This window comes from Castanea sativa, chromosome 2 (genome assembly GCF_040712315.1).
Source record: "Castanea sativa cultivar Marrone di Chiusa Pesio chromosome 2, ASM4071231v1".
NCBI lineage: Eukaryota > Viridiplantae > Streptophyta > Magnoliopsida > Fagales > Fagaceae > Castanea > Castanea sativa.
The window spans coordinates 33,940,216-34,012,304 of record NC_134014.1 but is presented as its reverse complement, the minus strand read 5'-3'; the positions used below and the strand labels follow the sequence as shown (position 1 = coordinate 34,012,304).

Sequence of the window (72,089 nt, the reverse complement as noted above, 5' to 3'; positions counted from 1 at the left end):
ATTCATGGAAATCCCAAGGGATAACTTGAAAATTATGCAAGTCCTTGAGTGGACAGATTCAAGGATATCCCAAGGGATAACTTGAAATTTGTGCAAGTCCTTGAGTGGACAGATTCAAGGAATTCCCAAGGGATAACTTAAGATTTATATGTCCTTACGTGGACGGATCCAAAAATCCCAAAGGATAACTTGAAATTCATGTAAGTCCTTAAGTGGAGGGATTCAAAGAAACCCCAAAGGGTGACCTAAGATTTATAAGTCCTTATTTAAACCCCAAAGGGTGAGCTTGAGAATCACATAATTCCTTAAGTGGACGGATTCAAGGAAACCTATGAGTACCTTGAGAAATCCGTTAAGTCCAACTTATGAAACAGATCATTGCAACAGTAGAAGGTTTATTAAAACCCATATAAAAGATAGACGGATGATAAGCCAAAGTTATTAAACTCCAAAGATGGACGGATGACATTAGAGACATAGATTGAAATAGCTACAAATTTGCAAGAGAAACGGAAACTCTAAAGATAAATAAACTTATAAAGTAAAAAGCCCAAAACCAGTGGGCAATGTTAAATTATTACATAAACATTATTTCAACAAAAGATTTCCTTATACAAAGATACAAAAATGAGGAGACTAGTTAGTGAGACTACTAAGGCTGGTCGACGGGGGGCTCTTCATTCACCACTTGTTCATGCCCGACTGGCTGACCCTCCTCTCCATTAGGACGGGTCTCATCCCCAACGGACTTGACCTATTCATTTTTAGGAGCCACCTCATCATTGCCCTGAACATTTGGCATGGTCTTGGCCTCGAAGATCTCATTAGTATCTTCATGGTCGACAGTTGGGGCCAAAGTCTTGGCCACATTGTTTAGTGACACTTGTGACACGTCCAAATCGGGGTGAAGACCTTTAACCTGACGGAGGCAATCCTGGAAGCCATCGTCATAGAAGTCGCTGAGCTCGGTGAGGAAGCCATCGGAGTTGTGAAACTCTGTCTGCCTGTCCTCCTTGGCCTGATGGACTTGCTCCCTTAACTTGGAAATTTCACCTTCCTTGTCTTGGAGCACTTTCCTCAGCACGTCAGTTTAAGTCTTCGACTCCCCAGGGCTTTCTTGGTCATAGCCAGCTTCCTCACTTGTATCTCTTTCCAAGCCCTAAGCTTATTCAGCATTGTCTCAGCAGTCTTAGCCTTCTCCTTCAACCGGTAGACCCATTACTCTTGGGCTAGACAACGGTCCATCAAACCTTTCATCATAAGCACTCCCTACAAGAGTTGAAAGAAGGTTAGAAAAATAATACTTGAAGAACAGAAGGGAAGGAGGATGGTTGCGCACCTGAGCCAAGCCAAAGAGACCTGGCTCCCCCATGGCCTCAGTGGCATGGTTGCCCAAGTCTTCATAGTCGTCAGTCTTGATGATGGATGACAAATGCCCCATAGCGTATCGTGAATCCTCGCGAAGAAGAGGGGAGGGCTACTTAAGGACGGTACCTTTGGCCATCATCAAACCATTGCCGGCGACATAACAGAGAGGAGGGGCACTTGGGTAGTTGCAGGCATCTCTGCGACAGTTGTCGTGGCTACTTCCTTTAGCTTCTTTGGTGGAAGGTCACCCTTATCCGTCAACTTCCACTTGATGAATGGCTTAGTTTGAGCCATATCTCCAGTAGGGGGCATGGCCCCTTCCTACCGTTTCTTTGCATGTTCAGCGACTTGTTTATGGATGAAGGCTCTCCTCTTACCGTCTTCCATTTCTGTGCCAAAGGGAATGGGAGGAAAGAGTTAGACAAGAATCTTTAAAAAAAAAAGAGAACAAAAAAGAGAGGGGAAAACGACAAACTCACATTTGCGGGCAATTTTGTCGTAGCGACGGGCTATGTCAGTAGGCTCGGGACCTTCACAATACCAGTGGATAGTATCTAAGGTAACGAGTTGTTTCCACATCCTCTCTTTCAGTGGAATACAAAAGATTTTCTCCAAAAAATTCCATTGCTCGAGAGTAACCTTTGGACGGTCTTGGGCTACAATCAATGAAAGTAATAAATTAGACAAAACAAAGTGTGTAAGTAATGGACAAAATAGGTAAACGGACACCTACCAGACGAAGGTAATATACCTTAGGTTCTATCAAGCATAGGCATGTCCTGCCGTTCATCAGGGTGGCACACCCAATTTTCTCCCTGGACGAAGAAATGCCGGTTCTTCCAATTTTGGTTTGAGTCAAGGGTCTCGTACACCAGCCTTAGTGATGGTTTCCTTGCCAGGAAACTATAGATACCCCGGGACTTAGTTATCTCAGACGGTCGATAACAGTGGAAGAACTCATCCCCGGTTAAGCGGCGGCTCCCTTTACTCAAGACCCTGTACAACACCTCAGCACCTAGAAAGATTCTCCAAGCATTTGGAGAAATCTGGGTGATGGCTAGACCTAAATATTGGGCCAGGCGACGGTGGAGTGCACTTAATGGCAGCCTAAACTGAGCCTTGAACATTTGCTCATATATCCCGACATCAAGAGCATCACAGTAGTAGCACTTTTCAAATTTGTGTGGTAGACGGATGGGGACATCAATGGGGATTTGATACCTATCTCGTAGGGTGTTGAAGTGTTTTCTTTGAATGGTTGAACTGAAATTGTTGACCGTCCATATTAAGGGGAGGACGAAGTTCCTAAGGCCGTCGGGGCCAACGACGATTTCAAGTGGAGACTCGTAGCTTTCCTTGTCACTTGAAACTTCACCCACGTCACTCTTTGACTCGTCTTTGTCTGAATCCTCATTTTCCTCCTTGTAAGGTGAGTTGGCAAATAGGACCCTTTCAAGGTACAAGACATCAAGGTCATCTTGACTTGACGGGTACACTTCATCGTAGCCCGCTCCTTTGTGGACACATGACTGTTTACTTAATGCTTCACTAGACATCTATTCCACCTATAAGGGACGGAGAAATTCCTAAGACTCTATAGGTCTTTGTACATGAAAGCCACATAAGACTTAAAGAAATAAAAAGAGAGGAAAAATAGTATATAGACGGAAGCACTTACAGGTGTACGGTGCGAATAAAAGGCTTGAATAATGTAGTGAATGGATACGCTGAGATGACGGATTGGCAAGTTCTTGTAGGCAATGGTAGAGCTTTGACTGGAGATTAGCAATAAAAGGTGGAAATGAAGGGGGAGGGAAATATATATATATATATATATATATATATATATATATATATATATATATATATATATGTATAGAAGAAATTGCGCACGAGACAAAGTGACGCTTCAATCCGAGTAACCGGCCACTGAGATTGTGCCACATGTCCCCTCAACATTTATGACTCTCAACTACCCTATCAATTAAAACACAACTCCCTAGGACTAGGTGAAGCCGTCACCCTATGTGTCCGTCTAGTATACCAGGTGATGGACCCGTGGAGTGAGGGGGTAGCTGATAGGGATAAATCCCAAAATAGATGGATCCAATAAACAGAGACGGTCATAAGTGACAAAGTTGCAAAAGAGACGACTTAGTCATTCCACCAACCATAGAGCTAGTAGACAGACTCATAACTTGGATGGAGAGGCAGGGCGATGGATGGACTTTTTAAAGTGGATGGATCCGAGGGAGACGGTTTGTTGCAGCCACGTAGCACCTACGTGGCTTGAGTGATCTCCAAGAATCCTAGTATGGAAATATCTTGCATCCTACACCCCGCCATAATCAAAGGAATCCCTACAAGGAAAGGATCCCATAAAATACAAGCATTAATGAGAATCTTCTTTACAAGGAAATACCTTCTCCACCAAGAAACAGAGGTCAGCTCTACACTATTATAAAAACCCCAAAGCCCTCATAAATCAAGGTACACATAATTCCCCTAGCTTTGGCACTCTAGAGTTGTAGAGATTCCCTTTCTAACTTAACATTCAGAGGGTCTTTGGTCGATACCACACCGGTACTCTCTATAAGGTCTTCTCTGTGTTTGTATTTTGGAAGTTTTTTTAAGAGCATGTGAGGATTGTTCGGCTCACGGACGATTTTTCGCATCATCAAACAATATGATCCTAAAAGATTTAAAAATCCAAACATACATGGCTTATATCAAATAAAGCTACTAAAAAGATTAGTGAAGATGAAACATGCAACACAAGTACCAACTCAATACATAGGGAAGAAGCATTGTTCAGCATTCAGCCTTTCAAAGTTTCATCAAAGCCACCCAAGATATTAGCATAGCATAGCATTTTATCATAGGTACACAAGAACATAGATTATGTCAATAAACCCCTCTGTGAAGATGAAATCCAATATAGGCAATATATAACAATATGATCCTAAAAATTTAAAAATCCAAACCCACATGACTCATATGGAATAAAGTTACTACGTAAAGATGAAATCCTCATAGTACAATGAGATTGTTGAATTATCCAACCCCAGTACCACCTAAAAAAAGAAAAAGAAAAAGCTAATACCATATTTTCCTTGAAAAAGAAAAGAAAAACTCATAAAGAAGAGTATTCCCCTCAGTCTGTGTACTTATAGCCTATGTTGCATAGACACCGACACGAGTACTGGTACGACATGGGTACGAATATGGGGATATAGCAATTTTTAAAAAATAAGGGTACAGTATGCTCGGAGTACAGCAATTAATTAATTAATTACTATTTATATTTATGTTAATTTTAGGTTTTAAATTAAATAAGAACAACAAAAAATTAAAACAATCCAATAATAATAATTATATAGAAAAATAAGATACACCTATAGTTAATGTTAGATGGAAAAAAAATAAAATAGAAAAAAATGAAAAGGTTAAGGCTATAGAAAAAAAGAAAGAAAAAAAGATTAAGGCTAAAGCCTACAATACGTGGCTTGTGTTGGAGGACAAAGTTTTGAAGAGTTCAAAACATTTGTTCAAAATTTTCAACACAACTTCACAGCATGGGGCGGACAAAACAATGTTTAAAAACTTCTTTATTTCACTTTACTCCGAGTCTCATATCTCTCTTTCTCAAAATCTCATTATTCTAATTTTTGTGTGGATCATAGAGTAATACTACGAAGATCACTGAGTAATACAAAGAAGAAGAAGTCTCTCATCTCTCTCTTTCTCAAACTCTTTTCATCCTGATTTTTGTGTGGGTCATAAAGTAATAGGAAGAAGAAGATGGTCACTGAGTAATAGGAAGAAGAAGAAGGTCACGAAGAAGACTCAAAATCCATATTTGTTTTAGCTATCTCGTGTCTAGGACATACCCAGCATGTCGCGACCGTGTCGTGTTCATGTCTAGGACGTACCCATAATAAATTTTTTTTTAAAATTTTCTAGTACATGATGGGTATGTTATTCTCGCATTATAGGATGGAGTTGCGTTATTTTTGTTTTTGAACGTTGCTCTGTTTTGTATTTAAAGATTGGTACTATTTTGAAATGTAGCAGCAGAAAATATTTTAAGCAGAGTAATTGATTGAGGTTAGGATTTCCTAAGTCAAATCCAAAGTTCTCTTTAATTTTCTTGTTTCCATCCAAATAATTTGATGATACACAAAAATTTGTAGGCTGAAATACTTCGGGCTTTGGTAATGGCTGTAAGTCCTGAAAAAAGAAAGAACTGTCAAATGTGACCAGTATGACCCAGCCAAGGACCCTCCGACAGTTAAGTCAGTCTCTCTCTAGAACACTGTTGATGCCCACTTTGGCAAAAAAGGCTCAATAACAAGAAGAAGCCTAACAATATGAAAAGGGTAAAGGAAGAAGAGCTAGCAAAGCAAAGAAAACCATTAAGCCCGAATGGCAGGAACAGTGGTCCACAAGCTTAGAAAGTAGTAAAAAAGGCTACAAAGAAAGCAAATGGGCCCAAGGGAGCCCAGAGAAGGAAAAAGTAAGCCCATGGGAATTACAAGGAATGGAAAGCAAGCAAAAATGGGCTGAAGGAGCCCAAAGAAAGGAATTAGTAAATGAGGTTAGTGCAAAGGCCAACAAGCCCCAGAACCAAAAGATATGGTAATTGGGTTGGGGAAGCCTGAAAGATTTAGTAAAAGCCCATGGTGTTGGGAAATTTAGACTCCAGTTAATAGAATTAACAAGTTTTAAACCCAAGTTGTTAATTAGATTTATTATGAATAAAACTTGTTAAAACAAACAATCATCAATATCATGTCAAATATAAGTGCAGCTGAAAAGTAAATAAGACAAGATATGATGATCTAGGAAAACCAATGAAACCAACCAGTTTCACAGTAAAAAACCTGGGGGGAAACCTTCCCGAAAAACAATTCACTATAGTAAGAGAAGTTTCAAATCTAGTACAAAACCTTTGTCCCTAGACTCTACAATCCCCGTAAATGAACTCATAGCAGAAACCTTCTACCGCTTCAGAACCTTTGAACTCTTCAATATATGAACGCCACCCTTTTGATGCATGAATCCTAGTACGTGACTAACTCCTTTGCACGAATCCCAGTATGTGACTCACTCACCAACTTAAGGAAGAAGAATGTTGGCTGCAAAGTTCTTCACTTCATCAACAATGAAGATCAAGAAGCACTTGGTTACAAAACCCTAAGGCGCAAAGACGTAGTAGCTTCTTTTTGGAGAGAATAAGGCTTTGGTCACCTTTTGCATATATTCTTCTTGTATTCTCTTATGTGACGGTCTCTAAAATAAGCCTTATATATGTCTAGGGTTGTGAGAAAAGAAACCCTACACAAATACATAAGCATGAGACGAAAATCAGATCTAAAAATTCTGATTTCTGTAACCTTAATAGATACCTCGATAGATAGTATTTGTCGAGCCTCATTAAACCACGATAGATAGCAATCTGTCGAGCAGGTGTCGAGCTATCTGTCTGCTTTAGTGAACACATTTTCTTCACTTGTTTCTTGGTCCAGTCTTCATGGATTTAATACTAGACTTGAACAACTTGTTTTTTGAAGTATTAAATACATCATAAATCTACCTAAATACAAGTAAAGTGCGTTTTGTCAAAGGATTAGCCAACTACATAAAATATGTCCTTAACACATGGGAATGTAGGAATGGAATGGGCAAAGGATGCCCAAAGGAATGAAACAAGCCGAGGACGCCTAAAGGGATAAAATGGGCCAAGGAAGCCCAAGATAGTGTGAGAATTAACTCGACAGAAATATTGGACAATGTGAATTGAGTAAATGAAAAGTATATGGCAAGCCTAAAGGAGGCCTAACAAGCATAAGTTGAGTGATAAAATGGCACAAGCAATGGAACGGCATGACAAAAGTGTTAGCCAACCCATAAACTAAAAGTAAGGGAAGGCAGGAGCTGGATTGAAGAAGGAAGGGCCCATGCCCAAACAAAACTCGGCCTAGGGAAGAAGCGAGATACAAAGAACGAAGACCCAGTAACTCATCCAAACCACAAAGGGTTAAAAATGAGCAGCAGGACTGCAGCAAAGATTGGAAAAACCCGCAGACAATGGCAATTGAGTGAATAGCAAACAAGCCATGGACTCATATGGGAGTGGAGCACGCACAAGGCTCAGGCACGACCCACTTGTACCTAGCCACTACAGGCACAGTGGGCCACGAGTCAGAGGTAAGAGAAGGTATGGTCTGGAGGTGGGGAGAAGGGGAAAGTCTATTTAGGATTCTTGCTCAAAGCTTTTTTAGGGGAAATGTCCTGTTGGGATGACATATTACCTAAAAGAGGGAAGGGTGAGCTGGAATCACTAGGTGCATGCCATAGGAGTTAGTAAAAGAGAATACCCAATTTTTATTTGGATGGGAACACCACAGAAAGCAAGAAAAAATAAAACAAAACTCTTTTGTCTAGAAATGGAGCGTGGTGCGGCCAACACAGGGTAGTGGTGCTAGTTGAGCAGCCAACAGACCAATAGATGGCCCGAGAAGGACACCCATACCAGGCCAAAGGTAGTTGAGGGGTAAAACTTGTCATGCCAGGTAGTATAAAAGGGCCTTAGTTGTGCAAAGTGTAAGGGAGGAAAAAAGGTAAGGAGTAGGAAGTGAGAAGGAACAAGTGAGAAAGAAAAATAACGAAAAAACAAAGAAGATAAAAAGAAAGCAAAAGTGTGACAAGGCATGCACCAATAGGCTATTCCGTTTTTTCCCTCTCAATAGCCTCTTATTTAGCAAGTTAAAGGATTTAGGATTGAGCCATTTAGGTCCATTCTTTTAAAGTAGGCAATTTCTATAGCAGGATCTCCCTGTGAGATTGCCCACATTGGAGTCTGGTTCCCTTCTTGGACTTAAATCTGCTAAGGAATCAAGCACATCAAACTAATCCCCTTCCCCCTCTTTTATTGTGATTGATTAAGCATTCTTTTATTTTTATCTGTTATTGCTAACTTGTTTCTGCTATGTTCATATAATTGTGTTTTTTTTATTGAGAAAGTGGTTTAAATATTATTCTTTGATCGTAGCAAGCATGTTTTGTCTTATCTAGTTATATTATGTGTCTTCTGCCATAACAATTTTGTGATAGCATCCTCTGCCATGGGCATGTGACTAAGATCTTAGCGTTAAGAGGTCCTAGCTTACGCACAAGCTAACTTGAGGTGAGTTTTGATTGAGCCAATCTCGACTCTCCTGCCGCAGAACTATTGGGCCACAGCATGGCAGGAAGAAGTCCAGCCCAGAAGTACAAAAAAGGCCCACCACATTTAAATTGGTGACTTCACTGGGGAGTTAGGAAAAAGATGGGGAAAGTAGATAAAAGCCCTTGCAAGTTATGCCTCTAAGTTCAAAGACGACATGGAACATGAGCACTGTGCCATTGCAGGCAGAGTCGAGACCAACAATGCCCCACCAGCACTAGCCCAACCAGGCAGAAGGTGCTAAGATGGAACAGGGGCTGGACCACAGCAGCAGCAGAAAGTTCTTGTTGATAATGTGAACTTTTTCATTGAGGCATTGCAATTTATGTAGCATTCCCAGTAGCAGGTGATGGAAGAAATCCGCCAAATGAAAGCAAACAAGACAAAAGAGAAAGGAAGTCAGGATGACCCAGAGCATGTGGCAGACAAAGAAGAAACCCCTATAGGGGGTTGTCCGCAGAATGAGAAGCAGCGTTTCATCACTATGGCTGAAGTTGCAGTGCTCCTAGAGTAAGAAAAGGCCAAAGTACCTAAGGAACGATTCTACGCATGAAGGCCTCCTTACCCCATGAGAATACTTAGCAAGCCATACCTTGAGAGGTATGAACCACAAATCTTTGCACAATACGATGGCAGAAAGGGAAGTGCTATCGAACATGTGAGCAAGTTTATTGACACTCTCGATCCCTACGCAGCAAATGAGGACTTGTGTTTTCTGGAATTTTCCAAATCCCTATGTGACTATGCATACACTTGGTACATTAGTTTGAAACCAGGTTCAATCCTAACATAGAATGACATGGTAGACGTGTTTTGCACTAAATACTTTCATAGAGAAGAGACGATAACACTCGTAACATTGCAAGCAACCAAGTAAAGAAGTGGCGAAGATCTAATGGAATACATCAAGTGGTTTAGAGACATAGCTCTTGACTGTTATGACTACTGTGAGAAAAAGACATTAGTAGAAATGTGTATGTGTAACATGATCATGAAATACAAAGCTATTTTGGAGAATCTAGAAATCTCCCAGTTCATATAGTTGTTGTAGAAAGCCAGAAAGACTGCTCAGTCAGTAAGGCCAAGCTCTGATAGGCCCAAAGAATGTAGGACCACTCCCAAGGAAGAGGAAGTCTGACGGGAGGGAGTATGAGACCCCTCCACCATTTCCATGCACGCCGAAGGAGCTAGATGTGCTCCTAGACAAATGGTTTGCAAATAGGGTCTTTAAGCCCAACCAAGTTTCTAGGGAGCCTATTTAAGAAGAGCGAAGAGACTTGCATTTCTGCCGTTTGCACAATTATGTGCAACAGCTTACTGCAAAATGTTGGGTGCTCTGCAGGCTATTACATCAAAGAAACAAAGAAGGAACCCTCGAGTTATTCTACCCGGAAGTTCAAAGAAACCTGTTCTCGAACCACAAGAGAAAAAAGAGTAGCAGCAGTTGTCACTTATGCAGATCCAGGGGAAGAAGAAGAGGAAAGGCCAGCCTTGCCTGCCACAACAATCACCACCTTGTAGAAAAGTTCTAGATTTAAGAACTTATTTGATTAGTTGGAGCTCACAGTAAATGAGCGAAGAATCACCATAGAGGCTTTAGTAAGCATTGCCTCGGGTACAGGAGTAGAATGCTTGACAGTGGAAGCTAGAGCTGACAAAGCTCTCTTGCAGGACACAAACAAGATCACTTTTAGTGATGAAGACATGGAAGTGGGGTATTCATATCATAGGAGGCCCCTCTACCTCGCGGCTTCCAAAAGCGAAATCCCCATAAAAAGGGCCTTGGTCGATATAGGTGCTTCCGTAAACCTCAGTCCGCTGGGCACATTGCAAGCTGCAGAAATTTTAGAAAGAAAAATATAGGGGTGCCCAATGGAGGTGACAAGATTTGGGGGAAGAGACGAATATACCGTAGGCCACATCCAGTTGTGGCTGACAGTGGGCCCAATAGTCTCTTTGACTCGCTTCCATGTAGTAAAATGGAAGTCTCATATTATTAGGAAGACCATGGTTGCATAAATACCGATTGGTCCCATCTACCTACCATCAATGTGTGAAGGGAAGGTTGAACGACAGATGATACGGATAGCAGCAAACCCGTCACCTTTCAAGCAAGCAGAAGCTCATCTAGTGGAAACCATGGTTTACGATGAGTGGGTACCGTCCGATGAGAGCTCAATGTCCAAACCATAAGGTACCTTTGTCCCTAGATGGGAGGAAATTCAAGATAACCCAGAGCCCGATTTGAGAGGGCTGCTAATGCAAAGAAAGAAGAGGAAAGAAGCACCTGCTTTGGAGGCAAGCGATGCACCATGATGCGTTAGAGTTTGGGCCCCTAATGGAAAAATAATGTACAAGTTATGAAGGTGCACGGGGTCCATTTGCAATACGCAAAGGGGTCACAGACAAGGGCCACAACATAAAAGTTTGGTGTACTGTGTAGCCCAGGAAAATTCAGAAGAAGGAGATAAGAAAAAAGATGAGGGAATTACAGCAAAAAAGGATACACAGGTAACAACAAAAGAGAAATTGGAAGAAGTCGAATTGGGCATCGACCCACAGAAACCAAGACCCATTTCGATCAGTTCAAAACTATTAGGAGAAGAAAAGTCAAAACTAATACTATTGTTGAAAGAATTCAGGGATGTCTTTGCATGGGACTACAATGAGATGCTTGGGCTAAACCTAGGATTGGTAGTACACACGCTCAACGTAGATCCTGAGGCTAAGCCAATGGCTCAGCCTGCCAGAGTATTTCACACTAAAATAGAAGAACAAATAATAAAGGAGGTGCAAAACCTATTGGTTGCCGGTTTCATTAAGCCCATGCAGCATCTGCAATGGTTGTCCAATATTGTGCCAGTGAAGAAGAAGAATGGATAGATAAGGTGCTGTGTAGACTTTAGAAATCTCAACAAAGTCTACCCGAAGGACGAATTCCCGCTGCCAAACATGGACCTCTTGATAGATTTTGTAGCAGGGAACGCCGTGTTCTCCTTCATGGATGAATTCAGTGGATATAACCAAATTTGAATGGCGCCACGAGACACGGAGAAAACGGATTTCAGAATGTTCATAGGAAATTTCTACTACACTGTGATGCCTTTCGGGTTGAAAAATGCAGGTGCAACTTACCAATGCACAATGACCGCCATATTCCATGACATGATGCATCGTGAGCTGGAAGACTATGTGGATGACATAGTTGTAAAGTCAAAGAGACAAGAAGACCATGTCAAAGTATTAAGAAAGGTGTTTGAAAGAAGTAGAGTTTTCGAGTTGAGAATGAATCGCCTCAAGTGTGCCTTTAGGGTGTCTTCTGGAAAGTTCCTAGGATTCTTGGTCCATAGCAGGGGAATAGATGTGAACCCAGCCAAAGCTACAACTATAGCAACTATGAAGCCGCCTGCCACAGTGAAGGAATTGAAGAGTTTTCTAGGCAAAGTCTCTTACATCCGAAGGTTCATCCTTGGCTTAGCATTGATCACTTCAACCTTCGCCAAAATACTCTAGAAGGGACAAACCTTCAAGTGGGGAAAAGTGCTGCAGACAGCCTTTCAAAGGCTGTAGTAGATTATGATGAACCTTCCTACGGTGCAAGCCCCGATCCGCAAGGGGCCATTGTTGCTCTACTTAGCCTCCAGCTCATTTGCCATAGGTGCGTTGATTGCTCAAGAAGAAAGAAGCAGTGTTGAGCAACCAATCTACTACGTAAGTCGCACTCTAAAGGATGTGGAAACCTGTTATCCCAGAGCAGAAAGAGCATGCCTGGCAATAGTATACGCGTCACAAAGGTTAGGCCATTACTTTCTAGCCTACAAGATATGGTTGATGACGAAGTCCCATTCAATCAAGGCTCTATTGTGACAACTAATTCTCTTTGGAAGGATATCCCAATGGTTGTTACAATTGTCGCAATATGACTTAAAGGTGGGAACACTTAAGGCAGTAAAGAGTCAGGCTATAGCAAATCTATTAGCACAATTCCCAGGGAAAGAGGAATTCCCACTAGATGACGAAGCAGAAATAATTGAAGAGCAGTGGGTGATGAACTTTGACAGTTCTTCCACAGCCTACTTAGGAGGCACGAGGATAGTCTTCTATCTTGAAGGAGAAGAAGCCGTGGCACTCTCATTCAAATTGGAGTTTCCTTGTTCAAATAATACTGCAGAATACGAGGCCTATCTCACTAGTTTGGCCACAACCCTCGAAATAGGGATCAAGCATTTGAAAGTGATAGGTGACTCCAATATGGTGCTCTGCCAAGCCAAAGGAAGTTTCTCTTTGAAGGAACTTAGTTTGGCCCCGTATAGGACGATGTCTCAAAAAATGGAGCAAAAATTTTCAACATTTGAGATAGAGCATGCTCAGAGGAAAGAGAATCGGTACCCGGATGCGTTGGTCGCGTTGGGATCATAGATAGCATTTGAAGGAAATAGCACCAGGGTTGAAGTCCTAAGTGAAGGAAATCTATTGTTGAATTGCAGGAAAGATTTAGAGAATAAAGGTGTGAGGAAGACTGGAGAATTCCCATAAAGGAATCCTTAATAAAAGAAGGAGATATGGCAGATTTGAAGATATTAAAGGATTATACCCTGGTGAAATAGGAATCATACCATAGGATTCTGGGAGGAATTTTTTCAAGATGTGTGGGGCAAGAGGAAGCCCAAAGAAAATTGAAGGAAGTGCATAGCAAAACCTGAGTGTTTTGCAGGGAGATCAGCCTTTACCTCAGACTCCAGAGAGCGGGTTTTTACTGGCCAAGCATTGGTAAGGATGCAGACCTAGTCCAAAACCAATGCGAGACCTACCGTTTTGTAGCGGATAGGGAGGAGAGTTAAGTTGTTTTCACCAGCGAAGAATGGAGAAGTTTGTTTGTACAATACTTGACAGAGGGTATCCCGCCATAGAAGCATAGTGAAAAATATAAACTTAAAAGGCTGGCAGTGCGCTACTTTTTACATAAGGGAACCCTTTTTAAGAAAGGGTATGATGGGGACCCATTACGATGTTTGGGCCCTGAAGAAGCAAGAAAGATGATAAAGGAGGTACATGCAGGGGAATGCGGGGAGCATTAAGGGAAGAAAAAGCTGTATAGGTGCCTGCTATAGATGGGCTATTATTGGCCCACGATGAAGAAAGACACAACAAAATTTATGAATAAGTGCCATAGTTGTCAAGTGTAGGCCAACCTGATTCACACCCACTCGCAGAGTTTGCATAGCATGGTCACCCCATGGCCTTTCCACACTGGGGGCTTGACTTAGTAGGATCGGTTAATCCACCCTCGCGTGGGTAAATACGGATCCTTGTGGCTATGGAGTACTTTACCAAATGGGCGGAGGCCATACCACTCCGTAAGGCTACAGGAGAAGCCGTGGCGAATTTCATCAAAGAGAACATAATTATTTGATTCGAAGTACCTTATAGGATCATTAGTGACAAGGGCACACCGTTTGTCAACAATGAGGTAAGAAAGATGCTAGAGTTTTATCAAATCAAACATCACCAGTCATCACCATATTACCCCCAAGGGAATGGACAGGCAGAGGCAACAAACAAGACTCTTATCAAGATCATTAGCAAGATGAGTCAAGAATATACGGGGGGATGGGCTTAGCTGAAGTGATGACACCCTCCTTAATGGTCATGCAAACACGAAAGAAAGAGAAGGAGAAAGAAGTATTCATGGCAGAAAGATGCGAAGACCTGGAGGGACTAGATGAAAAAAGGGAAGAGGCCCAAGAGCGCATTTGTAGATACAGACAAAGAATGACTGAAACTTATGGTAGGACGACCAAGGAAAGGGTGTTTGCAGAAGGACAGATTGTATTGAAAACAGCAAACTACGTCAGGCGAGGTATGGCAGGACCATCTAAATTTTTCCCAAAATGGTAAGGATCCTTTGTAATAAGGGAAACACATGCAAGTGGGTATTATCGTTTGGCCCAAATTGATGGAAAAGATCTAATGGACCCCATTAATGGCAAATGGCTAAAGCGATATTATGCCTAAGAGACATTGTGTAGTTATTCCTTTCTCTTGTTTAGTTTTTTTTTTTCCTTCTCCAAGTGATCACCCTTACTAGGGATGATGTCACAAGAAAGTATTGTAGTACGTTCCCACTTGTAAAAGGTAATGAAGATTATGGAGTATTAGCAAAAAACATATTGTATCATAATCGTAAGTAATAACCATAGCAGATGTATCATAATAGATTACAAACCTAAAATGTATAAGTCATGCTAGACTTATCAAATAAGTGCTAGAGAAAATAAAGAAGTGTACAGGGTAGGACGAAAAGGAAAGAAAAATAAACACGGGGAAAAATAAACAGGAAACTACACAATGTAATAAGTCTCATCAAAGGCCTAAGATAAGGGTCAGATCTCCAAAGCAGCTAGGGCCTGCAACACTAGAAAGGAGAAGCTTACGACGTGCCTCCAGTTCTGCCATCTGCTTCTTCAAACTCTCAATATGAACATTTATGGCATCCACAGCAGGCTGAACCTTCTTCGTAAAGAAGGCTCGAGCATTCTCTCGCAGGAGATCCAGCATGAAGCCCACAAAGAAACCAACTCTGATAAAATCTTGAACTGTGGCCCTCCACTGTAGAATCCTCTTAACAAATATGGTGTAGATGAAGTTATGCTCGATATTGTTCATCATGCTCCCCAATAACTTGGAAAAATGCTCCCTCGTGGATCAGCCAAGAAGAAACCCCTACATGAAGTCTCCCCGGCTATTATAAACTGCCTCCAAATGGGAAATGCATTCCTCAGGAACTCGAAAGCCATTTAAATCAACATAGGGAGCCCCAGCACCCCAAAAATCTACAGGGTCAAGATCATTGGCCTCGGGCTGGTCAAGCCGAATAAAGAAAGCAGCAGCCTCACTCACTAGATCAGGAACTGTGGCAGAACTGCTGCCAACCTCAAACTGAGAAGACGGAGGCACCTCAATAGGAGTCGGATTTGGAAAGAAACATGAAATATAGCATGAGGGATGGATAAAATGAAGGAATGGATCCATAATGGAGATTGATGGATATATGGGAGAAAGAAAAAAAAAGAAAAAGAAAGAAAAGTACCAAGACCTGTAGGAGTAGTAAAAGTGGTTGCTGTAGATGTAGCAGAAGTGGGAGCTACAAGTGTGACATAAGTGGGGGCTGTAGGCATCGCAGTGCCTACCGCAGTCTTGGGCTCCTTAGGAATATCTGTGGCTAAGGGAATGAACATATGGAATAATCAAGGAATTGCATTAGGGAGTTAAAAAAAAAAGAGGAAAGGAAAAGAAAAGGTCTAACAAGGGCAAGAGATACATACCTATAGCCTCAACTTCATGATCACTATCATCATCCTCATTAGAATCAGAAACTCTCTTCTTCGTGATAGGCTCGTCCTCAGAATACTCAAGAACCTCCTCAGATCCCTCATCAGAAGACAAATCCGTGTCAGGCCCACGGGTGGCAGAACTGGGAATAGATGAAGGTGTGACTACTAGGATAGAGTCGTCCTTTATGGCCTAAGAGAGAGTAGCAAAGGGATCACTAGTAGAGATGACAGGAGGAGTAGCGGGAGAAGCACTCTTGGTCTGAGGTGCACCCACAAGAGTAAATCCTTTTTGAGGAGTAGGGATCTCGGCGGGAATAGGAACGGACTCACCAACCCTTTCGATCTGGGCACTCTCCCTAATAGGACCAGGCTTAGGTGAAGGAATCAGAGCCTTGGCAGGAAGTCCATGTGTAGCAGTAAAAGCGGAGGCCATGGCCTCAGCCACTATATTTGTCCTGTCAAAGAAACCTTCCATGGGTGTGCCCGTTGCAATAGAAATCTCCTCGTTCATAGGATGATATACAGAAAGGGGCTTGGAGTCGACCTAAAAAAAAAGAGGAGAGGGGAAGAGAAGAAAGAAGAATGAATGATGATATATATATATATATAATAAAAAAAAAAGAGAAAAGGAAAAATGAGGGCACATGGTAGCTCGTGACAATGGAATGCATGCAAAGAGAAGGGATTTACCTCCAACTCGGGCTCGTTAAGCAAGATGGGGTGAATGGCAGAAGTATCCTCCTTATGCTTAGATTGCCAAAAAGCAACAAAAAAAAAAGAGAAAAGAGAAGAAGGAAGATAAGTGAGCATGCATGTGCAATTATGCCGCAAGAATGATCCCATGAATAAGAAAAAATGAAGAAGAAGCAAGGTTAGAGATAACATACTCTCCTCTCGGCAGTGGCAGATGGAGGTGGTGGAGATGTTTTCCTCTTGTTGCCTCGGGTTTTGTTAGAAGGAGGAGCATCTGTGGATGGCCGTGGAGTAGCAGGCTTGGGTTTGCATGCAGTAGGGCGCTTATTGGAACGAGTACGAGCAGAAAGGGGTGGAGAACCCTCAAGAACTATGTTACCTATAGGAGGAAGGCTGCCATCATAGGGAACAATATTAGAGCAAGTCTCTGAAGAGTCATCTCCTCCCTTGGCGGACTTGGGCTTGGTAGACCGAGACACCGAGCCCTTCTTTGCAGGTGCGGGAAGATTCACCATCTTCACTTTCTTCTCCCAACCTGTAAGGTACTCACTAGCATACAAGTACCATCCCTTTTCCTTTGCCTGCCACTCAAATATAGCAGACCGACTCTGCTTCCTAGCGTACGCCACCACAGACTTGGCGGGAAGGAGTAACCGGGGGTTGGCAAAAATAATAGCATGAAGGTCGTCAAGAGGAATGAGAGAAAAACCACGGCTACCCAATAACTCCCACTCAAATGAAGTCATCACAGCTTGCCAATACCTGTGCATCGTGGCAGTACAAAGACCCTCCCTTTGTGAACTGGGTATGGTGACTACTGTAAAGCGCCTACTCCAAAACTCAAAGGCATTGGGCCGCAAGAATGGTCGTATAGAAGTGGCAGACTTTAGGATGGTAGAGAAATCATTAGGTATGTCCTAATCCAACCCAAACTGCCTCTTTACTCTGTTGGTTGAATAATGCACAAACCGGACCCCCTCATCAGCAAGGTAAGGTAGCCACCCTGTATTTGTTTAGGGGTGTTAAATGGGTGAGTTTGGGGTGGGCATAATTGAGTTGGGTACATAAAACTCATTTATTGCCCATTTAACTAATTATTTCGAACTCAAACCTAACCCAACCCAATTATTATGGGTAAACCCTAACCCACCCAATTACCCAATAATAAAAATTACCAAAATGACCCTAAAACTTGGAAATGACCAAAGTACTCCCAAAGTCCTTTAAAATTACCAAAATATCCTCTAAACCTAAAAAATGACAAAATATGCTCAAAAATCACTAAAAATGACCAAAATACCCCTCAAAACCTAAAAATGAACAAAATAACCCAAAACCTAAAAATTGACCAAAATACCCTATAAACCTAAAAAATAACCGAAATACCCCCCGAAACCTAAAAATTACCAAAATACCCACTAAACCTAAAAATTACTGAAATACCCCTTAAACCTAAAAATGACCAAAGTACATCTGAAACCTAAAAATTGACCAAAATACCTCCTAAACATAAAAATGACGAAATACCTCTAAATCCTTAAAATAACCGAAATACCCCCTAAACCTAAAAAAAAAAAAAAACTGAACTAAACCAAACATATGACCAAAATACCCCCCCAAACTTAAGAAATGACCAAAATACCCCCGAAACCTAAAAATTGACCAAAATACCCCCTTAGGTTTCGATGTTAGTTTCGTTAATTTATAGGTTTTAGGGGTTTTATAGTAAGTTTTTAGGTTTCGGGGTATTTCGGTTATTTTTTAGGTTTGTGGGCTATTTTGGTCAATTTTTAGTTTGGGGGTATTTCAGTCATTATAAACGTTTCAGGGGTATTTCGCATTTTTTATGTTTAGGGGGTATTTTGGTCATTTTTTAGGTGTGAGAGACTGGGAAAACTAGGGTGATCTCAGAAAAGGGTTTAGGCATTGGCACCTTCCCTTTTCAGGATTATGTGTGGAGTCGCCACTAATTTTTTATATAAAAAAAATAAGAAAAAATACAATACAAATTCACATGTCCAAAATACCTCAAATCTCATTAATTGGTTATACAAATACACTTTGGTAGAATGTCTTTACAAGGCTTTGGTCCTAGAGACAATCTATGTAAAAAAATACAACACTTTGGTCCTAGATACAATCTACCAAAAAATAAAGCACTAGTTCTACCAACCTAAATTCTACGGTTCGAGGGCTAGGTTACAGGATAGGAAGGTGTTAGACACCCACCTTGCCCAGACAAAGTCTAGTCTTCTAAAATTTAAATGACCATTAAATACCCATATTCTTATTATGAAATGATATGCAACAAATGCCATGTCAAATCCTAGATCTAGGGTTAAACTTCTATTTAAGAACCTTAGATCCGGAATTTTATTTTATGTAAAAAAGATTTGTTGAGAATGCTTGGTGAAAATTTTAGATATGAGTTTTTTGGGAAAGAAAAAGAATTAATTGTTAATAAAAATTCAGATCTGATTTGAATTCTTTAAATGTGAGAGAAAAACATATTTTTATTCAGTCTAGTTTTTAACTTAAAAAACAATCAAATTTTTATTTGGAAAAATACAGATCATTTTTTTATTATTAAAAATAGACTAGATTTTTATAAAGAAAATACAAATAATATTTTTATAAATAAAATAAAAATCTAATTTTGACTTGAAAAAGAATCAAAGAGAAGAATGCATATCTGACTTTTGTTTTGAAAAACATGGAGAAAAAGTTGCATATTTGATTTTAGTTTAAGAAAAACATGAGAAAAATTGCAAATCTAATTTTATTTTTGAAAAACCTAGAGAAAAATTGCATTTCTAAAATCTTAAGGAAAAATTCAACCCTAGATCTAGGCATGTTCATCAATTAATCATGTGAAATTTTTTGAAAGCAAAAGAGAACATGTAATAACATATGAGAAACATGGTTATCTAAAAAAAAAAAAATCATGTTCATGGAAAATAAAGCATACATGAAAGCATGTTCTTCGAAAAAAAATGAATCATGTTATGGAAGTAAGGTTAGAATCATACTTGCAAGAACGTAATCCACTAGCAGAGAACTATCCTAGAGATTAAAGAGAATGAATTTCTAAGGAATTAAGTGAAGCCTCTTAACAAAAAAGAAATTCCTAAAGCAAAGCTTCTAGAACTTCTTTAATGTAAGGAGAGAGAGAAGTCAGAAAAAAATGGGTCCTAATTTTTTATTCTAGTTCCCTATTTATAGAGGTTTGGTGCTTCAAAAATAAGCTGGATTGGATCAAATACAAATTAGGTTGCATTCTTATCCCTCAAATTTCAAAATAGATGCGTTTTATCTTGATCAGAACATTTCTGGGTTGGGCCTCGAAGTTGTGCCAATCGGCACTTGGGAAGTGCCGATCGACACTTGCCATGTGCTGATTGGCCCTCTTTAGTGCCAAGCCCAATTCCTAACTTTGGTTCAATCTGAATTCTTTTTTAGGGATTTTCTAAGTCGGGAATTATATCTAGACATATTTTTAACTCATATTCCAAAATAAATCCTTTTTATTTTGATAATCAGGTCCTTAAAACAATAATTATCTGATAGATAAATATTTTATCAACAATTCCCTTGTTATCTGATTATCCATTTTATTCTTATGCAACCAAGCTTATTTTTGATAAAAACCAACAACCAATCACACAATTATTTAATTAATTTTAATTTTTTTAACCAATCAGAATTAATTTCAATTAATCACACATGATCGGCTTCACCCTCATACTGCCTCGCGCCATTTGGACCATAGCTGCCTCTCGCCGTTCCTCGAGCAAATCTAGGCCTTTCTCCAGGAGTCCCGCGTTATTCTCTGGATTAAAAGAGCTCATCTTTAGGGTGGGAAAACCAGATTCCAGAGGTATCACCGCCTCGGCTCCATAAGTCATAGAGAATGGCGTTTCTCTAGTGGACCTGCGCGGTGTGGTCCGATACGTCCATAGAACATGAGGGAGCTCTTCTACCCATCTGCCTTTCGCATCGTCCAACCTTTTCTTCAGCCCACTGACAATGACCTTGTTAACGGCCTCGGCTTGCCCATTTCCTCGAGGATAAGCTGGGGTGGAATATCTATTTATGATACCCATGTCACCACAATACTTCCTAAAAGCTTTACTGTCGAACTGAACACCATTGTCTGAGATGAGTGTGTGTGGTATACCGAATCTAGTGACGATGTTTTTCCAGACAAACTTCTTGGAGTCAACATCTCTAATATTTGCTAAGGGCTCGGCCTCAACCCATTTAGTGAAATAGTCTGTTCCCACGAGAAGCCATCTTTTGTTACCTGTTGCCCTCAGAAATGGCCCAACTATGTCTAGTCCCCACCGTGCGAAGTGGCCAAGGACCGGAAAGTGGGGTTAAGAACTCCTCCAGTTGATGAATATTGGGGGCGAACCTTTGACACCGATCACATTTCCCGGCATAGTCTTGAGCCTCCCTTTGCATATCGGGCCACCAATAACCCCCGAGTCAAAGCTCGTGGGCTAAGGATCTTCCCCAAGGTGGCTGCCACAAATCCCTTCATACAGCTTCTTCTAGAAGCCTTTCCGTTAAGTCGTGGTGTACACACAACAAGTACGGTCCCGAAAAGGATCGTTTGTACAGCTTCGGTCCCTCGACAACCGTAAACGTGGCGCCTTCGGCGTATCTTATCTCGCTTCGATTTGTCCTCAGGAAGGACATCATTCTTAAGAAAAGATATGACCGGGTCAATCCAACTAGGTCCAGGCCTTATTAGATGGATGCGAGGCGCGTTGGCAATGACAAGAGAGGGTTCTAGTAAATCCTCAACGAGGATAACCCTAGGTAAACCTTGAGCCGAGGACGTTGCCGCCGTGGCTAAGGAGTCCGTACATGGGTGTTTCCGCTCCGAGAGATATGAGTTAAGGCGAAGGAGTCAAATTCAGCTTGTCGGCACTTGATCCGGGGCCAAATATTCCCGCATCCTTGGATCTCTAGCCTCCATGGTCCCTGTGACCTGGCCGACCACCAGTTGAGAGTCCGAGAAGACATGGACTTCCTTTCCACCCATTCTATGCACCATTTTCATGCCTACCAAGACCGCTTCGTATTCGGCCTCATTATTAGTGGTCGAGAATGCCAATCTCAAAGACTTTTCGAAAACAATTCCTGGGACGTCAGACAAGTCCAACACCCGACCCTCTTTGATTGGTTGCCCCATCCACATACACTTCCCAAATCGGAGACACCGCAACCGTGATCACACCAACTCGATTTTTCACCCATGTGGGCCTCTTTGCAGTTTCTTCCAAAGAATGGCTCGGCAAATTCCGCCACCAAGTCAGCGAGGACCCGGCCCTTCACCGAGGTGCGAGGCTTGTATTTAACATCAAAAGCCCCTGTGATGGTCCCCCACTTTGCTATCCTTCCCGAGTAGTCGGCGCTACGCAGACCGCTCAGGCAATTGTCGAACAACCACTCGCGTGGGACTGAAAATAATGGGGAAGCTTTCGCGTGGCATGAACCATGGCCAGGAGCGCTTTCTCTAAGGGTTGATAACGCACCTCGACATCACCTAAAGACTTACTAACGTAATATACCGGTCTTTGCACCCCGTTATCATCTCTTATCAGGACCAGGCTGACCACGTGGACGACCACTGCCAGATAAGCAAACAAAATCTCATGTGCCTCCAGACGAGACAGAATGGGTGGCCGAGAAAGATATTGCTTGAGCTGTTGAAAAGCTAACTCGCAGTCCTCGGTCCATTGAAACCCTTTCCACTTATTCAACAGTTGGAAGAAAGGACGACACCGGTCAGCTGACTGAGATATGAACCTATTCAAGGCGGCAATCAATCCCGTTAACTATGCCTTGACCTGCACCGGATTTACCTCTATGCCTCTATGAGTAATCATGTATCCCAAGAACTTTCCAGACCCCACGCCGAAAGAGCACTTTGAGGCGTTGAGGTGCAACTTGTACTTTCTCAGTATCTGAAAAGTGTCGGCCAAATCTTTCACGTGCGAGGGTATTGTTTTGCTTTTCACCACCATATCGTCCACATATACTTCAATGGTTTTCCCCATTTGCCGTTCGAACATTCCCGGTCATCATCCTTTGATAGGTAGCCCCGCATTCTTCAAGCCGAATGGCATGACCTTATAATAATAATTCCCCGTCTAGTGTAATGAAGGCAAGCCTTCTCCCCCGATCCTCTAAGGCTGCGGAATCTCGGGTGGTAACCCCGGAAGGCGTCCAAAAAACTCATCCGAGGATGTCCGACGCGGGCATCCACCAGCTTGATCAATACGTGGCATTGGGAACAAATCTTTAGGACAGCCTTGTTCGTACCGCAAAGTCCACACATACCCTCCACGTTCCATTTTTCTTTCTAACAACAACCGTATGAGCCAACCATTCAGGGTAGAAAACTTCTTTGATAGCCCCCGCCCTTTTGAGTTTAAGAACCTCTTCCTTCACAGCCTCAGAATGTTCTCTGGAAGATCGCCGAGGTGGCTGGCGCCTCGGAACAATAGTTGGGTTGACATTTAAGTGATGACAAATGAAGCTCGGATCCACGCCTGGAGCTTCATAAGGATCCCACGCAAAAACATCAACATTGTCCTTCAAGAATTCTAACAATTCCATCTTCTCTTGGTGTGGCAAAAGTACACCGACTTGGAAGAATCTCTCTGGGTCATCAGCTACTGGAAACTTCTCTAACTCCTCGCAATGTGTCTCATCTCCTGTCATCATTCCAGATGAATCAGGAGCCGTTAACTGCTATAAGTCTTTGGTGATTAAAGCCGAAGACTTGGCTTCTGCCTGATGTAGTACCGCAGCCGATATGCACTGCCTGGCTACCGATTGGCTGCCGAGGATTTCCTCAACACATTCCCCCGAGGGGAATTTGACTTTAACGTGCAAGGTAGAGGAGACAGCCCCAAGCGCGTGCAACCAAGGCCTGGCGAGGATGGCTGTATATGGAGAGTACGCATCAACCACAATGAAATCCACTTCAACCGTTTCTGAGCCGGATTGAACGGGTAAACGGATCTGTCCCTTCGGCACAACGGCGCTCCCTTCGAAGCTTATAAACGGCGAGTCGTAAGGAGTTAGATCTTCCAACTCCAACCTTAGCCCCTTAAATAGATCAGGGTACATGATATCTGCACCGCTGCCCTGATCTATCATCACCCTTCTCACATCATAGTTCCCTATCCTGAGGGTGACCACAAGAGCATCGTCATGGGGCTGGATAGTCCCTACCTTATCCTCCTCGAGAAACCTAAGACGGGCAAAGTGCCCTTCAACCTCTTCGGCTCGTTACCCATATCCTCGCCCGAGGATGGGAAACCGCCATCACCCTAGTAGGACCCGAGCTACCCTACTGTGTGCGAAGATAACATTAATTGTTCCCAATGCCGGCCGAGATGAATTGTTCCTCTCCGGTTGTTTGAGCCAACTTGACCGACCCGCCCAAGTGGGCCGACACAAGTGCCGTTCAACTTTCCCTCACCGACGAGTCGCTCCGTATGGTTCCATAGGGTCCGACAGCTTCGTGAGTGTGGCCCACATCCCGATGGTACCGACAAAAGAGGTTTTGATTTCTTTTCGCAGGTCCCCGCCATCTTGCCGGGCCATCTCGAAGGGCTCTTTACGAACTTTCTCTAGTAATCGATGCACCGGTTCTCGGAACACGCATTGGCGCCCGAGGTGCCGCCGAGCCGGATTACCCGAAGTAATCCCTCCTCGACTTGTTGTTGTGATATCTGTCCGACCCGAAATCCCTTCTCTCCCGCGGATAACCTTCTCATTTCCCTTCCCCGCTCGCCGGTCTTCCTCTACCCTTTTGTACTCATCAATACGATCCATAAGGCGGCGTACGCCGCGGACGAGCTTTTTCGTCAAAGACTTTCTTAGGTCGTGGCCGCAGGAAGACCTACCTTAAAGGTATTAAGCGCCACCTCATCAAAATCACCATCTATTTCATTAAACATTTCCCAAGATTTCCCGGTCGGAGTATGCTTTCGCCGTCTCCCCTTCCTTCATGACCATGGATAGCAGCGAGTCAAATGGCCGAGGGACTCTCGCTACACGTAATGAACCGCGAAGCGAATGCCCTAGTTAGCTCCCCGAACGAGCCTACGTACCCCGATTTCGAGACCGATAAACCATCTCATAGCCACAGTCCCAAGCCGGAGGGGAAAACTTTACACATCGAGTCTCGTTGTGAGAGTGCACCGCCATCCTCTCGTTGAAGTGACTCACATGCTCCACCGGATCGGGCCCGGCCATTGTAGATGGTAAAGGTGGGTCGGGTGAACCTCCCGGGAAGCCTCCCCTTCAATCCTCCGTGAAAACGGAAATTTGGAGAGCTTGGTGTAACGCCCTACTCATAGCGTCGTTGCCTAAGCCCCTAGAAGGAAGATTCTTGCGTCGCGAGCCGGGGCCCTGGCCGTCCTCTTCACCGGAGGACACCGAGCCGGCAGGTGAGCACGATCTCGAACCGTAGCCGCCCTCGTCTATCCTCTTCCGAGGAAGGATTAGGTGAGGATGATGAAGGCCTACGTCCGGCGCGGCGTAGCTTTCTCTTTAAACGGTTGATCTCCTTCTCGCATGGCTTTAGAACCGTCCTCCCGGGGGCGCTACCCCCACCATGAGTATGGCCGGCGCCCGGGTACTCGTATGGACACTTCCCTCACGATCCCTTCGATGTTCAAGACGCTCGAAATGGTCCTCCGGTTGTGATCCCCGTGACTCTGCATGGTGAGAGCCTAAGCCTGCCATAATATCCCTACCTCTTCTAGACTAGATTTCCCACATACGGCGCCAATTGTAAGTGCACAATTGCACCTGGCCCCAAGAACAGTTACAGGCTCAGGCCCAATGAGCCTTAAAAAATATGAATTTGTAGAGTGTGGGCTTGAAACCTAGGTTAGAAGTGTCTGAGGATTAAATGACAAGCCAACGATTGCAAACACTTGAAAACAACAAGGAATATTGTAAATCAACCTGCTCGGACGTAAGCCGAGAGCTGTTCTTATATTATCTCTTTCTCTTTTTTCTTTTTCTTTGAGATTACAAAAAAGGGAGCTCCCCTTCCTGTTCTAAGTTGCTTCTTAAATACTCCTCTTTTTGATACTTTGTACACGTGTTGCCCCAACTCCCCCTTAGCCTAGATATTTCTTTTCTCAGTGCCTTTGAATAGTAACCAGAAGTTTCCCTTCCACTGTTCAGGTGTCACTTCCCCATTAATGCGGCCAGGGTGGTAGGTGCAGGGTCTTTAATGTGGAGGTGGCAGCCTTTATCTTTGGTATTTCTCTAACATCGGTGCTTCTAGGACATTCAAGGGTTCACCCCCTTTAACCATTGGTTTTGACCGTGTCATTCCCTAACCTTTACCATGAAGTCCCGAGTTCTCCGGTGTCCGTCCAAAGGGAAATTCACCCTCGGCTGGATCCTCGGATCCTCGGCGTATGGGCCGACCCGTAGTAATAACAAGTTCTAAACCCAAGAGCAGGTCGGCCTTCCTTAGCATGGCCCAAAGGCCCACATCCCCATCAGGGTCTTTTTACTCCCCACACACCCCAAACGTTTGGAATTTTTTGGATTTTATGTCTTAAATTTTTAGAAATTGGAGTTTACACATTATTTGATTATATATCTTAAAGTTTTAGAAATTGGAGTTTACACCCTAAAGTGGCAGTATACACTCCTCCGTCTCTTTTTTGCTTATGTGTCCGTCAAGTGGCACATAAGTTTACCATGTATGCCAATTAACTAACTTAAAAAGTCTTTAAAATTTTATTAAAACAATTCTTTAAAATTTGCTAAATTATTATTATCATTATTTTCTTTTATTCGGATGAGCAATAGAAAAAACGGTGGAACTCAAATTTAGAAGATCGAGAATAGAATCAAGAATTAGACAGAGTTCAATCACAAAAAAAAAGAAAAAAAAGACAAATCACAAAGAACAAGGACCCTTTCTCTATTTTGTCATTAGTGAAGATGAAATTCTCTACTTTCTGTCATTAATGAAGATGAAATCCTCACGGTACATTATCCTACCCCAGTATCACCCTTCTCAAAATCACAAAGAACAAGGACCTTTTCTCTACTTTCAGTCATTAGTGAAGATGAAATTCTCTACTTTTTGTCATTAGTAAAAATGAAATCCTTGTGGTACATTATCCAACCACAGTACCACCACCCTTCTTAAACTTGCCCCCCCTAGCCTTGCCCTTCTCAATCTTGCCCCACCAGAAGGTAGAGGCAAAGCGTCCAAAGAATGACAAATGTTTGGTTGACAACTTAGAGCTTGTTTGGATGGGATGAGTTTTGAGTGATATCACTCAGTTTTTTGTTTTCATCATCCAAATTGTGTGGGTCCCACATATGAATATTTATTTGGATGAGTATTGGATCACAATTTTCATGACTCAATCACTCAAAAAATTGGATGAGAGTAACAAGAAATGAAAACAAGTTTCAGCAGTTTTCATAACTTAGAATCCAAAATTCAGTGGCATGTTCGTAAATAAAAGGAAATTGTGGGCCCCAAGCCAGTGCATTGTCACATCCATCTCAGGCTTTGGGTTATTACCGTTGGAGCTTCCTCTATTCCATTTCATTTCTCCCCAAAACTTTTGCTGAATTTTTTCCCTCTTCTCACTTCCTCTCTTCTTTCTTTGGTCCGATCGTTGTTTGTGGGTATTGGGGGTTGAAGGGAAAAGAAGAAGAAGAAAGATTTTCACAGGGCTAGGTCAAGCCGCTGGGTCGCGCCGTTGTGCTGCTGGGTCCAATCGTCACAGGGCTGGGTCAGATCGTCATAGGGCTTGGTCGCTCCGCTGGGTCCGATCGTCATAGGGCTGGGTCGCAATGTTGCTGGGTCGCGCCGCTGGGTCGCGCTGCCGCTTGGTCGCACCCCTGGTTCACGTCGCCGCTGGGTCACTCTTCCTTCTTCCACTTCATCTGTCCCTATTTTTCTTCAAAACCCACTTCTACAAATTTGAATATTTTCTCTTTTTCTTCTTTGGTTTTCTGTCTAAGATCTGTGCCTGAGTAATTGAACAAAAGCTTCAACCATTTTGAGAGATTGGTGGGTTCAAGTTTGTGTTTGTGTTTTGGGAGAGGAACAGGGGTGAAGGGGAAATGAGCAGTGAAGAAAATGGTAGGGAATAAGGGTGAGGCGGGTAGGCTAACAGAAGGTCTGATTTTGTCATCAGGTATGGGTCCCATAAAATGTTGAAATATTTGAGTGATGGAAAGTGAAAACAGTGTGCCAAACAGGTGGGGGTAAGAAATTGGGGTATTTTAAGTGATGAGTGATGGGTGATGAAAACTGAGTGATGAGTGACCATTTTTTTTAAACCAAACAAGCCCTTAGCCTCCAGCCTCTTACACACTTCAAGAATTTTTAAAGTCCTCGTATCCAACTTCTTGGAGGTTTCAAGTGTCTGAATACACTTTTTATCTTGCTGGTTTGAACTTATAATCGACGCAAATGTAAACAAGACTTTATAAAATATGCCAACCATTTTTGTTTCAAACCTTCTTTATTCGAATTTTTTTTAAATATTCATGCCTACAAAGAAACCAAGAAAATTAAAGAGATTAACGCAAAAAAACTGTATAGAAGCTAATGATTATCATCAAACCCTACCACCCCCAACCAAAAAAAGTCAATCGTATAGTTTCCTTCCTATGAAGTTCACAACGAACTCATTGTATCCATCATATACATCATCAATGAGTCTAGGACCAATATACAAGAGTAGCTTCAAAAAATTTATAAAAACAATATTCTAGCAAATTATATCCAATGAAGTTCACAAGATCCTCAAACATTTATGGTATAACTATTATGGAATGAAGAAGATACCAAGAGCTCAAAATTGTTGACAAGTAACAGCAACACAGACATGAAGTCCACATTTAAAGACCACATCCCAGAAAAACAGAATAAAAAAGCTAAAGAATGTACCTATTGGAAGATTGGGGAATAATCATATTTGCAAGCCTTGACATTCATTCCAATGCCAATAATTTGTTAAAGAAAATGTATGTTTTCACTTTCTGTTGCCATGATTTGCCTCCAATATTTTCTACACTTTTATGCACGTACTACACAAAATGTTAATTTTTTTCCCCATGAAAAGTAGCTAGAAAGCATAAAAGGAGACAAAACAATTTCACTTAAAATTACTGTAACTACTATTAAATCTAAATGACTGATCAAAATTTTATCAATCCCCCAATCCTTAGTACCTTTGAAAGACCCCAGATAATGTTGAATTTCTGAACAGGTTACAAACAATCAATTCATTATAATGCAACACTATAAAGTACCTTCAAATGGATAAACCCAAAGCTTAATAAATCCTAGCTCACTCATGGGTTGTTAGGATTTGTGCCCTAAAATCCAATTTATTGGCATGTCATAAATAATTAAATTGTTTAATTATATGAGACTATTTATAAATGAACTAATGGGACATTATCATAATCTATGAGATGCATTGTATGTGATTTATGTGAAAAGTCACAGAAGATGTAAATCACAAATTCCTTGTAAACTCAAAATGTAGTTCATAGTCAGTGATGAATTGAGTGTTTCATCTGCGAAGACTATAACACGTCAACTAAGATGGTTTGTCTTGATCATGGAAGTGGAAACTTCTAGTTGATATGTTGATGTGTTTTAAAAGTTAAGACATATTGAACTGAACCGCTGTGAGATTAATTATTCAATCAACAACAGTCACCTGAATAATTAATCTCACGACTTCTAATATCATAGACTCTCAATTCTGAGAAGATGGTGAACCCGATCATGAAATGTAGGTTACTTTGATATATCAGGAGTGAGATCTAATATTCACAGTCAAAACCTCAGTATATTGGGTAACCACACGTAGTGTTGAGGGAACACATATTCTCAAGATGGAGTCCATGATTTCTTTTTATAGAGACACGAAATATCTCCTTGAGATAAGTTTAATGGAAACTAGTTACTCAGGGCGCTCACTTTAGTAAGGAGTTACTAAAGCTTATATTTATTGATATTGAATTTCAATAAATGTGAATAACTAAAAGATTAAACCGGGTACTCAAGGATAAAATAGTTGTTTATAAAGTGATAGTTTATTATAACTTTGTTCACTATGGATATTTTATGGAGGGGTCAAATGATATTATTAGAGTCTTGGAACATAATTTATTAATAAGGCCTAGAGTGCAATTATATTTATATAGTGATATTAAATATAATTAATGGTAACTTTCAATTTGTCAAGAGTTGACAGAAAAGCCCAATGCCCTTTAGAGCTAGTATCTTATTGGTCCTTTTTGGTCCCACTCTAAGCCACACACTAAAGCCCAATTGGAAAGGCCCAATAGGCCAGCCCAATTAGATAATAAGTTAGTTATAAAGGGAGAAACATATAGAATTTTTTATTAAAAGAAAAAGAGAGACATCATTGTGAAATGGTGTGTATGTGTGAGTGAAGCCACTCAATTATTCTCCCTTGAAAATTGATTAAGAGATCACACTTCTTGGGCGTAAAGTGGAATTGGAGTGAAAATTAAAAGTGTTCCCAAGTACTTCTAATCTTTTATTTTGAATTTCTCCGCACCAATGTACGCTATCTTGTTTTTAAATTTTGAAATTTACATTGTGCATGTTATTAATCATGAATGAAATAGATTCATGTTTGTTACTTCGCTACGTGTTTTGTATGAGATACAAAACTAGATTTTTTCCAACATGGGCATCATAAAACCTCATTAAGATCTTGTAAATACGACAAGGATACTGCCATTATACCCCCCCCCCCCCCTTTTTTTTTTGAATAAGTGATATAACTTCTTTGAAAAAAGAAAACAATACTGGAGACCAAGGAAGACAGGTAGTGTACTAAGGATTCAGGAAAACAGTAAACCAAAAGTAGGCATAAAAATGGGCAATATGATGCTGCCATTATGCCTTCACTAAGTAACAATTAGAACTTCAGAGTCAGCCTTTTTCTTTTTAATTGATAAATTCAAATAAACTCGTGTCCCTCATCCACTTACTAAAAATAACAAGGATGCTTATAACAATCAATTTAACTTTGCTGCTCAATGTAGAGACAGCATTACCTTTTTGGTTACACAAATGTAGAGATAGCATTAGCTTTTTGATTACACTAATGCGCGTAACAAATAATTCATCACAAAAAATGTATGTAATAAAATTAATCAATAACTAAAGCTAACATTTGGGATCACCCCAGCATTTTCTTACAAAGGCTCAAAACAAATGCAAAAGGTCTGAGTTTGGACAGCATACAGGATTCCGAACAAAGCAAAAAATAAATCAAATGTTCAATATATATAATATAATCTAATATAGCACACCGGTAAGAGAATTACAGTAGGGAGAAAAAAAGGAACTAAGAAAAAGCTCATGATCACGATAAGGCCATAACAGATAAAATACAAATACTTGAAACACAAGGAAAGGGAAAGAGAATCGCAAAGTACAAGAATGATTGTATTATTAGAAACTTAAGAATAAAGCAACAAGAGAAATGATAATGTGATTTCCTGCAATCAAGAAAGTCATATTTCCTTAAATTTCACAGATAATAACACCTCACACACAATCAGACCCGCTAACTTTAAATCAACAATAAGGAAAACAAATTACAACTATCTTATTGTTTTTTAAGCTTATGATACCAGCTCATTTTCACCATTAGCTTATATAAAGTTTTTATAAAATAATCATTTGAATACAAAATAGGTAAAGATACTGAGATAATCCAAATCATTTAACGTACAAGACAATATCTTCAGTGTTGAGAAATCAGTGTGTACCTTCCTCCTTCAAATCCGCCATCAGATCCCACCGGTTCCACAACACGGGAATTACTGCCACCATATCCCATTGGTTCCGCAACACGGGAGTTACTGCCACCAGATCACACCAATTCGGCCACCATCTTGTATATAGGTGGTAGAGGGCCAGGTAGTGGCGGTGCGGTTGCTGGCCTACGCACCGCCGGTAATGCTGCCTTTACTGGACCGCACACAGGTAATGGCTGGCACATCGTCCGTAGAGGTGCCATGGCTAGACTGTGCACAACTAGTGGCCGGCGCACCTGAAGCAGCTAGAAGAACGCTCATTCCGCCAAATGCAAAGAGATAAACGTTTGTAGAACTCCTACAAAACAAAACAAACTAAACACGTGTTAATAACAATAAAACATTTATAAACAAATGCAAATATATAATATACCATCAACAATAGCATACTAATAAAAGCCCCCAATAATTCAATCTATAATTGCATTTTCCATTTAATCACTATCCCAATTTGTCCAACAAATGTATCAACTACCATCACCAACTTGTAGTATGTAAGTATGTAACATCCCATATTCAATAATTAAATAAAAAAAATAAAATAATAGCAGAGTAAAACAATAAAAGAAACATTGATATAAAAAAAAAATTATATTAATTTCCAATACATAAGTTGTGCTTCCAACTATGCATGAGTCAGACAAACTCACTCAAAGAGAGAATTTTCCGGTGAGCTACCAGCGAAGATCTGCTCAACCAAGGTCTGAATCATTTTCTAAACATTGCTTTTGTTGCTATTTGTTTTTATTGATTAAATGTAGTAGTTAGGGTTTTGGTTTTGGTGTGATTTAATCAATAAAAACAAATGGCAACAAAAGCAATGTTTAGAAAATGATTCAGACCTTGGTTGAGCAGATCTTCACCGATAGCTCACCGAAATATTCTCTCTCTGATTGAGTTTGTCTGACTTGTGCATAAGTTGGAAGCACAGCTTATGTATTATAAATCAATATAATTTTTTTTTATCAATGTTTCTTTTACTGTTTTACTCTGCTATTGATTTTTTTTTTAACTTTTTTTTTAATTATTGAATATGGGATGTTACATACTTACATGCTACAAGCTGGTTATGTTAGTTGATACATTTGTGGGACAAATTGGAATAGTGATTAAATGGAGAATGCAATTATAGATTGAGTTATTGGGGGCTTTTATTAGTATGCTATTGTTGATGGATATATTATATATTTGCATTTGTTTATAAATGTTTTTTTTGTTTGTTATTAACACATGTTTATTTTGTTTAGTGTAGTATTTTGTAGGAGTTCTACAAACGTTTATCTCTTTGCATCTAGCGGAATGAGCGTTCTTCTAGCTGCTTCAGGTGCGTCGACCACTGGCTGTGCACCGTCTAGCCATGGCACCTCTACCGGCGGTGCGTCGACCACTACCTGTGCGCGGTCCAATAAATGCAGCATTACCGGCGGTGCACGGGCCAGCAACCACACCGCCACTACCTGACCCTTTACCACCTATATACAAGATGGTGGCTGAACTGGTGGGATCTGGTGGCAGTAACTCTCGTGTTGTGGAACTGGTGGGATCTGGTGATGGTAACTCTCGTGTTGTGGAACTGGTGGGATCTGGTGATGGTAACTCTCGTGTTGTGGAACCGGTGGGATGGTGGCGGTAACTCCCGTGTTGCGGAACCAGTGGGATCCGGAGGCGGATCTAAAGGAGGAAAGTACACAATGATTTCTCAACATTGAAGCTATTGTCTTCTACGTTAAATGATTTGAATTATCTCAGTATCTTTACCTATTTTGTATTTAAATGATTTAAAAAAAAAAAAAAAAACTATATATAAGCTAATGGTGAAAATGAGGTGGTATCATAAGCTTAAAAAAAACAATAAGATAGTTGTAATTTGTTTTCCTCATTGTCGATTTAAAGTTAGCGGGTCTGATTGTGTGTGAGGTGTTATTATCTGTGAAACTTAAAGAAAAATGACTTTCTTGATTACATGAAATCACATAATCATTTCTCTTCTTGCTTTATTCTTAAGTTTCTAATAATACAATCATTCTTGTACTTTGCGATTCTTTTTCTCTTTCCTAGTGTGTGATTGGTAAGTTAGGTTTATAAATTAAAATTTAGTAATATATTGTCTATTAGTTCAAAGGATGGTGCCACTGTACAAAGGGTTAACGATTTGATTTACTTCAAATCATTAGCATATTTACCCATTCATACTCCAACAAGACCAAGGTGGGACAAAAATCCACAGTAAAAACTATCTAGACCTAGCATATTTACTCATTCATATGTTTCAAAGCACCTCAGCTTACTTAAACACGGCAAAATAAAATCGTATAATCAAACATAGCAAAATCTCCCAAAAATGAACCGAGCAAATTAAATCACACCAAAACCAAACCCTAACTACTACATTTAATCAATAAAAACAAATAGCAACAAAAGCAATGTTTAGAAAATGATTCAGAAAAACAAATAACAACAAAAGCAATGTTTAGAAAATGATTCAAACCTTGGTTGAGCAGATCTTCACCAGTGGCTCATCGGAATATTCTCTCTCTGAGTGAGTTTGTCTGTTTTTGTAAATGACTACTGAGTGAGTTCCCGCTAGTTTCTTGGACACATCACACAGAGTCACACAGGGTTACAACTGGGTAACTTCAACTTTTTTTTTTAAGGTTAAGTTATAAATTAAACCCTCTAATTTAGTCCTTTAACATAACTTCCCTTCGTGGAATTTAGTTTTTTAAATTTCAACTTTATTTTATTCAATCATTTCATTAATTTCTGTTAAAATTGCACCTTAGTAAACTCTAAATTTTTTAATTTTAGTTAATTTGTAAATAAAAAATACTATTTGAAAGATATATATATATATATATATGTATATATTATTTAGAAGAAGTGTGTTACAAAATTTATTAATTTCCTCGGAAGAAGAATTCCTGGGGGAGGGGTTTGTAAGTGTAATAATATCTATGAAGCATTGGCGCTTTTTCGGATTCGGGTGCGGGTGCAGCGATTAAAATGTTATTAAAAATATTTTTATTTATATTTTCTATATATTGTTAAGTATAAATTATAAAATTATGTTTTGAAAATACAATTTTATGATTTTACAATTATAATTGAAATTATATTTTTAAAATACAACTTCACAAAATATATGCAAGGCTGTGTGTAACTAATTATATACAACAATAATTAATCTATATTAAAATCTCAATTGTTTTGTAGGACACAACTTCACACTTGTGTTTCATTCTTACACTGAACTAAATAAATACAGTCATAGTGCTTCTACAGTTCTTACCCACACACCTAATTAATGAAAGCTAAGTAGGGCCCATTCTCCTCAAAAACTCCTTCCCATAACTCATAAGAAAACTATTTCTGAAAAAAAAAAAAAAAAGGACATGGCATGGACGTGCAAGTAGTAGCATCCCTCGCGCGTCGCCGCATCGGATGCGGGTGCGGCCAACATTTTTCCGCGTCCGTGCATCCTATAATAATATAAACTCTTTTTTTATTTTGAGTTAAATATAATTTTTCAATTTGAATCTATCTATTGTCAGGTAGTTTATAAAACTAAATATTGGCCGTGAGTTTATAAAACTAAAATTTAAGATTTGAAATGAAGTAAACTAAAAAAAAAAAATTTATCTAGTTTTTAGATAGAAAAAGAAAGTGTGCTAATTTTTAGGAAAAACTAAAATTTTTGTAGAGTAAATGACAAAGAGAACAATCCTATGGAAAAGAAATCAAAGAAAATTATAGCTTGAAAAAAGTCAAAAAAGGTCAAGTTTCTTGTGGTGAAGAAAAAGATTACCTCTCGGAAAAGGATTAGAGATGAGTGAGAAAAAAAAATTAGTACTTTTTGGAGAGATAATAAAATGCAGAAAAAAAAATAGTACTTTTCAGAGAGAGAGAGATTAGTGATTTAGTGTTCAATGATTACCTCTTTCCGTGAAGGATTGAAAGAGTGAGAACTCTTCGGAACGGGCTTTGCCCTCCGCTTGCCGCATTGGCTCAGCGCTAGGTTTTATAATCACATAAAAAATAAAAACGCATAGCAATAATTTGAAACAAGTTAATTAATAATAAAACTCAACTTGAACAAAATAAACATAATTATAATTATTATAACAAAGACGTGGATATAAACAATTTTAAACAAGTTAATTAAGAATAAAACTCAATTTGAACAAATTAAACATAAATTGTAACTATACAATTACATGGATTGCCAAAAGTTTAAACATACTGAAATAACAGTATAAATCTATCGAACATTTATGTATCCATTAATCAAATGTACAAGATCTAAGATTCTATGTCGATTTGAAAAAAAATATTAAAAAAAAAGTATAAATCTAGCATAATATCCAATAATTAGATCCTGATCTATGTAGATCTATTCTCATGGTTCCAGATCTATGATTGCGTGTCGATTTGACAGAATTCAAAGCTTTGGATAGGAAAATCCAAGTTCGAAGATAAAGTAGACATGGATAATTCAAGAAGAAAAACAATACAAAAAGAAATTAAAATAAAAGGTACACCCCTGCTGAAGGTTGAGCAGTCGGCTGTACTTCTCTAAATCTAACCCCAAATGTAACTAAACTGGTCGAAATTGGGAATTAACATTAATTTTCAAATAATATAATCAGTAGGCACTGTTATAAAACTATATTTTTTACTAACATTTCGAGTTTAAAAGACTCAATTTTGGGCCAAAAAATTGAGTCTTTGAGGGTCAATTTTCATGGTCTGATCACGTCTGATGTGACATTTTTTTCATGTGGCGTCTACCTGGAAATCGAGTCTTTAAAACTCGATTTATAAGCCAAAAAAAATTTAAGTCTAAGTCTTTCATGTACAAGTCATTCCCAGAAATACCCAAAAAAAAAATTTACACCTTCTCTTCCTCTCTCCCCACTCTCTGTTTTGTTCTCCTTTCTTTGTCTCGTTCCATCTCTCTCAGATCGGCATGGAGGGTGTGGGCTTGTGGGGATCGGCATGGTGGAGGGTGTGGGTTTATGGAGATCAGCATCTGTGGTGGACATCGGTGTTTGTGTTCGAGGTTGAGGTGTTGGTCACGGTGGTTGTTGGGCTGTCGAATCGATGAATCGGTGGTTGGGTTATGGAAATCGGTGACTGGCTTGTGGGAAACAGTGAGCGGGTTGTGTGGGTTTGGGTTTTGGTGGGTCAGTAGATGGTGGAGTCTGGTCTGTTTGGTGGTGGAGTCCGGTCTGTTTGAGTTTGTGGGTATGGATTTTAGGTGGTGGTGGTGGTGGCTGCTGTGCTGTGGGTGATGGAGAGTGGGATTCATTGACTTTGAATGAAGGTTGTGTCGCCCTTGGAAAGGTGGAGGCAGTTTTGGAGGGAGGAAGTTAAGGTTTGGATTCGGGGAGCGAAGTCCGAAAAGGAAATGCGGCGGCGACTAGTGGTGTCGATGAGAGCTGCAGTGGTTGGAGGCGAAGAGGAGTTGAGGTCAGGGAAGAGGTAGTCGGTGATGGACAGTGGTGTGGTGAGTGGAGGAAGAGGAGTGATTGGTCTGAGACTCTGGTAGATTTTGGTTTGTGAGCAGAGGCTGATGTTTGGGTTGATTGTGGAGTTGTGGTAGTTCGGGTGGTTTGCCATTTTTGGGATGGCTTGGATGCATAGAATAGGCAAATCTATATGAATGAAAAGTGAGAACAGAATGGGGAAATCTCTCACATTCATTTTTTTTTTTTTTGGTATTTCTGAGAATGGCTTGTACATGAGAGACTTAGACTAAAATTTTTTTTGGCTTATAAATCGAGTCTTAGAGACTCGATTTCTAGGTGGACGCCACGTGGAAAAAATGCCACATCAGATGTGGTTAGACCATGAAAATCGACCCTCAAAGACTCGATTTTTAGGCCAAAAATCGAGTCTTTTAAACTCGAGATGTTAGTAAAAAATATAGTTTTGTAACGGTGTCTACTAATTATATTGTTTGGGAAACAGGGTTAATTCCCAATTTTGGCCTAACTAAACTCAAATTAAAACACAAACCCTAACCTCTCTCTCTCTCTCTCTCTATATATATATATATAGAAGTCTTATGAGTGTGAACAAAATAACGCGTGTACCATAAAGAGTGTACCACCAATAAAAAATTCACACCTAGTAGCTTTGTTTTTAGTCCTTCTAAAATAATAATAATAATAATAATAAACTAACTAGAGAGGCAAACGTTATTAACGTTAATGCCTCGTGCTTAGAGCAATTGTTTTTCGTCTATTTTACATTAAAAACTTACTTTTTTTACTTTACACTACAACTTTTTTAAAACACTCACATCAATTCTTGTAATGTACACTTTACTCTATTTAAATAATAATATTTTTTTAATTTTTAATTTTTATTCTTTTGGTCCTATCTCTTTATCTTTCATTGTACTTATCTCTCTCAGACTCACTCCTCCGCTTCTTCTTCTTCTTCTTCTTCTTCCTTTCACAACCACTTCATCTTCTTCCATGTCATATGCAGGGCGTCTCAACAAACTTTCAGACCTAAGACAATATATTTAAATGGGGCCTTTTGTTATTAATTAAATAATATTTAACTAGTTTTCAATATCATAATTTTTATATAACAAAAATACATTCTTTTTATCTTGTAATATTTTTTTTTTTGGAAGAAGAAATGCTAAAATTATAACAAATTTTACTAAAAAAACGTACAAATGTTATAGCAATGAATGTGATTAAAGACACTTTAAGAAGATAATAAATAAGTATTTGAATGAATGATGTTAGGGATATAATAAATTTTACAACATGATGCTTATAAAGATGCATAACTAAGTAATTTAAAAATGTATTTAATAGGTTGTTGACATCTATAAATCATATTAATTGTCACATCAATTTGTATAAAGGTTTTAAAGTAAAATTTATAGTATTTTCTTATCTAAATTATTTTTGGTAATTAGTGACGTATTTGTAAGTCCTATGTATTTAAAATTGTAATATCTCTAGTATTACTCAATTTTTTGGCACTTCTTAAAAGTAGAAGAAAAATGTAAAACTAATTTTTTTCATATATCTCAAAAAAAATATTTTAAAAAATACATATCTCAATTTTTGCCCTAAAATTTGGGGGCATTTCTCTAGTAGGGGGCCCTAGGCGATTGCCTAAGTGGCCTAAGCCTAGGGCCGGCCCTGGTCATATCACCTCCCCTCCATAAGCAGCTTCTTCTTCTTCTTCTTTTTCTAATTCTTTCTCTCATAGTACGATCAACTCTCCACCACAAGCACCAATCTCCACTACAAGCACCACAAAAATCAAAACCCACAAACACCAATCTCTGCCGACCCACAAGCACTGACTCCGTCGACCCACAAGCATTGATTTCCGCCACCAACACCGATTCACAAGCATATAGACCCATTTCCATCAACCTACAAACTCTAATCTCCGCTACCAGCACTGACCCATAAGCAACCAACACCAACACCAATCTCTCTCTCTTTGTTGGTTTGTCCGTGTGGGTGTGTTTGTGTATCTTTGTGTTGATTTGTCTTTGTGTATGTGTTTGTGTGTGTGTGTGTGTGTGTGTGTGTGTGTTTGTGTGATTTGAGGAAAAAGAAAATGAGGAGAGGAGATAAGTCAGAGACTGAGTTCATTTTGCACACGGAGAAGAGAGAAAAAAAAAAGGTGCAAAATTGTGAAATTAATAAAATAATAGATGCACATCTACAGTAACCGTGTATATGCGCGGTTAATGTAGCAAATGTGTAAATATGCACAATTTTAGAAGGATTGATGGGGCATTTTTGTGGCTTAAATGTGTAAAATTCCTCTCTTTTTCTATTATGCAAGAGTATACAAGAGCTGATATGGATGCCCTTACAATTCTAAAATTAAGGCACCCCCATCGTTCTCTACCAACTTTGAACTCCTCCCCTCTTCCCTTATCAGTACCAAACAACTACAAACTATTTTATTAATGCATCAAACCATATAATAAGTAAATAATAAAACCACACACACAGATATAAGTATATAATGGATTACTGAATATGCTAGCTCGCACCGGGTCCAAACTGCAATATCAAAAAATTTAACAACTCGACCTAATCCATCAACCTCTAAAAACCAACCCAATCTATTGGGGTTGGGTTGAATTTTATTAGTTTTAGTTAACAAGATAAAGTCTCTGAACGTTAAATAAGAGATCTGGGATTCAATTTTCATCTACACCAAAAACTGACTAGTGTCTTGGTCTAATAATAAAAAAATTATTATTAGTAGCAAACGTCATATATTGAAACTTTCAAAAAAATAAATTATGGATATTACTTGACCCAATACATATTTTAAAAAAGAAATGAAAATACTTCCCTCTTCTTTTTTTTGGCAAAAACCGCAATCAACGGTGAGGAATACAAGCTTTTACAATTATATTAAGGAGAAAATGGAGATATACCCCTTTCTCCAAAAAGTTCCAGCAAGATACCCCCTATCTGAAACTATCTAGGGATATGCTCCTGTTTTGAAACTCGATTTTTAGAAAATTAAGTTTCAATGAAAAAGTCTATTTGGTGAAAATCGAGTTGCTTGAAAAAAAAACTGCATGGAACTTGAGTTCCATGCAGGTTTTTAAAAAATTTTTTTTTTTTTTAAAGTTTGATTGCCTAGTTTTTCATTGAAACTCAATTTTTAGAAAATCGAGTTTAAAATAGGGGCATATCCTATAAAATAGTGATTTTTTAATAATGATAGAAACAATAATGATTTTTAAATGGATGGAAATGAAAAAAAGAAGTATGATGGTTTGTCTGATGTGTTTAACTTAGAGTACATAGTGTGATAAATACAACTTTCTACCATTTTTTATAGGACATTTTGGTAGTTGTAGAGAATGACTATAACTCCCACAAAAAAACAATCAATATGACTACATATTTTAAAAATATAACCATTGAATTTCACATTCTTTATATTATTAACACGCATGTCAAATTTTGTGTTAATTGAACGTAGTTGCCATTCGATCTATAAACTTATTTTTATGCATAATTGAAAACTACAAAAAAAAATTAAAATTTAATTATTTGATTTATGACATAGCTATTGATCTTTTATCTTTAGTAAATTTTCCAAACATGAAGAATACAAGAATAAAATGTAGTCTAATAGTTGACTTGTCAAAATTTACATATATTGAAAAGATATTAAGTGAAGTTGTAGTCATTTGCTAGAATTAAATTAGTGGCCAAACTTTTTCATTTTTTATGTACAAGGCAAACCCATAGTGTTATGAGATAACATAAGTCAATTAAGAATTTAAGCTGATGTGTGTGTGTGTGTGTGTGTATTTTGGGGTAATTCACTACCTTTCCTTGAGAATTGAAGGAATAACACTTCATTCCAAATCTAAAGGGAAAAAACACTTCACTTCATTGAGATTTGAAGAAAATAACACTCCCCCCTTGTGTTTATATTAATACCAAATATTCTAAATTTTTACAAGATTCTTTTTACCAAGTTTAACTACGTTTAGTAAGAAGAAAAAAAACCATAAAAATTAGAATTAAAGTGCAAAGTTTATCAAGTGCCAACATACTTGCAGTGAAAAATTTATCCAAAAACTGTTGAAAAAAATAAATAAAAGAAAAAGCTAAATTTATATTGAATATTTTGAAATACTCTTTAATTAAAAAGTTAAAACAATTGATTTTAATTTTGAAATGGATGTTAATTTTGGAAACCTGCCCTTATAAGCAAAGAGCTAGTTAGTACACAACATTTTTAACATTAATTTAACAGTGAGTTTGGTCAAATAGATGTAAGGGAAAAATGATTTTTTTTTTATCTACAAGTGCTGGCCGGAGTGTTATTTGCTCAAATCTCAAAGATAATGATTGTAGTTACCCCTTTTATTTTATGTTCTTTTAAGTGAATAAAGATAAATTTAGATTTAGAAGAAAATGCATTTTTCATCCCTACAATTTGGTCCCTATTTTTTAATTTTACCGCCTTTAGTCCCCAAAATCAAAAAGCGTTCTCATTTTGGTCCCTACCATCATTATTTTAAATGAAGTGGTAAAATATAGAACCTTTGATGTCGGATGTATTATAAAGTGAGATGGTAAAATAGATAAAGTAGCTTTTTGAGTTGCTAAAAGCTAAAACTTTTTAGCACCATCACTGTGAATTATCTTATTAAGCCTATTTTGATTTAGACATGTACCCAATTAAATAAAGGCTTAGTAAGATAGGAGTTTATTTTTCAAGCCCTTATCAAACTTATTATCAAGTTCAGAAACTAGATTAAACTTAGCTTGTATTTTATCAAGTCCTATTGTTCACGAGCCTGTTCATGAACAAATTTTTATTTTTATTTTGCTTGGGCTTAACTCATTTATTAAACACACCTAAAATTAATGATTAAGCTTTGCTCATTCATAAACAAACAAACATGAATGAGTTTTTTATCGAGCCATACCAGAATAAGGTTTGGTTCATTAAGGGTAAAACCTCCTCAATTCCTACAAGATTAACTTTTCTCTTTCTTTTTCTTTTTCGAGTATACAATTGTACAGTCCAAGTTTATTGGCCCATATCGAGCTAGTAACACCTCCTGAAAAGCCACGTGTCATTCAGTTTACTAACCGAGCACCCAATCCAGTTCCGAGGTGGGCCAAGGCCAAGCTCATGGCCCACCTAAGCATCTAGTCCAATTCAATGGTGGGCTTGGGCCAAGCTCATAACCCAACCGAGCATCTGTTACCATGCCGAGGTCAAGGGATAGTACCTTAGGGAAATCCACCTGCTGAGCAATAATTGCCGCTTGACACAAGTTCCAAGAGAGTCATATCAATCATAAATAATGGGTTCCACGACTCCCACCCGGTTAGGAGAACGGCTTAGAGGGACCCATCGATGTGGGAAACTGCCCCTCATCATGACTACCCCATTAAAGGTAGTCTATAAATAGAATCAGATGGGTAGAGGGCAAAGGGTGGGTCCGGGGAGAGAGAAGTCTAGTTTGGATTTCATTGGCAAAAAGGGTACCATTCATATAGAAATGATAAATGAGAGTGTAGCTCTCATTTGTTGACTACAAGAGCTGCACTACCAACTTTTGGGCCTTCCATTGTTGGATATTCTTGACCCACGATACAAATAAATTGAGGAAAAAGCCTAAAACCCTCACTTGTTTGGGCCTGACTACCATAATTGGCGCCGCTTATGGGAATCTCCTACTCAGCTGAAGGTCAAGGGTTGGTATAGTATCACTTCACATGGAGGGCCCATATGCAAACCAGGAGCCAGCAGGATCAAGGGGAAACCAATCGAGAATCTCGGATTGGGCATTAAGGAGAATGGAGAGGGAGCGAAAAAGAAAGCAAGATCTCTGGCAAGACGGACATGAAACTCGTTTGGATTTGGATGAGGCTTCCTCTTAACGGGAACGAACTCTTTCCTACATTCTCGAGCCTTCGTATCACAATGATCATGATCAGGAGATCAAGAGCCTATAGAGGCAAATTAAAGAGTTGGAGCTGGAAATGAAAGGTCAGCACCAAAGAAGGGATCACAATCATGGATCCCCGAGTAGCCATACAGGGGGCTCCTCCTGCCAAAGTCAATTTCATCTATCAAGATTTAGGTCATTTAAGAGGTTTCAATATATTTTTGGTTGTTTTGAAGTTTTGGAAGGGGGGTATTTTGTTCATTTTAATGGTTTTCAAGTATATTTTGGCAATTTTAGAGATTTTAGGGATATTTTGGTTATTATAGTGGTTTCAATATTATTTTTTTCATTTTAGAAGTTTAAGAGGTATTTTCGTCATTTTGGAGATTTTGGGATATTTGGTCATTCTAGTGGATTCAAAAGTATTTTGGTCATTTTAGAGATTTCGAGGTATTTTTTGTCATTTTTGAGGTTTTGAGATATTTTTCGTCATTTTAGAGATTTTAAGGTATTTTTGCTCATTTTAAAGGTTCTGGGGTATTTTCGTTGTTTGAGAGGTTTCAAGTTATTTTAGAAATTTTTTAAGTTTTGGGGTATTTTGTCACTTTAGAGGTTTTGGGGAGTATTTGGTCATTTTAGAGGTTTCAAGGGTATTTAGGTCATTTTAGAGGTTTCAAGGCTATTTTGTTAATTTTTAGGTTTGGGGGTATTTTGGTCTTTTATAGAGGTTTTAATAGTATTTTGGTCATATTAAAGGTTTCAAGGGTTTTTTGGTCATTTTAAAAATTTTGGAGGTATTGTGGCCATTTTGAAGGTTTTGGGGGCATTTTGGAAGTTTTGGGGATATTTTGGACATTCGGGTGCATTTTATTGATTTTGGTGGTTTCAAGGGTATTTTGGTATTTTAAAGGTGTAGGGATGAAGGGCCAAAAAGAATATGTTGGGCCGTGGGCCTTGTCCGAGGACACTTAGTGATCTGAGGACATATAGACAATAGGGAAGATGTAAGAGTTAGAGCGCCACGAGCAAATTACAGCCACGAAGGTTATGAAGAATAGTCCGAGGAGGAGTGCCTCCTCGACTAAGCAAAGCAGGGGTAAGAAGGATTAGTTTGCCCTTAAGGGCAACACTTCGGAGGTTTCCCCTAGTAAGGATAAACATCGGGGAAATGTAGGACACAGGGAAGTTAAAAAATATCTAAGGAAAAGCTGTTACCTCTACATTGAATGCTATGCAGCTAGCCCTCTGGCAGTCTTACAGTTACTACCAAAGACTTTAGGAAGATGCTAATGGGACAAGTATCAAAGCCAGCAGTCTGATCTACATGTGGAGAGCTGAGATGAAGTGAGGAAGGGGAATATAAAGAAAGAAATCCCCATTACAAAGGGGGGGAGAGAATCTAGGAGGAAACTATTGTACACTCAAGGACTGTAATAGTGTTTAAATCTAAGAGAAATATATAAGAACTATCATCCTCGAACTTTGCCGAGGAGGATTTTCTTTGCATAAACCTATTTATTCATGCTTTCAAGTATCATAGAACCTACTGTGATTATGGTTCAACTTATTGGAGTTCAGTTTCTAACCCATCATTTACAAATTCATTGTTTTGAGCTTTTTGGGCTTTAGTTCTTTTCACTTTTGGACTACGAATTCAAACATTGCCCTTACAAAAAGGTTTTTTTTTTTTTTATAAATAATTCTCAAGAGCAAAATAAAATTTTCTAGTATGGCTAATTTTGTCAATTCAATAAATTATTACATTTCCACCAATAAGTAATGTAAGATTACCTCCATTTAAAAAGATAATGACGTAACGTGATATATTTTGTAATCTTAGATTATGATAATGTTAAAAAAAAATCAAATGAACCAAACACTTTAATATCACATTAAGGTAATGTGCATCATATTAATTAATAACACTAATAGTAGTTAATAAAAGGACTAAAAAAAAAAACTTGAGAGACCAATAGCACTAAATTAAAACTTAAAAATCAATTGTACTTAAAAAAAAATTTAAAAACCAATAGTTTAGTTTCACCACACACACACCCCCACACCCACACATATATAAATATATATATATATATATATATATATAAATGTATTATTATAGAAAATTGTTACAAGGAAAATGTTATTTTGATTGTAAAATCCGCAGCGAGGGTTACAAACTTTGTTGTTGACAATTCTCAAAAAAATAAAATAAAAAACTTTTTTGTTGATTTGATTGTGAAATCCACAGATGGTGTTACAAACTTGTGACGACCCAGAGGCCACGAATCAAGGAATTAGGATAATGACTCCTCCGGTAACAGAACACGCGGATACAATGTGCAATATGACATTTTCTGTCAGTATTTTGACAATTCAACTTATTAATGACTTTGTACCTTAATAAAAAAAAAACCTTATTTATTACTTCGTACTTTTTCATTAAAAAAAAAATAACAAATGCTCTAACTAAGCCCGAGGGACAAAAACAACTTTTTAGCTTAAATGCAACACATGATTGCATTAATCAATGAATCTTAAAATAATGTTATCTTTTTAGAATATAATACATTTGTTATGAACTTTGTAGCTCAATTAACACTTCTTAATATTTTTTTATAAAGATTAGTAATTCAAATTTCCCAACCTCCAACTATTAAATTATAATAATAAGAAAAAGCAATTATTTCATACTATTGATAATCCTCTCTAATATATATAGATATATATATATATATATATATGTTAATAAAGGTAAAAAAAAAAACATTTAGAAGAAGGTTGTAAGTTTATTGAAAACTAGGAAGCCAGCTAAGATAACAACATTTAGGCGTGAAGAAACATCTTGCATCCACATCATTAAACCACCAACTTGTCTAGCGTATTTAGCAAGATTGTGAGCTACAAAATTGTCATGTCTCTTAATATGTGATACAATAAAAATATTAAAGGATTCTGCTATTAACTTCGCATAGTCACTAAGGGCTTGCTAAGTGCTTTTCGGTTTAGTCAATAATAGTTTATCTCAAAGCCTCTCCTTAGTGCATATGTAATACTATATGTATAACCGTGAAAGATATTTTGTGAAAAAGATTATGAGGTTCTTAAGAATAGTTGGGTCCTATGTGTTTAATCCCTAGTAAGAGTACTATTATCAAGTGTGCTAAATGCTAAATTTTTAGCATTTGTTATTTTTTATTCAAAGTTTTCTCTCTCTTCTTGATGATTGGGGACTTGGGGAATAATTAATAATAGTAAAACAATCTCTCTCATCGTGATGTTACATTATATCGTAATATTATATTATTGTAGTCTGTCATTAATGTAATCTCAATACAATAATATAACATTACATTATTTAGGAAAATGATGAGATTAAGGTGATGTGATATAAACGAAATGGCAAGTTTGGTTCCATGGCTTTAAAGCTCAACATGAGCAAAGCATATTACCGGGTGGAATGGGTGTTCTTAGAAAAATGATGGCTAAAGTGGGTTTTGATAAAAAATTGATAAACATTGTTAGCTCTTGTATTCGGTCTGTATCTTTCTCAACTATGATCAATGGTGCTCCTCATGGTATTTTCCATTCTCAAAGGGGTCTCCATCAAGGTGACCCTTATCACCTTACCTCTTTCTTTTATGTGCAGAAGGTCTACACTCTCTCATTCAACAGGCCGAAGAATGCGGCGCAATAAAAGGGGTCTCATTATGCTGAGATGGTCCTAAAATTTTACACCTCTTCTTTGCTGATGACAGCCTACTACTCTGCCAAGTAAATGTTCATAACTACATTGCTGTATTAGATTTATTGGACACATATGAACAAGCCTCAGGACAATGTATAAATCGAGAGAAAACACAGCTCTTCTTTAGCTCCAATACCGATCCCCATGCTCAGTCCACAATCAAAGAAATGCTAGGTGTTTCGACCACTTCTCACTTTGAGAAAAACCTAGACCTCCCCTCATTTATTAGTCAAGCAAAGAGACAAAGTTTCAGCTATATACGTGAGAGAATATGGCATAAAATACAAGGCTGGAAAGAAAAACTCCTACCTCAAGCTGGTCGTGAAGTACTGATAAAAGCCATCTTACAATCCATGCCCATTTACACTATGAATTGCTTTAAAATTCCAATGAACTTATGCAGGGCTATTGAAGCTCTTATTCCGAAATTTTGGTGGGGACGTAACGGGAAAAACAGGAAAATCCATTGGATGGCAAGGAACAAGCTATGCAAGCTAAAGGCCAAAGGAGGATAAGAATTCCAGGACATTGAAAACTTTAACCTAGCATTGTTGGGGGAGCAAGTCTGAAGGCTCATTCATAACACAAACTCCGTGATGTACAAGGTTTTCAAAGTTCGCTATTTTCCCAGATGCTCAATCATGGATGACGAGGTAAACTTGAATGGGTCGTATGTGTGGCAAAGCATCCTAAAGCCAAGACATGTGATTTCAAAGGGTGCTACTTGAAGGATGGGCAACATGGAGAGTTTCTACATTTGAGGTGACAGATGGCTCCCAGGCTCACACTCAAATAGAGTCATATTACCACACAAAAAAAATTCTAGGGAACCCACGTACGGGTCTATGCATTGCTGGAGGAGGATGGGTCATGTTGGCTAATGGATAGGGTTATCGAGAAATTCTACCCCATGAAGCTCAAATTATTCTCAGCATCCCCTTGAGCAGCCGTTAAATCAAGGATACTCTAATTTGGTCAGGAACTAAGAATGGTGTTTATTAAACCAAAAGTGCATATCTAATGCTTCAAAGAACAGAGGGAACTTCAAAACCGGGTCCGTCAAATCTCTTGGGTCAGGACGTGTTATGGAAAGACATCTAGGAACTCACTGTACCAAGTAAAATAAAACACTTCATATGGCGGGCTTGCAATGAATCACTGCTAGCAAAAAAGAACCTTTTTTAGAGACAGGTGACAAGAAACGCAACATGCGACAAATGCAGAGAAGAGGTGGAAGATATCGTGCACGCACTATGTGGATGTCAGGTAGTCAAAGAAACATGGTGGGAGGAAAAACAATGCCAAAATCAACTATCGGAACGCTTCCAAACTTTCCGTGACCTTCTAACGGGAATATTCAATATCGGAGCTCCACACCTAGCAGAAAGGTTCGCCTACATAGCACGGAGCCTTTGGACCAAACATAATTCAAGTCGAGTGGACTCTTTATTTACCTTATTCCATGATCTACTCGGATGCAGTGAAATGCCTAAATGAATATCATTCATGCCTGGATCATCATGCTGACACAGTCCCACACCCAACCTTGGTCCAATGGCATGCTCCACCAAAGGATCTATATAATGCGAACTTTGATGGAGCACTCTTCCACGACATCCACTCAGCTGGGATAGGCGTGGTAATTAGAGACCACTTAGGCCAGTTAATTGCCTCTTTGTTAGAACAGATTGAGCTACCTTCGACAATGGAGGCTGTGGAAGCACTAGCATGCCGTCGTGCAATCATCTTCGAACAAGAGATAGGTCTCTGAGATGTTATCTTTGAAGGAGATTCGAAAACAGTCATCAACCACCTCAACTCCGAAATCCCAAGACTGGCTTCTTTCGGTCACATCATCGAGGACTCTCGGTCCTTAGCAACGTCCTTTAGATCCTACTCGCTCATCCACACTAAACGAATGGGCAAAAATGTAGCCGATAAACTAGCCAAACTGGCAAAGTGTTGTAATTCCCCTCAAATCTAGTTAGAAGACATCCACTGTGATGCTACCAATTTTGTAATGATGGACAGCAGTCCTTGTTGAATCAATAAAATAACAGTATTTTTCTCAAATAAAAAAGATTACGGCAATGTTAGAAAAAATAAAATAAATAAAAAATCATAATATTATATCATCTTAAGGTGCATCACATCAATGGTATATCACAACAAACTAAGAGGCGTTTGGTTCACCGTAATGTTACATTACACCATAATATTATAATGTTACGTTATTATAATCTTATATTAATGTAATCTCAATACAAGAATATAATATTATATTTTTTAGGAAAGTGATGAAATTAAGGTGATATAATATATTTTGTAATTTCAGATTATAGTAGTGTTAGAAAAAATAAAATAAATAAAAAATTTTAATGTTACATCATCGTAATGTGCATCACATCAAGGACACATCACAGCAAATCAAACACTCCCAATAGTTTCTACCCGAGTGCCAAGACATTTGCTAAATTATTTTAGGCGTAAATGCACTTTTAGTCCTTACATTTTGACGTTTTTCCATTTTAGTTCATACATTTTATTTTTACCACTTTTAGTCCCTAAACCAATTAACGTGTGTTTTTTTCGTCATTTTCGTCAGTCAACCGACGAAAATTGCCGAGGTGGCTACTGGAGGAATTAAAAAATTATAAAAATGCCTCATCACCATGACACATCAGCATCTATTTTTTTTTTTTATAAATAATTTCTCAATTTTAACTAAATAAAATAAAATAAAAACACAAACTCAAATTTAAAAACACAAAAACACAAATCCAGAAAATCAAACCCAAAAGTACGAATTCAAAATTAAACCCATTAACAAAATATCACTTCTCTTTCTCTCTTCTTTCAATCACACGGTCACTCTCACTCCTCTCTCTCATTTCTCATCTTCCTTTCTCTCTCCCTTCTCTCTCATTCAGTGGCTCTCTCAAATTGGCGTGGACTGGAGATCGAAATCGGTAGCATGGACTGAAGATCGACGGCAATAGCGTGGTGGTTTGGAGATCAGCGGCGACGGCGTGGTGGTTTGGAGCGGCGGCAACGGCGGATTCTCTCTCTTTCTCTCATTCTGATCCTCTCTTTCTCTCACTCCGATTCTCTCTCTCAAATTGGATGTGGGTTTTGGTTTTGCTTTGAATTTTTGTTATGAGTATTGATGCAAGATTCATGGTGGCAGCGGTGGGGGATTGCTGTGTTGGTGGGGGTGGGTTCACTATGGGTTTAGGGAGGTTGCTACTGATGTGGGTGGAGATTTGGTGGCAATGGGTATGTGGGTGTTCTGATTCTCTCTCTCAAATTGGGTGTAAGTTTTGGTTCTGCTTTGAATTTTTGTTGTGGGTATCAATGCATCTGCAGGTTCATGGTGGTGGCAGTGGAGGGTTGCTGTGCAGGTTCAACTTTGTATTATATTATCTATATATATATATATATATATATAAACTCTGCCGCTCCCATAATTTTTCACGTTAGCACAACATTTAAAAAAAAAAAATAATAATAAACCCGAATCTCAAAACAATAAAACCAAAAAAAAAAAATTGTAGATAAAATCGAAGCTCTGCCGCTCCCACAATTTTCCACGCACAACATTTAAAAAAATAAAAAATAAAAAAAAACCCGAATCTCGAAACAATAAAACCAAAAAAAAAAAAAACGTAATTAAATCAACCAGCTCTGCCTCCCGATACTCTGCCTCTACCAGCTCTTCCTCGATCAGACCCTTCCTCTACCAGCCCCTACCACGGCAAACAAACAGCAAATTTCGCACCATACCCACCATACCCAACGGACATCTTCTTCCTCGGAATCGATCTCCTTCCTCAGACCTCCCACCTCCGACATCCAACCTGTACAACCTCATCTTTTTTTTTTCTATTCATTTTTTGATATCTTAGGTTTTATTTTAAACAAAAAACTTGGGTCTTCTTCGTTAAGCAAAAGCACTTTGCGTGCGCAGACCAACAGTTCCAAAGCAAAGCAAAGCAAAGACTCGGAGACACAGTGAGAGAGAGAATCCGAAGCACTGAAATAATCCATAAAGCATCAATCAGCAAAAAAGTGGCAGATATGCGGCGGTGGAGGTCTCCGTACCCGAACGCACCACCATTCCCTCCGGCGACGACTCGGTCTGGGCTGACGTGTCGCCTCTTCTTGAATCCGCATGCAAAGGTCCTTTCCTTCTTGCCCTAACTCACTTTCTCTCTCTCTCGCTTTCCATCTCTATTTGTTTCCTGAGAAAGTTGTGATTATATATGCTTTGTTATTTGTTATTTTTCTTTAAAGAGTATAACTCAAGGGGATTATTCAGTTTGCGTAATTAGAAAGATGAGGTTTTTGATTGTTTGCTGAGAAAATGGAGGATTAAGTGAGGGAATGATGAGGGAAATTGGAATTTATTTTTAGTTCAATTGGGAACTGATTGAATGAGCAAAGTTTGAGTTTTTGGGTTATTTAGAAACTAAATAGGAAAAAATGTGTGCAAAGGTTATTAATTTGATGCTTCATTTGTTTCTGGCATTGTACTGGAAAAGACATAAATGTGAACAATATTAAGGCTATTAAAGGTTTGGTAAAAATTTAATGTCTGTTTTGTTAAAATCCTCCCCATCACCCTAAGTGTTTGACAAAATGTCTCAATGAAATTGAATTTTTTTTTTCTTACCATGTGGTTGGTTAATTATCTTTATATTTAACTAGCCCGTGCATTGTAGCAATGAAATTCATTCTCATTTAAAGTTGCTGCAAAATATGTTTGTATGGCATTGTAGTATTGTTGGAAGTAGAGATAAGTCAGACTTCATCTATTTGTTTTTTCCATACTTTATTCCTGTTTTATGGAGGACTTTTGGATTGAACTTTCAGCTTTAGCTCATGATTTTTTGTAGCAATCATCAAATGTTTCTTCTCTACATGGCTGTTCAAATTGGGTGTTGTTTGGTTTTTTTTATAGCCCAATTTAATAAGTGTCTCTTTTCTTATCTTTGGGTTGCTATTGATGGCTTTAATAAATTTTTTGACTTGGATATGTGACTTTTTGTTAGGATAATACACCTATTGGTATTTGACGCAAGTTTCCTAAAGTTTATGTTGGTTGAAACTTGGATTCTTATTGTTGTTAATTGTTCTGCTGACAGGGAGCATTTTGATTTTCTTGGTAGGATTGCAAAAATATGTCTTTAAGTTAATGGAATTCCCCATGGAATGTAATGATAGTGTTGGGTAGTTGGGGAAACACCACCTTTGAAATTTAAAAAGCCTTAAGCAATATTAAAAAAAAAAGGGCTTTAAGCCATGGGTTAAATAATATTTGCTGCCTCTTATTGCTTGAGCCATAGCTTAAAAACAACTGTGACAAATTCATTTAAAGCTATTAAAGCTGTGTGTTTGAGACTTATTAAGTTATGTTACAAGGTTAATATTTTATATCAATATCTATCTGTTAGCATGTGTTTGAAAATTTTAGGATAAATGAGTTATAAATCAATTTATATCTGGGTATTTAAATCGATTTGTTAGCATGTGTTATGGTCAAGGGTGAAAATTTTAAATTTATATCCTGTTAAATTGGTACCGCTTTCGTCTTTTTTATAATAAATAAAAAAATTGAAAAAATTTGTTCTTCCATTGGACCTTTAAAGCTTTTAATTTGAAACTTTTGTTGTGAAACATAACTGGTAGTGATGTTTGTGGCAGATTTGAATTCAGAATTGAGGTCAATCTCGATGCCATGGTTAGTTTTCTACATCGTACGTACTTTGCATATAGTTTATTGTTTATGATGCTTTGTATACTCACCTGTTTAGAGTAATGTTCATGTTACAGACACATCTAAGAATTTGGAAGCCCATTATGAAGAATGCTAGCACTCTAGCAGAGAAGATCTCCATGGAAGTCACACAAGATCTATCTCTATCTGTACTCCCTCAAATAGCAGCATAATTAGGTAGGATTTCTTACGATTTATGTGTTATCATAGTTGCTAGGTTGGAAGTATTCAATGATATATGCAGATTTTGTTATTTCCAATACATACAAGCTACTTGCTGATTAGTAAGCCTACAAATTGCGTGAGTACTTATTTGGAAATACATGGTAATGGTGGAAGCATCTTTGAGATAGAAATTATGGGAAAATTTTGCTAATAATAGATTCAAATACTTATCTTAGGAATGCTAATCTTGGCAATTAAAGAAAGTTTACATTTTTTTTCGCACACATAAAAATTATAATCTTCTCTGTTGCCTATGACATTCACATCAAATGGTATTTCCTCACCCATCTATCATCCGCTTCCCTCATCTATATCTCCAGTCTCTTTTTGAGTCTTTTCTCTCCCTTTTTTTGTAGATCAAGATCGTTTTATTAGCTTTCAACCTAGCAATTCAATATGCAAGGTATATGTGAGGATAGTTTCTCTGTTTCATGAACTGAGAAACTATGGCGGCTTTTTTTCTCTCATCTATATCTCCTCTACTCCTCTCTCAAACCTTAAAACGCACAAAGGCTGAAACTAATCACGTATTAGAGGGCTTTGATCTCTTTTCTCTCCCTTTTTTTGCAGATCAAGTATAGATCGTTTCATTAGCTTTCAACCTAGCAAATCAATATGCAGACAAGGTATTTGATGAGGATAATTTTTCTGTTTCATGGATTCAGAAATTATGGCGGCAATTGGAGAGGTAATTTTTGTTTTTGTTTTTGTTTTTTTGAATGCGGCTTTGGTAGTCTTCTCTTTGATTTATGCTCTATGGAAATTTGTATTTGTATTTGGTTTTGGTTTGTTAGTTTCTTTGCTTATTGGTGATCCAAAGAAGCTTTGTGATACGGTAAGGGACAAAAACTGAGTGAGTTTGGAGGGGTTAAAGAACTTGCTTTAATTCTTGAAACTGATGTAAAAAAGGGTATCAATAGCTATGAGGCTGATCTTATTCATAGACAAACTTTTTTTAGTGCCAACAAATACCAAAAACCACCACCAAAAAGGTTTCTAAGATTTATGTTTGATGCATTTAAAGATATGGCTATTTTAATATTGTTGGCATGTGCTGTACTGTCTCTTGGCTTTGGTATCAAGCAACATGGCTAGGAAGATGGGTGGTATGATGGTGGGAGTATTATTCTTGCTGTTTTTTTTTGTGTGGTTGTTGTGTCAGCAGTGAGTGATGTTGTTGTGCTTAAAGATTAGTGATCAAGTTCCCTCTGATGGGTTATTCTTAGAAGGGCATTCTTTAAAGGTGGATGAGTCTAGCATGACTGGTGAAAATAAAGATAAATATCTCTTTGGAGGTATTGATCAACAGTCAACACAAGGAAAGGTAGGAAACCCATAAACACCACTCCATAGTAAATTATTGCTTAACATACGTGGAGAAGATCTTTTTGTAGAAGATTATTGCTATATGCAGATCAGAATTTTAAGCCATATTTGCTTAACGTCACAACTAATAAATTATTGCACGGTTTCTTGACTATACCTATCCCCATTTGGATTGTTCCTCCTCTTTTATTATTTTTTAATTTGCTTCTTCCTTTACAGCGACCCAGCTTTCTCGCACACAAACCTCCCTGCAATGCAATCATTAAACCTACATTAGTATCTGTAGGAGCGTTTGGAGGTTGTTTGTTCCAATCATGATTCTAGGCAGTATTTCTACATCCCACTCCAGAAATTTAATGTTATTTTAGACCAATTATTATGTGTTTCATAGGTTACAACTTACAAGAGAAGAGACAAAAAAGATGTCCATAGATTTACAAGCCATGTATAGTAAGTTTATAATTTATTATTAATGTCATTGAAAGTGTCAAAGTTTATAATTTTAGTCCAAATTTTGTAGTTTGTTATTGTGATTTTTATGTTATTTTGGTCATTATTTTAATTTATGAAAGGATCTAAGAATATATTATGCTTTCCAAAATTGTTTTTTACACCTATTGTTTTAGGGACTTTGTATACTTGAGACTTTTTGAAGCTTAATGTTTTTGAGCAAGGAATGCTTTCAGTTTTTGACATTAATATTTGGAGTGCATGTCAAATTTCTGTTTCATCCCATCCCACTAAAATTTATAATAGATGTGATAGGAGTTATTGTAGTTAGAACTTCTTGATTAAATCATGTATGCATGCACTGATTTCATTTGGATTTTCTTCATTGATAATGTTTGCAACCTCTTTATCAAATAAAAGTTATTCTTAGGGAAAAATGTCAACAAAAACTTATTTCTCTCAGTAGGTTTATTACTTAAAAAAAGAAAAAGAAAAAAGAAGTATGTTAGTTACTTTGTTCTTCTAATTGATTTTTTCTTCTCTTTATATTTATTTTTTGTGTGCAAATTGGTCTGTACTATTATCGCCGTAGTTGGCTACATACACTTAAATTTATTGAACATGACCCAGTTACTCCAAGTGATTGCCTAATTTTTCTTTCTATAATGCTGAAGGGATTTAAGTTCTACACATTTAAGGGTTTTGATGGCTTGAGTTGTTTTCAATTTAAACTCCACTTCAAAAGCATTCCAATTTTGTTGGCAAAGTTCTGCCCCCTTTGCCTTTTTTACTAAAATCTTTTTGTTGAGAAAAATATACTCAATTCTATGTGACCCACCACCTTATAGAATATAAACAATGTTGTATGTGGTTTCTCTTACCCAGGTTTGTGTTGTGGATTCTTAGTATTGCCCACAATCTATTCGTTGATCCTCGCTTGTGACTTCAGAGGTTGGAAGAAAAAGAGAGGGCACACCTTTTGTATTCCATTGCTATTTTCAACTTGGTAAATAGAAGGGATTGACTTGGTTTTTTAGGCATTAACTGCAAGGCCGTGAATGTTCTTAAATGGAAAGACTTATATACACAATTGTTCTTTGTTAACTTAAGTTTGTTAAGAGTTTCATCCTCTTTTTACAATTTTGGATTAAAAAGATAAACAGAAAAAAAAAATCATAATAACGCTTTAAGCCATATTTTGAATACAAGGTGAAACATATTCGTTTTGAAACAAATATTTATTTGAGCAAAGTAAATATATATAGGTTTCATTAAATTATCTTGTGTATCGCACGGGTTAGCGATTAGTTTTATGAAAAACTCAAACAAAACCCAATTTATTTTCACACTTAATCCCTTGAGTTTTTGGGTTTCTGGGTTTTTGAGTGTTTGAGATTTCTGGATTTTCTTTGATTTTATGATTTTGGCTATGAATCTTTGGGGGAAGAACGAGAAAAACTTATGGGTTTTCAGCATTGGTCTTTGTTCTCTTCTTGAATTGCATTATTGATTTGATTTCAAGTGGGAAAGGAAGTTGATTTAATGGGTTTAATTTTGAATTCATGTTATTAGGTCTGAATTTTTGGGTTTGTGTTCCTGTGTTTTTAAATTTGAGTTTGTGTTTTTAATTTTTTTTAGTTAAAATTGAGAAATTATTTTAAAAAAAAAATAGATGCTGATGTGTCATGGTGATGTGGCATTTTTTATAATTTTTTAATTCCTCCAGCAGTTATCTCAGCAATTTCTATCGGTTGACTGACGGAAAGGACGAAAATAAAACGCGTTAATTGGTTTATGGAGTAAAAATGGTAAAAATAAAATGTAGGGACTAAAATGAAAAAACATCAAAATATAAGGACTAAAAGTACATTTACGCAATTATTTTATTTCTACATAATTGCCTCATTTTTTATCCTAGTAGGATCTGGTTTTGTGTTTAGCTTTAACTATTTTTTTTTTTTCAAAATGATTGTCTGATTGTGACATTCTCCCCTTCTGTTTTATGGGAGAAATTGTTGAAACTTCGTTTCGCTAAATCTGGAGAAATGTCATTTCATCTTGTCTTATTCCCTTTATTGATTTTGCCTACTCCACAATTATATTGATAAAAAACTAACAGGTTCTTTCCTTTTTTATTTTGCCTACTCCACAATTATATTGAACAAAAAATAATAGGTTCATGGAATTTTTTATTGGGTTTAAAGACTTTAAAATATATATTGATGTTGATGTGTTGTGTGAGTTTTAATTACCTCAACTTGTAAAGTCTCTGTTAGTTGAATAAGAGATCTAGGTCTCTTTAAAAAAAATGATGTTGACATGTTGTAATTGATAATGAAAAGCTATCTAAACATTTTTTTACACAAATCTATGAATAAGGAGAAAACTCTTAAATAGTAGTATAGAAGAAAGGGAAATTTGCTAGAATAAAAATAAATATTTGACAAGAGTATGGTATGAAAGTATAATAAACATACCTATAGTTAGCAAAGGAACCAAAGTTTTAATTTTAGAAAAGTACATAGAGGTGCACGCCAATTAAAGTTGGAAGAATTCAAAATCCAAAACTAAACTGAGGGTGTGTTTGTTTGGAGGTGGAATAGGGTGAATAGAAAATTTTGGAGAGAATGAGTTTGTGTGTTGTTTGATTGGGAGAGGGAAAAAAAAACTTTTATGTGGAGCCTAGACATTTTTCACTTGGGCCTACACAAAATTTGTCTCTCCAAAATGAAGAGAAAACTGGGTGGGGGAGTTTAATGGTGAAAAGTCAAGTTTCCTTTTTTTCTTTTTTCTTATTTCTTTTTCTTATGGTTTCCTGGGCACGTTGCCTCCTTTTTTTATTTTTTTTTATTGTTTTTTCTTTTGATTTCCTGGGCGCGGTGCTTTGTGTTTTTCTTTTCTTATGGCTTCTTGGGCAACGTTGCCTCCTCTTATATATATATTCTTTTGATTTCCTGAGCATGGTGTTTTGTGTGTGTGTTTGTTTTTTTTTAAACTAGAAATGATTTTTTTTTTCTGGAAATTGTTTTTAAAAAAAATAAATTTGGGTGATTTTTTTTTGGTTGCTTATCACTTTTTGGTTTTAATTGGGCATTATTTTTTAATGAGGGTATATGAGTAAATTTATACAAACTTATTTCTCCATTCTTTCACTTTTTCACTCTCAATCAAAAAAAAAGGAGGGAAATTAAAAAAATTTCTATCCTCCCACTTTTCTATCATTCTACTATTTTCTATCCTTCCACTTTTCCACCTCTCCAACCAAACACACCCTGAGAGTTGGCTTCATAGACTAATACATTGCCTTTCCAGCAACAATAATCTTTGACCTTCCAACTTCTAGTTTTTGGAGTAATGTGTATGAGATTCATCACACACCCGCACATATCACACAATCAATCTAATTGGGACATCACAGTTTTTCCCACTTAAACCCCTAACGTCCTTGTTAGGGCCCACTTTGTGGAGTAGTGTTTCCAAGCCCACACAGGATTATTGAGTCGGCTTTGAAACCCAACCAATGTGGGTTATTCATTGGTACCGAAACTAGTTCTATCTAGAGCATCACGAGCTTATCGTGTTTCTAGACTCAGTTAATGGGAGATATACATAAGCACGAAACTAGTTTCATTTGAATCTGATGCCCAGTCATAGGGATATAGCGTGACCGTAGTCATAAAAGATTATTAAAAATATGAATTTTGTTTGAATATTTGAATTGTTTTAAGTCTATGAAACTTCTATGTTTATTTTGAAACCCATAGTTTATTATAATTTTTTATATGTGTGAAAAATTTTGTCTTATGTAAAATAAGATGATTTTTTAAGTGCATATCTTAATGGTTGGGTTCGAGGCGTGACAATTTAATGGTATCAAAGCTAGCATGGTAACCTTGTGTGGGCTCGGAGATTACCCTACAAAGTGGGCCTTAAAAAGGATGTTAGGGATTTAAGTGGGGGAGATTGTGATGCCCCAATTAGATTGATTGTGTGATGTGTGTGGATGTGTGATGAGTCCCACATTAGGCATATACTAGGTAGATCTGAGTATTATTAACAACTGCAAGAACTCTCAATTGTGACTAGTCCTTTTGAGGTATAGTGTAGATGTGACTGGCGTTTTTCTTTGAATCGTTAAATTTAGTATCAGAGCCAAGTTGGGGGGGGGGGGGGGGGGGGGGGAAGAAATGCATCAACCATACTTTTTAGCACCAATATTTTTTATAAGAATAATATGAAACATTCTTCAAAAATAAAAAATGAAATAAGAATAATATGGTGGACAATGGCATAGCTAGAAATTTTTAATTTGAGGGGCAATTTGTTGTATTAATATAATAAGTATAATTCATAAGTCTATTGAATATTTGATATATCATTATATTAATAAACACTAATAAATATACAAAAACTCACTATAAACATATACAAAAACATCCAAAAGAGAACATTTCACATCAAATTTATGTCTGGTGACTATTTTTCATAGAATAAAATTTATCCATTATCATTTCCAAAGTGAAATAATTAGCAATTTCCTTTTTATATATAAATTACCATATTGCTTTGAAAAATATATATAAATCATCATATTATCTGCCAAAAACTCATTCTCCATTTTATTGCCAAATCTTGTTTTTCCAATTTCACAATTGAAAAGGCTAATTATATTGTTGCTGTAGAAACTAAACGAATCAACACAAGACAAATCAATTTATCAATCAAATAATAGATTTCAGACTTTTTTGAAATTGCTAATCCCCTTATAGCTTAGATATTGTCCCCATATTTTGAAAATCTAGATGTTTTCTCACATCAAGTTTAGAATGTTGCAATTGAAGCTTCAAATGGAAGTTTTGATGATAAATATTAAACAATGAAATCTTAATAAATACAACATATTCATAAATAATGATATTTGCTTTTTTGACAAAACTCACCGTTAAAGGCTTCAAATATAAAAACAAAAAACACCCATATAAGGAATTTTCTTTTATGATGATTGTTGAGAGAGAGACTCATTGTTGCTGTAGATTATTTTAGCAAGGAGAAGACATGAACACGGGATAAAAAAAAATGGATCCATGAACATATTTATCATCATGAACACAACGTGTAACTGTTTAAGATGACAAGAGTTTGGTTGATGGGCCACAAGTTTTGTTAAGATGGGAGTTGAGAAGAAAAAAAAATGAGGCAATGTGAACTGTGGCTTGTGCTAACAGTAACTATAGCACTAACGGAGAAAAAAATATTTTGGACAAATAGACTGTTAATGATGCATATGAGGAGAGTGAGTTAGCCCATCACTAGAAAAAAATGGGCTATTGCGGCGGGCCAAAACTGTAGCAAAAGCCTAAAAAATCACCGCCAAAGGTCCATTTGGCCTATTGTGGAGGTTCCACCCACCAACCTTGCACTGCCGCAATAGTTTTATTGCGGCAATAATAAAAAACGCCGCTATAAATACACCTTTTAGTGGCATTTTTGGTTTTTTGTGGCGAGCAAAAAACCGCCGCCATATGTTATCAGAATTCGTGTAAACTAACTTTTAGTGGAGGGTTAAGCCCGCCGCTATTGGTATACACCTTTAGCGGCGGGAAAAAGGGGCCGCTATAGAGAACCAATTAAAATAGTCTCATTGCACTTTTAGCGGTGGGTAGAAACGTCGCTATATGTGTAAACCTTTTAGCGGGTGGGGCAAAAACACTACTATAGGGCTTCATTTAAATCATAATATATGCACCTTTAGTGGCGTTTTGTGACCGTCGCTATAGGTTTTTTATTTTTTTCAGCATGTATTAAAACCACTTTTTTTTTTTATTTTTACAAACCTATTACAAAAAACCTGTAATAGTTTTAGCTCTACTAACACAATACCACAAATGCAACTAATTAACAGCACCACAAATGTCTCCAAACTAATGTAATATTAACATAAAAATATATTATCAAATACGTATAACATTGTTTATAATCATTATCAAAGTTCCAAAGTATTTAAACAAATCCTTCAACACTTTTGCAAAAAGATGCTCTTGGTACACTTTGGTCTTCAATTCAAGTTCCATCTTCTCTTCCACCACATCAATTCAACACCCTATCATAGCTTTAGGTAGTAACCTAAATATATGTATGACTGTATATTTGTGTCTATATATATATATATATATATATATATATATATACACACACACAATATGTACATTCTGTTTAATTGAATAGTTGCTCAAATAGTTTAATCCTAAGAAGTTCCAGTTATAAGACACAAGATACAATAAAAAAGTTGCTTAATGCCAGAACTGTAGTAATCATAGCAAAAGATAAGGAATAGTCCTCACATTATTGCATACAAAGTGCATCCTAATGACCAAATGTCAGTTCTCTCATCAACATCTGCATGGCTTGGGCAATCCCATAACTCAGGAGCTCGGAAAGGAGCTGAACAATGTTCAGATGCCCATTCCTACAAAAGAGGCAACATAAATGGCCATCAGCATAATAGAGGATCCAATAGGTTGCTTGAGATGAAAAGTGTTCTCATTTAAACTAGGAAATCTTGATCAAACTGGCAAAGGTAGAGATAAGAGGCTGGCAGCATCATAACAAGGACATAGAAAATGCAATCAAACATTTAAAAATTTTGGAATCAAGAATAAAGGATTAAAAATACAGTTAAAATGTTTGTCTTAATGATATGATATAAATTAATAAGCACACTGATAGAAATCAGTTGCTGAAAGGAAGAGCATCACAAATATTGAAAAGGAAAGAAGAATGTGACAAACCAAGCACCTGCAACTGTAGCGCCTATGAATGAGAGCGATTATGCATATGCTTGAGGCCTGCACAAAGCTGTGAAAATGAATTTCTTTGTTAAAACACTTGCGATGGATTTAAGCAGTTTCAAATCAATTTGTAATATAAATATATCCAAAAACACAACCATTATGAACTAAAAGGAGAAAAAATAAAATTATAAATGCCTCCCAGATAGAATCTTTAACACAAGAAGAGTAAACCATGGACATCCATATTCTAATAACATATCTACCTTGAGCATAAAAAAAATAAATGTAACTCTCAAATAGAAATTAACCAATTAGTTTCAATGATTGCTAATTTGATGTTAAAGAATGTGTTGACAAAAGACAAGACAGTAGCATGATATTATAATAATTTTATTCTCCAAAGAAAAGTCCCAAGAAAAACCAATTATCCTAAGCTCATAAATTAACCTTGCAATATCAACTGAAGTAAGAAAAGAAATTGGTTATTTAATTCACCTGTTGAAATATATGTAGAACATCTGAGGTAGAAAAGAACTCCTTTTTGGCTTTCATGGCATTTGCATTGTCCAGTAAAGTTCCATCCAAATGAACAGGAAATAACAAGTACGCTTCATGGTTTCGAGATCCTCCTGGTGTAGGCTACTAAACCATATAAAAACTATTTTGTAAAAGAAATTAAATTACCATCTATATGTTCCTATTACCATCTATCCAAAATTCATGGTTCCATAGATGCAAAGATTGCAAGAATGAGTTCCAAAGTAAACATACAATTCAACCAATTCAACAATTAGATGGGAGATAATAGACTCATCATCACTAGACTCATAAACATCATTGCTAAGCTCTTCATCATCGATAAAGCCTTGTTCAAGCAATTCATCCTCACTGATCAACGGTGTATCATAAATGGTTCCTTCTTCATTAACTCAAGCCCAAGCATGATTGTCATTTGCATCATCACATACATCATCAGTAGTTATATTGTAAGGGACATTCTCAAGATAGGTACCTACTTCATCACCATCATCATCATCATCATCATGTGAAGAATTAATACCAACATCAAACACCTCCCTAGGTTTTGTTTTGACCACCACCACCTAATCTTTATGTCTCACATCTTCCACGTGAAACACTTGTGAAGTTTGAGATGCTAATACATAAGGCTCGTCAATCAATCGACCACCCGTGTGTATCAATTGTGAAAAATTGATAAGGGAAAATCCAAACTCATCTTTTTTGCATCCTTTTCCACTAATAACGTCAACCCATTGACATTTGAATAGTACACATCGATACTTATCAGAATAGTTCAACTCAATAATATCGATTAGTACACCATAATAAGTAACACCACATTCAGTAACAACACAAACTCCACTGTTTTGAGTTTTCCTAGTTGCCTCATAGTTGCCTCAGAGTCTTTGGTGTGAAACTTCACACCATTTATAACATAATACTTGAACTGTTTTGCTTCATTATTTGGATATCGAGCAAGCCATATAACTTTATCAGAGAGTTTCTTTTTCTCAGATGCATCCATTGACATCACCTAATATAGACAATGACGTTTATTATAAGTATGCAATCTAAAGTGTTACAACCAAGTTTTATATATAGACATTGACATCACCTATTATAAACAACCAAGTTTTATATATATGCTTTACTTCTATAGTTCCTAAACTAGCCGCAGAATTTCTCCATGTGCTGCTTTTGAATAACATCATCGGTTACATGAAAAGGGAATTCAGCCTTGATCTCCGCTATGTGTACACTATGTAGACAAACGTATTAGTGTTAAGTTAGAATATTATACTTGAATGCCATGAAAGGATACGCAATGACATATTACTTACTCACGAAATGGGGTGATTTCTTCACAATTGAATAGTACATAACGATGTGCTTGGATCCATGAATTTGAATCCAGTGTAATGCTCACCACCGCACCCATGAATTCCTTGACATTCCTTACAGGCCGATTGAATGCAGTTTCAACAGATTTAAAATAGCATGATTAGGATGCTAAGCATTCCTTTGCTATATACCCTTCTACAATGGAGCCTTCTGGGTAAGTTTTATTATGCACGTAATACTTAAGTCTTGACAAGTACCTATTGGAAAACCCAAGATCAACAACGGGAAATTTGTGTGAAAAACAATTAATTAGATAGACAGAGTTACTATACATGTTACCTCTCTGCCAGCAACTTTGACTTTGCTAGCGAAATGCATGACTAGATGTACCATCACTGTAAAGAAAGATGGAGGGAATATCCTTTCCAACTCACACAATGTTACTGCAATTCTCTTCTCAAGAGCCCCAAGTTCATCCACATTTAGTATTTTGGAACATATCTCCCCAAAGAAACAAGATAAGCCAGTTAATGGTCAACTCACTTCGGGGGGCAATGATCCATGTATTGCTATTGGAAAAAGTTACCGCATTAAGATGTGATTATCATGGCTCTTCATCCCGCTAATCTTGCGTTCTTTGAGTTTAACGCAACGTAAGATGTTTGAAGAATATCCATCTAACACTCTTACATCCTCCAGAACTTGTAGAAAATCATCATTTTCATTGGCATTCATATGGTAGCAGGCATATGAAATACGTGTCTTATCATTCCCAACCTTTTCCAAGTGAAGTTCACTTTTTATACCCATATCCTTTAAGTCTTGACATGACTTCAAGTTATCCTTTGTCTTACCATCCAAGTTCAACAATGTGCTGATTATATTATCGACTACATTCTTTTCAATATGCATTACGTCAAGATTGTGACGCAACACATGGTCCTCCCAATAAGGCAAGGTGAAAAATATACTTCTCTTCTTCCACACAGCTAAGGCTTCCTCCCTTCTTTTTCTTTTATTGGGCAAATTAACTGTATTCTTTCCAAACACATGATCGACTACAACCGTTTGTAACATGATTTCTCATCCGGATACCGTAATAGGAGTTGATCTCTTATTAACATACCCATCAAATGATTGTTTTTGCTTATGAAATTTATGATTACTATCCAAGAATTGCCTATGTCCAATGTGACTAAATTTCCTTCCATATTTCAATCAACGAGACTGACTATCATAGTTACAAGGGGGACATGCAAGAGCACCTTTGGTACTTCAACCTGAGATATCACCATATGCAGGAAAATTATTTATGATCCACAATAATGCAGCATGCATTTGGAATGATTTTTTGGAAGACACATTAAACGTTTTTACTCCAACATCTCATAACTCCTTCAGTTCTTCTACTAGGGGTTATAAGTACACATCTATATCATTCCCGAGCAAGGTTGGACCGAGAATCAATAATGATAGCATGAAAGAAGCCCTTTCCAAAATGACAAGCCATGTACTATGAGTACTACTCATATTTACATACGAGTTGAATCTATCGGCTACTAATCCAAGCCTCACATTACGAGGCTCGGATGAGAACTCTATGTACTTAGAGTCAAATGATTTCCAAGCTTCAGAACCAACAAGATGCCTTAGTAACCAGTCATTCACATGACCTTTGGCTTGCCACTTCATATGCTTGGCTATTTCAGGAGACATAAATAGTCGTTGCCATCTTGGCATTAAGGGGAACCACCGTAGGATCTTTGGAGGTTCCTCATTTTTCTTTTTCTTTTTCTTTTTTTCTTGGAGGAAGCATTAGTACTTTGTTGACCTTTAGACTCATTACTTTCCCATCTTGAACGGTTACAGTTCGGACAAGCTTCAAGATTGACATTCTCCTTCCAATATAAAATACAATCTTTAGGACAAGCATGAATCTTCTCATAGCTCAAGCCCAAATCCTTAATAATCTTTTTAGCCTCATAACAATCTTTTGGCAACTTAGCATTTGAAGGAAGAAGATCAAGCAAAAATTGCAGTAACATGGTAAATGATTTGTTGGTCCAACCATTAAGACACTTCATGTGGTACAAATGCACAATGACTGACAATTTGCTAAAATGCTTACAACCTTTATAACAAGGTTGATTAGCATCTTCAAGCAATTTCATAAACTGAAGTGCATCTTCATTAGGACCTTTTGTGGGTTGTTGTACAATAGGGACTTCTTCCATTGGCCTAGACGCCATATCTTGTATAGGGAACATGTCATGCAACATGTCACGAAGATCGGCATACTCTATCGGGTTTTCTTGGACGTGACTATTAGGAATTTCAGAAGAAGTCTGTGCAGATGATGATTCCCCATTAAAAACCAAAGGGTTATAACCCCTACAAATCCCTTTTGACACTAAGTGAGCCCGTACGACATGTATAGGCCACGAATTTGTATGCACACATTGTTTACAAGGACATGAAATTGATCCATGTAAATATTCTCGCGACCTTCTATTCATAAGTTTCATCCAACTCCTATCCATTGCTATAAAGTGGTTTACAAGAAATACCTATAATGTCATTTCATGAAAGCACAAAGCAAGAGTTAACACACATTTCATTTACACAATTTCACTTTAATTTAAGAAACAAATCATTTTTAATCATTCACTTTCAGCTATGTTCCTAACAAAACAATAAATTTAAACGCATAGAGAAGTTATCAGTACATTTGGTAACTATAACATCATTACTAGCAATAGCCTAAAATGAATAAATCAAATAAAAACAACTCAACAAGAATCATCCAGTATTACACAAAACATTCAACACTCTCAATATCAAATAAAACCACCTTATTACTCCATGCAAGCCACTTGCTTGCCCCAATTCAACAATCCACCACAACTAGAGAGAAAGAGAGAGAGTCCCTTAATTATTTCACCAACAAAGATTGAGATCCTGTATCTTTCCAACAGTACTACTGCAATTTGCTCTTTTATATATGTAACCACTCACCTGTAAAAAGCAAAGGAGACTTGACAACGACAAGACACTATATAGATATCATATGATAGGATAGTGATTAATGACATAAGCTGAGAAAGTTACTAACTTGAGAAAAGATGTAAATGGGAATGGAGTCCTATATGGTGAATTCATTGCAAATTAAAATACTTAAACATGTTGCTTAACTAGTTGATATTATAGTGAACAATATATTCTAAACACAAGTAAAAGACTTAGACTTAACCACAATAGAGTTTTGATTTGAAGAAAACTGTTAGCTAAAACAAATCCAACTCCTCAAAATTCCATCTAGTAAGCTTATGATTTTAGCAGATGCAAAATAATTGAGGTAATGAGAAATACTGTTTTCATGTGTACCAAGTAATAGAAGTTTCTGGATATGCTTTTCAGCTTTAGCTTCTTGCTTAATTCTCCTTCCAAGTAATGGAAGACGCACCCATCAAACTTGGCCAGAAGTCAAATGAAACCAAAAGTGAGATTACAGAACATGGGATGAATCACCAAACACATAGTCAAGCTTCATAAGAAGCACTACCAATTAAGACAACATAGATAGGCACCACTACAACCAAAAGATTATAAATTTAAAACAAATTGCTACACTTAGCATAAGAAAATGAACTTTCTTCTAGTCCACATAGTCAAAATCAAATTCACAAGAAACACAATCCCAAATGCTATAACCCCATATACAATCAACCAGGAACCACCAATATATCTTTTCCTTTCCCACATTTTCTCAATAACCAAACAAACCCACATTTTCTCTTTCTTTTCTTGTTTTCTCAGAAACCAAACAAAGAGTATAAACTAAAATGCTGTCAAGTTCACAGCTGAGATACTTAATTTACCTTTACTTGACTAACTTGAAATGATTTAGCACCATACACCAAAGCTCAAAACCAAATCACTTACATGATACTTTTAAGCTCATTCAAACTTTCAAACAAAACTTAGAACCATCACATTTTTTTATAGTATTCATCATCATATCTCCAACATAACAATTCTAACACCAAAAAAAAAAAAAAATAAACACAATAAATTAACCAAATAGATCTCAGAAAATTAACCAAAAACACAATAAATTAATACCAATTAAGCACCCAATGAATTAACTAAATTAAAAAAATCACCAAACCAAAAAAAAAAAAAAAAAAAAAGCCCAAACCTTAAGTGGGATGGAACCAAGAGTGAGGGAGAGTACCTTTGGATTGGGAGATGGAGATGGATGTAGAAGCAGGAATCCTTACCCATGGAGATGGATGAGAACAGATCAATCAACAAAAATAAAAAAATATAAAAAAAAACTTACAGATCGGAATAATGTTGGCGGCGGAGGTGTGGTTTTGTCGAGCTCGAGGACGAAACGAAGGCTAGAGATGTTGGCAGCGGAGCAGAGGGTGGTTTTGTCAAGCTCGGGGACAGAGTGGAGGGTGGAGATGTTGGTGGCATTGCAGTGGGTGGTTTTGTCGAGGTTGGGGACAGAGTGGAGGGTGGAGATGTTGGTGGCGGAGCGGAGCGAAGCTCGGCAAGGATTTGGGATTAAGAGAGTGAGAGTTTCAGATTAAGAGAGAGTGAGAGTGAGAATGATAAGTGGGAAAAGTGAAAACCTAAGAGGGAAGACGAAAATAACGAACAGAAATTTTGGGCTGGAAATTTAAAGTTCTATAGTGGTGGTCTAACCCGCCGCTATAACTAAGGGAAAACGCTGTAAAAGGAGTCCCTATTGCGGCGGTCAAACAAAATGCCACTACAGCTTGCATATTGCGGCATTTTTTCTCTACTGCCGCTATAGCATCTATGCAAAATGGTGTATTTATTGCGGTGATTTTATGTCCCGCCACTGTAGGACGCCGTAAAAGGCTATACCTATTGCAGCGGTCCCAAAAAACACCACAATAGACCCTATGTACAGCAGCGGTCACAAAAAACACCGCAATAGTCCAGTTTTTTTGTAGTGCATGGGATTGACTACATTATTATTATTATTATTTTTAATCAATAAATTTTATTAACAAAGGAACATAAACTACAAACTAAAAATAAAGGAACAAAAACTACAAACTAGAAACCATAATCTTAGCTTGCTCAAGAGTTTATCACAAATTTTTTTGTAGTGCATGGGATTGACTACATTATTATTATTTTATAATCAAAGGAACATAAACTACAAACTAGAAACCATAATCTTAGCTTGCTCAAGAGCTTATCACAAAAAACAAAAGGGGCAAAGCTAAGAACAAAACAACTTGAGTACTTTTTTTTAAGAGACCATGAAACCAAAACATGAGTGACTTGATTTGCCTCCAAAGAGTCCATTTGAACTGAATAGACTAACAAAGAGCTGCCAACTTGATTACATATCTTTTGGAGAATTAGGAGGAAAACTATTATTTTTTTAGGACTTTGGGTCATTACCTATTGGACTAAGTAGATATTATGGGGCCAGTTACATTTTTTTGGAGAGGCCCATAGCTTTTTATGCAGTATAGCTGTAAAAGACAAAAAAGATTTGGAGGAGCCATGGCCCCCTAAAAGCATTAACAATAAGGTTGTTAAAAAATATAGCTTTTAGTAACTCAAAACATTACTTTATCTATTGTAGACACCCATTTCGTTTCGACCCTATATCCAAGCCCCTTAGTCCCAATGACAAGAAATCAAATCGTTACTAAAATGATCAGCATCGTGTGTGGAACCCAATGAGGATGACAAGCCAAAACATGACCCAATACATCGCAAGCTCAAACCCAAAAAAAAAAAATGAAAAATATATAGGAACCTCAAAGCCCAAAGCTTAGAAGACTTTTTTGACCTATTTGGCTGTGTACACTGCGCATTTAGTGCGTATGCACTCTCTGGATGGAATGCTTAAAATCACTCCATTTCCATTTTGATGAGTTTTTAGGGCAATTAGTTTGATCAACTAGCTACCTAAACATGTCATCAAACCCTAACTACCTATTTCCCCTGTAAATACCCTAATTTCCAACATCCAAGGGAGTTAGAAAAATAAGCCTTGAAAAAATCTTGTTGAAATTCCCTCCAAAAACTTAAACTTGGAGTTTTAAGGCTAGATGGGCAGAAAGGTTTGGGGATTAGATTGATCTTTAGATTTCTTAGTTTGAAGGTAGTCTCTTTCTCACCCATATTCAAATTCTAGCTTGGTCCAAGCTTGCAAATACCACCATTTAGGGTATTTTAGTTTACCCTAATCAAGTTTTTCAACTCATCCTCCCACACACACAGCTGTAGTAGTCGATTTTGCCTGAGGGGCCGGTTAAAACTACATCACTGTAAGTGCTATGAGGAAGAAATGTGGATCTTTTCCATGACCCACATTTCCTCATCAATTTTTGTTCCTATTATGTTTTTTTTTTTTCTAAGACTTATTGTGTTGAATTGCATGTATACATATATTTCATAATGTGTCTTTAATTTTTTTTTAACTGTTTGTGCTTAGAACATATAAGAACCCTAATATGCCTCGATATGCGTACACACAAGAGGATGCTTATGCATCCATACCCTGGTGTACCCACTTTTCATGTGGCTAGGGTTCTTGTTTTGATTGTTTTTTGGAAATCTGCCTTGAGAATCAAGTGTGTACGCATCCTTCTTACGACATACACTAGTTTGAACTCAATTAGATTTTTTGTCTTTTCTGTTTCTTTCAGCTTTAACGCCATGTTTTATTATCTTTCCTTAAATGTTTTTATCTATTTTTACCCGTCTTAAATATGTATATTCTGTTTGCCTTTGTTTCCTTTCTCGTTCAACATTAATTGTAAATACCAAAAATATCTCATTTGCTTTCCTTTCCAACCTCAAAACCCTAATACATTCTCTCTATTCTCTCTTATCCAATCTTTAATTATGATTCAAACTCAATAAGGCAACTAAAAGTTTTAGAGATAATTAAGACAACCATTTTAAGTATAAAAGATTTAAATACTTTCTAAACTTAAAGTCAATAGCTATTTAGTATTAAATTCATTTGAGTTTAATTAGTTATTCAAATATAAGGAAAATGTCTTAAAAGTGGTTTTAATATAATTAAGGTGATTGATTCGCTTTTAATTGGTAACATCATAAGTCATGTCAATCAAACCCCAATTAATTAAATATCTTTAAGCCTTAAAGGATGCAAGCTCTCAGTGTCAAATCAAGACAACTCAAGTATAATATACAGAAGACACACATTAATTAATGAAGATTCCACTTCAAATTAATAATATTTCTTCATAAGACTTAAGCATCCTTTGGAGTAAGACTCGCAACTCTATTTGGTACCCACATGCATGTAACCGCATACATGCATGATTGGGTATACACATGCACACACTTGTTGTCTTATCATGTTGTTTTCCATATCATGCCTTGTTTCTTTGAGTTCATTGTCATGAATCATTTTCTTTTCCATGACTATCTCCTTGCTTTCATGCTCACATGCCTACATTGCTTTCCATATCTTGTCTCACATGACCCGTAGACTACACTTAGGTCTAGATGTAAACACTTTCAAACTTCTAGGATAAATCTACCCCTTGTCCAAATCAAACAAAGGCCATCTACGAGTGGGCATGTTTGGTGTGTTTGACCTCTTCCCATCCCATCTTGTATCCTAACTCCGGACCTTGTCTAGTAGGAAGACCTCATGTTTTGGTTCCTGAACCTATAACCAGGTGATGACTCATTTGCCTCTTTTTAAGAGGCACTATGTACTCCAAGAATCATGCTTGATTTGAGCCTAAATTGCTTCTAGGGAGATTAAGTACCGTGCACTTCGCCTTCGCAAAAAGGAATCGACATGCTGATATGTCATTTCATGGGAGTATGGATCACGAAACTTACGTCTATTTCAACACCCTATTTTATAATTGTGAGAGACAAGAAAAACTAACCTAAGGGTGCTCTCAGAAAGGGGTTAGGCATCGGCACCTTCCCTTTTCAGGATTATGTGCGGAGTCGTCACTTATTTTTTTTTATAAAAAAAGAAGAAAAGCTAAAATACAATTCACATGTCCAAAAATACCTCAAATTTCATTAATTGGTTATACAAACACAACTTGGTAGAATATCTTTACAAGGTTTTGATCCTAGATACAATCTATGTAAAAATACAAAGTTTTGGTCCTAAATACAATCTACCAAAGTTTTGGATAGAGTTGAAACTGAATTTTCAGCTACGTCGTGCGTTTTCTAGTGGGTCTCATACACTGTTCACGGGACCTGCAAGTACTTTATTTAGAAAAAAAAAACTTTAAAACTGGGTCCCACGGTATTATTTACACATTTAAAAATTATTTTGCTACAGTGTTTTCAGTTTTCAACAATAAGCGGTATCCAAATAGACCCTAGATCTATTAACTTAAAATTCTAAGGTTTGGGGGCTAGGTTACAGAATGGGAATGTGTTAGGCACCCATCCTGCCGAGACTGAGTCTGATCTTCTAGACTCTTAGTGACCATTAAATAATATTCAAAGTACGAAATGTTATGCAATAGATGCTATGTCAAATCCTAGATATAGGGTTAAACTTTTATTTAAGAACCTTAGATCTGCCATTTTATTTTGTGTAAAAATTTGATGATAGTGATTAATGAAAAATTTAATTTTTAGTTCCCATAAAAGAAAAAAGAATGGATTTTAAATAAAAATTCAGATTTGGTTGGGATTTTTAAATATGAGGAAAAACAAATTTTTCTTTGAAAAAAAAAAATTATTGAAAGAAAAATAGATCTAGTCATTAATTTAAAAGACAGTCAGATTTTTATTTTTAAAAAAATGCAGTTTAGATTTTTTTTTATATTAAAAACAGTCTGATTTTTATTTGGAAAAATGCAGATTGGATTTTTTTATTATTAAAAACACGGCAGATTTTTATTTCGAAAAATGCAGATCTGTTTTTTTTTATTAAAAACATGACTGATT

General features: G+C 37.3%; 1 protein-coding gene and 1 long non-coding RNA gene across 7 annotated transcripts; one reads left to right on the top strand and one right to left on the bottom strand.

Annotated features, from left to right (window-relative positions):
* Positions 1 to 50,365: 50,365 nt before the first annotated feature.
* LOC142623290 (uncharacterized) lies at positions 50,366 to 55,573 on the top strand. Of its 6 annotated transcripts, XR_012842097.1 has the most exons (7): positions 50,383 to 50,553; positions 50,662 to 50,873; positions 52,398 to 52,434; positions 52,527 to 52,647; positions 53,052 to 53,098; positions 53,266 to 53,383; positions 55,357 to 55,573. It is a non-coding gene; the product is annotated as an uncharacterized LOC142623290 (long non-coding RNA). The 6 variants fall into 6 exon arrangements; XR_012842093.1 differs by having other exon boundaries at positions 50,366 to 50,873; XR_012842094.1 differs by having other exon boundaries at positions 50,366 to 50,873; positions 53,266 to 54,019.
* Positions 55,574 to 64,541: 8,968 nt separating this feature from the next.
* On the bottom strand, positions 64,542 to 65,665 carry LOC142625251 (uncharacterized). The gene is made up of 2 exons (XM_075798938.1): positions 64,972 to 65,665; positions 64,542 to 64,825 (listed from the first exon to the last, which is right to left on the bottom strand). The coding sequence occupies exons 1-2, from the start codon at positions 65,663 to 65,665 to the stop codon at positions 64,542 to 64,544; spliced, it is 978 nt and encodes a 325-aa protein (XP_075655053.1).
* Positions 65,666 to 72,089: the final 6,424 nt, after the last annotated feature.

Excerpts from the sequence above, each read along its gene's own strand:
- LOC142625251 (XM_075798938.1), bottom strand. The coding sequence starts at position 65,665 with ATGGATAGGAGTTGGATGAAACTTATGAATAGAAGGTCGCGAGAATAT. Across the intron at positions 64,826-64,971 it reads TAACCGTTCAAGATGGGAAA|CCAAGCATATGAAGTGGCAA; the intron begins GTAATGAGTCTA and ends CTCCTGAAATAG.